Source organism: Amblyomma maculatum, chromosome 6 (genome assembly GCF_055883805.1).
Source record: "Amblyomma maculatum isolate TAMU_Amacu chromosome 6, ASM5588380v1, whole genome shotgun sequence".
Lineage (NCBI taxonomy): Eukaryota > Metazoa > Arthropoda > Arachnida > Ixodida > Ixodidae > Amblyomma > Amblyomma maculatum.
The window spans coordinates 141461004-141533092 of NC_139349.1; the positions used below are offsets into that span (position 1 = coordinate 141461004).

Genomic DNA, 72089 nt, shown 5'->3' on the forward strand with positions numbered 1-72089 from the left:
GTGGTTTATTCTAGTGCCCTTTTTCGAACCATTTTCCTCCAAAAGAGACGAACCCATCACCTTTTGAATGCGTGGCGAACGCATTGCCTCAAGGCTGCCGTTTCGGCAGTAAGGCGTACTGTATTTCCCAGTACGCTAACGTCCTAAGTATTACAAAAATCTAAGTCTTTTAAAACCCTTAAAACCCAGGGGTTTCCTTCTAAGTCATTTAGTAGAGTTCATTTAGTATTAATAAAAGCCCAAACCCTTCCTGTTGAAGAAGATAGAACAAAAAATCTTCCCTTGAGGAGGTTTGGAACACTGGGAATGAATTATGAGCCGACGGTATGGCTCAAAAGAAAACCATTTAGGCTCGACACTTTTGATTCAGACTGTCACATACATTGGCGCACAATGCATTCTACATAAACCTTCGTTCACTTGTCGCTAACTGTGCGCTTCGAGCACTAATTGCGATGCCTTTCTTTCAAACTGCGCGGTTGAGCATAAATCTGTCTGACGTGTGAAATAGAAAAAAACAAATGCCGAAGACCGGAAAAAGTGTTAGAGAAGTTGTGTGCCTCCAGGTTTTCTGCAAGTGTAGTCCGCGTTCGTTTAAATAGCATAGGAGGTTATGACGATAAATTTGACGGATTCATGACGTCACGAGCAGAAGGACGATTCAAAAGCAGCGCGTGCTGTCCCTAGCTGGAAGCGGTAGGACTGCAGGCGCCACCTCTGTAGTACTTCGTAAGTATTTCTGCCAGTCTTTTCTTTCCACTTACCAAGGCGGCGCTGTAAGTACGATGCATGTAGGGTGCCTCGATGTAACGCGCTGCCATAGATGGACGTGAAGTCCGTTGATGATGCATCGATTTATTTACTGAAAACATCTTTAATTACATTCTTGTAGACCAAGTGGGCGTGCCACCTAGTCCGGTAGTCCACCGGATATTGCTGCCGCGCTGGCCCTCCCCACCAGCCAGTGGCAATGGTCAGGATCATCGCTGAGCAGAATAGCCTCCCAGTGCTATTCTGATGGGTTTGGGATAGGGTCAACTATGGGATTGAATCGGCATGCCCACACCATGTTGTAGAGGTTAGCTACCTCTCTGCATTGCGGAGAGTATAGTGTAGGGTACCACTGGTGTAACCTAGCTGACGTTGGGTATGTGTTTGTGGTTTCCTAAGGGTGTTCTCCTTTAACATGTTAAGAGATTTATGTGGTGTTGTGTACACTTTCCTATCTGTTCTGTAGGGCGCAAGATTGTTAGCATAAACTGCTCAACCTATTCGACCGCAGCACCCTCCATGGGCATCAAGGGGGAAACGCCCGGCATAGAAGAGCTCGAGCATGCCCTTGGGCGGCTTCGTTTCCTCCTGGTGTTTCCAGGTCACCATAAAACCGGATGACCGAGGCTTTGCTGTGTGGATCTTTAATCAGCAATAACATCCCTAACCTGTGCATCAAAACGTTGTAGAAGTTCTTTTTTTTTTCTTTTTTTTTTAAATGCTGCGGCAGGCGTTTTGGTAATCCGTGAGCACAACGGCGTTGGGGTAGATGCTCAGACTCCTCTAGGAGGAGTTTCCAGCCGTTCTAACCTACGTAAACGCTCAATTCTAAGAAATCGAAGAGCAGATTGCAGACGACAGACGGTGATTCATCGACGCTCGCGCTCCCACCCGTCACCGTACAAGACTGCGAACATCGATACTATTCGGAACTCCACAAAAGGGCACCGTGAAGAGGTAACTCGCGCCGCGATGCGCACGCCACTCGCTGTGGGACGGAGGTTCTTACTTGGACGGGTGCGCCCAGCCGCGCCGCGGAGACGTTGCAGATCTGCTGTGTGCGGGTCCTATTTGCCGTTCGTTCTTTCTATTCGCGGCATTCTATGTGGTCACAAATGCCTCGCTAGGTTTCAGACTCTGGGTTGCTGGGTTGCACACAATTCAACTTGCTTGATAAAATATTTTTCACGTCTCAAAATAAGGTTTACGAAGCGAAGCGACTCTAAGTTTAGATCGCTTCCGTCCCACGAGCAGTGAGCTGACAATCATGTTGGGATTTGCCGCGTCCAGATGTTCCGCGAAGTGTTTTGCCTAAAAGAGGGCACATATACCTTCACCTGCGTTAGCAGTCTTTCTCAACTCGCCAAAAAAAAAAAGAAATCGTGCTCCTTATAGGCATTTGCACTATCTGCATGGTGCTAATCGGCATTCCCGAAAAAAAAGGAATGCACGTGCACTCAGTCTGCCGTGCGCGTCCAGTGAGCCGCGCTTGGGGATGCAGTTGATCACTGCATAATTTTTATTTAAGCTGTCCTCTGGTCTATATTTGGCTATCTACGATAGCTTGCATAAGCACCAGTAGAATGCTGAGAGTAATCAACGTGAATGGAGGGTTTTAGTTATTCATTAATTTATTAATACTGTAACCCTTTTTGAGAGGCTCATACAGGGGTGGGTAAAAAAAATTAGAATTTTACAGATCATTTACAATACATCCTAGAAGAGAAAAAAGTATAGCAAAAACAGATTAACGAGGAACATTGCGCACTGAGTAACAAGGAAAAATAAGTATTTCGCTAAATATCTACAATCCATGCACATGAAACACTCATCTCCTCATTCATCCATCCCATCCATCTTTTGTCCAGGTAAAAGGCAAATCTTTGTACCCATTTTTTCAGCCCATACCAATTTTGGGCTGCTATAGTCTCAGATCGCTCCTTGCGTTATGGCTTCAACAATTGCTGTTGTCACTAAGGAACTAGAGGAACTGAAATTGTCGTTTGAAGCAAAACTTTAAACGCTCACTGTTGGCCTGGACACTGTGAAATCTTCCTCGGCCTTAAGTAGTGGTGATGTCATCAGGGAACTTTAAAATGATGTCGTTGAGTTAAAAAAAAAGCTATTGAATTCATCATCAATGAGTTCGAAACCATAAAGGATCGAAACGCCGGTCCTGCTGCTGAGAACGAGATACTATTGGAGAGCAATGAGGTCCTTGTGCGCAGGGTTGCCCACCTGGAACAATATTCGCGCCGGAACAACCTTGAAATCATAGGTGCCCCGGTGACGCAGGGCGGGGATGGCACCAAGATCGCTGAGGCTCTCGGCAGTAAGATTGACTGACCCGTGAACTTGTCACAGAATACCGTGCACAGAATTCCAACCCAAAACAAGAATGAAAAAACAACAATAACATAATCATTCGTTTTCTTCTCGCGAAACAACAAGGCGGAATTCCTTGCCAAGGCTAGAAAACCTCACCCTACCATGGCATGTCTGGGTTCCCCTGAAGCGCGGGATGCTCCGTTTATGTCAATGAGAATCTTTCCCCCGAGACTACCTGGCCGGAAAACCTCACAGAAGAGCGTGGCTATATTACGTTCAATTTTCCAGACGCACACAATTACATGGACACCTGGACATGAAGGCCTAGAAGGAAATGAGGTAGCGAATGATCTAGCCCGAGCTCTCACAAACCGGGCGGATCCCCATCCCTACCCCACCCCTCTCCTAGGACCCTACGGCGACAGGCTGGAACACCTACGTTCAGAAAGAAGAATTTTCTCACCACCACACAAACAACTTCCTTCCTCGGACGCTATAGACTGGAGAAAAATACAAACACATTCCCTAATCTTCACATTTTAAATAAGATAAGCCCAACAAAATACACGAGTTACTGTCCTTGGTGCGGTGCAAGCCCCACACTCTATCACATCTCTTGCGAATGCCAGGACAAAACTGACCCAACGTTACTAGTGCCATGCCCGACACACGAGCAGTGGGAGGCGGCCCTGACCAGCGACAACCTGGACCAGCAAGCCTGGATTATCCAGCTAGTCCGCAAGTCAACTGCTGCCAGCGGAGCCCTGGACTAGGGGCACCGACCACCCAGCTGCTGTGAATTCTTACTGATTAGTAATTAAAAGTTTTCTCTCTCTCTCTCTCCCGAGAACAAGGACCTTTTTTCAAAGCAGCATAAGCTCAAGAAGAAAAAGAAGTAGTTCTTCTTGTGGACGTCAAACGGCGTTATTCTGGCTAAGAAGGAGCAGAACAGCAGGATTTATCGCATATGTAGACAACCTGAACATTTTCCGTAAATGAACATACCTACCGCTGCTGACTTTCTACACTTTTTCAAACCACCATGGCTTCATTTTCACCGAAAGACGCTTCTTCGATCCTATCCGAATCAAGGGGTATATCTGCCATCCACATCAGTGCCCGTAGGTTACGGAAGAATAACGATAGCCTAACGTCTTTGGTTACTTCCCTTCGTTATCAATTTTCCATCATCTCGTTTTCTAAAACTTGTCTATCTTCCCTTGATAAAGACTTGTATGCTTTTTTTTTTTTTTTTGGTCATTCATGCGAATATCCAAACCACGTTGATAATGCCTATGGCGGCTCTGCTATCTACGTTTCAAAGGACATCGCCCACAAAAGGTGCTTTGATTTTTGCTTGAATGTTCCCAAATGCGAATCGGTTTAGATCGAACTTGCTTATCAATCTACTGGTCACACAAATAATATTATATGCTGCGCTATTTACAGATCCCCTTCCAATAATGCGCCTAAATTCTGCCGAGCTTTTGAACAAGCACTGCATAATCTATCCCTCGAAAATAATGTCTTCATCATGGGTGGCTTTAACATTAATTTGCTTGACTTGACTAATCCTATCAGTATCGACTACACGACCTGCTTCTACAGCTATGGTTACACAAATTTGATTAACACCCCTACACGTTGGACTGACTGCGGCTGGCATTCATGACTTGATCACATTTTCTCCGTTTTTCCCACCGCTCCTAAAGTTGGCATGATAGAATGTGATATCACTAATAATGTTCCGGTATTTCTTTACGCACTATCATTTTATGGTATTAACCACAAGTCTACACAGGAATCAGTTTTCGATAGAGAGAAATACATTGAAACCATGCCTAACACCGATCTTTCGTACTTTTTGGGTCTCTCGAATCCAGAAGTGGCTCTTCACGAGCTGTCGACTATATCCATATCAGCAATTAATAAATGCTCGTCACCTTTATCATCCTCGCGAAAGTATGATAACCCTCTTTCCCTATGGATAACTACTGCTCTCTTAACCTCACTGCAGAAAAAAATAAAAGATGTTTAAGAAAACTAAACTCCAGCCATTTAAGCTTCGTCTTAAACCGCGAAACATCAGGTATTTTAGTATACTACCATCTCTTCTAAAAAACACTAAACGAAACTATTATGAAAACCAATTATTCAAGCAATCTAACAATTCTAAGCGAAAATGGCAGATCATTGATGAATTTTTTAACAATGGAAAGTCACCTAACGTAGTTAAATCTATTTTACAAGATGATGTTCTTTTAAATAACCCTGAAGTAATAGCGAACACATTATTGCAATTATTTTTTCAAACGATCTAATTAACCTTCCTCTTCGTCGTGCGCCCCTTCTCTTGAGCGCTTTCCCTATTCCTTCTTTCTTACCCCCACTTGCCCAGAAGAAGATATGTTGGCAATTAATAACATAAAGATGACCGGTCCCGGCGTTTACAATATTCATGCATAAAACATGCGAACATTATCCGATTAATGCTCATACCAGTTCTGAGCTACATCTCCAATCTTGTTTTTATAAACGGTAGTTATCCCCAGCAGCTCAAGATAGCGAAAATAATGCCAGTGTTCAAAAAAGGCGATCCCGCTCTGCCAAATAATTAACGGCCGATTGCCATTCTTCCTTTTTTTTTTGGCAAAATTTAAGAAGAATAATTGAAATAAGGGCGTCCGAATATATTGAAAAATACAACATATGGACAAAATCTCAACACAGTGTTGGACTCGGACTACCTAAAGATATTCCTATAGCTTCTCCTATAGATTACATCAGGCTGGCTATCGACAAAGGAAAGTTATCAGGCGCAGCTTTTATTGATGTCAACAAAGCATTTGATTCCTTCGATCACTTCATCTTGTTTCAGAAACTCGAGTCGTATCAGGACCTCCACTTTTCCTTGAAGAAGATTTCACCCCAACGTCAGGAAGAGACGTCTCAGCTCTGAAACAGAGTTCATGGCTGTTGCTTAGCATTTAGTCGGTCTCTGTGGTTGAATCTACTTTTTAATATGAATTTGTATTTTTATTTTTATAGTTACCAAGTACTCTTTAGGCCGTCGCACGGCTGCAGACAAATAACAATCGCGAATGCCATGCATATACTGTGCTTCTAAGCTGTCTTTTCTTTTTTGTTTTTTCGAGAATGGTTGGTATGACAAGCTCATGAAAAAAAAAAGAACATTAAAGTGCTACATGCCTCAGTGATTTTAGACTTGTAGTGTTAAAATTACACAGCGTGTTCAATTGGTTTTTATAGGATCCAAATTGATATGTTGTGTGGATGTACGAGAGCGATCAGGAAATAGGTGACGATGTTGTAAACCTGAAGGATGCCTTAATGCATAGGAACTAAAAGTGGCTCAACCACGCTGATTCAGTAGGCAGTACGCCTGAGCGCCGTACCGCTGTTGGTGTCTAATAATGCGTGCACGTTAATGAATCGTAGGCGGTTGGAAGTTAATTACAGCGCAGAGGTTACCTTAGTGGGTGATAAGGGCCCAATCTTTATAAAATCTAAATGCAAAACTTTTGTCTCATGATACCTCTGGAGGAGTGATCTAGAGCCCTCTACTATGTTAAACCCCTTTTCACTTTCTTCAAGACATGAGGAAACGTTTCTCCACATTGGTAGAAATATCTGCGGATGGTGGTAAGGAAATATTGCTAAGACCAGAGTATAACCTTGACATACAAGAAATTTGTTTTTTGCGTGTCTTTCTTTGGGTCTTGCTTGTCCTCTGGTCATCCTGCAATTTTTGAACATTTTTAAAATTGTCTACATACAGAACCAGAGCGCATGTCCGAGTTTTGAAATGACAAATAAAGAAAAATAGATGGAGGTCCTAGCACTAGGCACCACCACACCGCGACGCCCCTCATATGTCAAACTTTTTTTCCTTCTTGCAGGCAGCAAGCAATTGTTGCTAGTGGAATGAAATTGTTCCCTCTAATATTGCATACTAAAGTTACAAAGCCAAAAATTAACAGCATCTTAAATTAACGGCGTAAAAGACCAAGTTTCACATTAAGGAGAACGGCTGTAGGGAATTTTATCGTGTAATCCTACTAGCTGCCAAAGTACTTCTGTTGATAAAATGTTTGTGATGAAATAAAATGCTCCTGTAGATAAATTAAGGTCATTACTCGATCGTATGTGCAAAGAAAGTACCAGAAAAGATGTGCTGCACCGTGCGCGCGCCCTATATGTGAGCTGCCGTGATCTTCCGTCGCTGCTTGATTCTTCTCCGCGCAGATGGCGCCACATATCAATCACGTTCGCTTCTCTGAAAACTACGATCGCGGAGTACCAAGGCTTCTCGGCGAAACCTGACTATTTGTGAGGTATATTGAACAAAATGCACTGTGCCAGGCGTCATTAGGCCAGAAACATGCAAGAAGACATTTTTTGAATTCTTACCAGCGAGCTATGGTATATAACCCAGAAAAAGTATAAACGTGTGCTTCTCGTGCAGAGGTAGGTATGCGGCAGACTAAGAATGATAAGAATTTGTAAAGTGGGACACAAAACAGAAAGCCGTATATTTATCTTCGCTGTTTTTCTCTCTGAAATTCCAGAAAGTAATTATTATCAGCATCCCAACCATTTCCTTTTCAAATTTCCAAAGGTTACTGGCACTGCACGCCTGCAAATTACTGATGAACAGAGCAAGATCGCAACATCGTGTATCTACAATTTTCCTACAAATTTCACATAAACACATGCTACCATCTATCAACTGTGTATGTAAACTATGGCATTTTCGCCTTCACTGGTGCGCTGTTCTCTGGCAACTAGAAGAGATTAGAGAATCATTAGTACATTTATTTTTATTAGCATCGGGAAAATACACTACAAATTGCTTTTTGTAGCTCGCTAGGGTGCTCTATGCGTTTAATTGCATCAAACCTTCTGAATTCGTGCGTCCAGATATTCGTTGTGCTCACATTGTTCGGAATGGACTGCGTATTCAGGTCGAAGAAATCGTTCATTATATGTCTTTAACGGGGTAACCTATATTTATTTTTTTTGTGTCTCGAATGATTATCTCAAACAATGATGTGTTGCCCCAAAATAACTCAGGTGAACGTTTCAAATTGATCCTCGCATATTTATCAGTCAATCATAGTTTAAGGTGACATTGGATAATTCTTTTAGGAAATGGTTAGTATCGCGTATGTGGGATTGATGTTTCGGAGGTATATGATTAATGAGGGAGTCGGATAGGTTCTGTAAGTGTGCCAATACAAGAAACAATAGGTCGCCCTGGATGGTTTGCTTTGTGTATTTTGGGGAGCATGTAGAAGCGTCCCGCAGAGGCATTTTGGCCTCTGCGGGACGCTTCTACATGCTCGCCTTACTGACTAGTGGTGGTAACGCACCTTCACCTATTAATTTACTGAGAGTTTTTACTCAGATGTTTTTGTATTAAGTGGTCGGGTATGATGAGAACTTCTTATAGAATGTTGGGTTGTTGATTTGGCGGTTGCTCTCCCGAATGTAACCATGTTTGTCTAAAATAACGATACCACCACCTTTTTCCGCGGGTTTAATGATAATGTCAGTTCATCTGCCCAGCGAGTGTAAGGCCTTACGCTCTTTTTTCTTGAAGTTAGGGGGGCCAGATTTTCATGTCCGGAAGCCTTGGAGGATATCTTTCAGTACTGCCTTTATGTATTTGTCTAAATATTTATCGCTACCAGTTTAGGGTGTCCACTGTTCCCAGGGTGGGAGGTACCTAGAATTAGTTGGGTTTTGTTTGTTGAAGAAATATTCCCATAGCCCATGAAGTCGTAAAAAGTTGTCCAGATCCTTGAGTAATCGGTATTAATTGTACTTGTCCTTATTTGAGCTAAATTTTAAGCCGCGTGACAAGAGAGACGTTTCCTGGGGGTGAGTTGTGAGCTCGCGAAAGCTCGACGAAATGGCTTAAACGAAAGCCAAGGCAACCTGTGCTCTCTTACGAGTTCAAGGCCTACGAAAACTTAAACTGACACACAAAGCACCACTCTGCGTATTGTGGGGTCATACCCCTTTTGCGTGCCGGGTTCGGGCAAATATATCCACCTCCCGTTCAACTTACATTCTATTCTCGTGCGGGGTACAGCTCCCCGCTCTACTGCTTTTTGATATATATATCGAACTTTTAAGGACTTCTTGGTACTCGCTTTGTATGCGCACCCCTTTAAGTGTAGTCAGTGTAGAAATTTAGCGCTGCTCCTATGTATTGGCATATGGACGTTTCTCAGGATAAGGATGCATCGAAATAACGCCTATCTTTCTATTCTTCCGAAGCAATTTCATCGAGCAGCACTGGAGGCGCCGTACATGCGTGGCCCTGTGTCAGTAAATGGTGCCAAAAAGCAAGAACAACAACAAAATGTTATGTTTCATTGGATTTTAAAACTTTATGTCAACCACAACAACAACCGGACAACCATAACATCAGTACAAAAAGAGAGTTAATAACATGAGCTCTTGGATTTCTTCTCAAGCCACTGGTGACCAGTCCTTCACCGCTGGCCTTCTGAAGCAACCTGTAGTATAGGTGATCTTCCAGTAAATGCTTGCCTAAAGCTCGCAGCCAGTGACATCACATAATGTATGTTGTATCGAACAGATGGCGAGATATCTTCTTGGCCTGACACTTAGGGCTAACAGAATTAGCCCTAAGTGCCAGGCGTTTTCCTATTGGTTAGTAATTGTTCAGCCGGTACAATATAAAAATGTGGCTGTGGCCATTTTGTTACATGAGGCTTGCTGCTTTCACTAGTATACAAAATGGAGAGAAAAATATTTTCTTGGGCCAAACTCCAGCAAACTTCACGCAGCCCTTCAAGAAGGCCGACAGAGCGTGGACAAATAATACAGAGCACAAAATAATCGTAATCTGAGCAGACTACACGTTCTCAACAATGTGCATCACTTAGACAACATACAGATCTATATATTTCTAGTAATTCGGGGATCGTGAGGCACAAGCGACATGGAAGCATTACAGCAAAAGATAAAGGAGGAACTGAAGGTGAAATAGCTGTCAAAATCAAGAATGTTTCCTTAAAAGAGGCAGCAAATATTGCAAACAACACCCACTCGAGAAACAAAACCGAAAAATCGTTTTCCGGTTTAAGCGTTAAGACGTCACACATATTAGAACCCCAAGGATATTATATTCCTGTGCACAACTGTAGCATCTATAGACTCGCAGAACGACACGTGATAACTTTTTTTTCCCCAAGGTAACACATGAAAGGTCGATCTTACTACAGATTTGGCTTACTGCCTACACCGCTGGTACCTTTGTTGTATATAGCATAAATCTTAAAATATTTCTAGTCTGCTGAACTATTGTTTCAACCTGATGAGGAAGTCCTCCTTTCAAATACTTTGGAGCGGTGGCAAGCCACTCATTATTATAGCGGACAGCAAGCGAAATCGCCTGAGCTGTCGTGTCCATCCAATGAATATTTTCGGCTTATCAGTCATGGAGAAAAACGAAATCTGATTGACCAATGATATATATTTCTAGAATTTGATAAGCATTTCTGCTTGCGGTCTAGAGCTTACAAAGGGCCAGTTGTGAACTCTTTCTTTTGTATCCTCTGCGGCCTCGTGGTTTTGAGATAGTAGACAGGGAAAGAGGAAATAAAAATGATGGCAGGCACAAGAAATAATTCTCGATAGCCATATATAAATGGACATGAGGTGAGTCCGAACAGGCAGGGGCTAATCATATGCGTTCGAGCCGGAGTGCACGCTGAAGTAAATAATGAGAAAAAGACAGAAGCAGAGGGGAAACGCGATGCGTGCCACGACATCCATCTTGTCTTGCAAAGATTTCGGACGCTGAAGCCACGCCCTCAAGACTTTTCTGAACGTGAACGGCTCCTTTGATCCCGCAGCGGCTTTGCCAGTTTCTTCTTCCAGCTGAAGAAAAGAAAATAAGAAAGGACAGGTTTAAGAGCAGCTTGTTTATTCGAAATTTATTCCCATCTGTCTGTGCAGCAATCACGCTCACCGTTGGCCCCGCCGTGGTTGCTCACTTGTTAGGGGATCGACCACGGACCCCGAGGGACGCGGGTTCTATCCTTACCACGGCGACCGCGTTTAGTTGGAGATGAAACGCCAGGCGCCCTTGTACTGTATGGCCGCAGTGCACGTTAACGAAGCTGCAGTAGCCGAATTTATGAAAGTGTCTTCCACTGTGCCATACCTCGAAGTCTCAATCCATCTGAGAGGTATTATCCCGGGAACGAAACCAACAGTCGTGTCCGACTATTCTGGGCATTCAGCTACTAGCATCGTGTTTCGCCGCGAGTACAGCGTCACTAAGGAAACTCGAGATATAGTTTAAATTTGCAGTTTCAGAGGAATGCCGGACTTATTTTGCACAAGCATAGTCATTATCACAGGGGTCGATTCTTCCTGGCTCCAAAGCCTGAACTATAAATATTCCTTGTGCTCTAAATAACTGGTTCCAATTACCACAGGAAAACAATGCGGTCTGTCACGCATTCAGAATTCTCACGGGAAATTTAAGTACTTTGCGCAATGTTTCTCGTTGTGCCATTCGTGTGGAATAGGACCATTTATGCCGATTTAATACGCTTTCCTGAAATGTACTAGACGTTGCCAATGAGTCCACATTTATCGTTATTGTTATGCATACAATTCAATTCCAACCTAGAAAAAACAATTTGCAGCACCACACGCCACTACTTGGCAGTTTTAAAGGAATAGAGAACTCGCAGTTAGTGATGCTGCAGCTGTTTAGATGGCTGCACTAATTGAGCCGTGCTTAAACTACCACATATATCTATATATGCTGAGCAACTGAGCATAAAGGGGTTCAGATGCGCTGTGTGTAGACACCCCGCTTGCGGTGGGGGCTAGCCTGTCCGAATTTTTATCTGTTATAGGCCGTCATTGCACCCGCCAGCGCTTCGGTGGTGGATGACGACTGTTGTTGCGGCGCGCGTCTTCGTCTCCCTCTTCCTTTTCTTTCTTCTCTACTTTCTCTTCTGTCTGCACGAGGCAGCGGAGGTGGCTCAGCTACAGAGCCAACAAGGTAAGATGGAGTCCAAAGTCAGACTCCGCCCGCACCACTAATGTATAGCTACATATATATTATGTTGAGGCATGAAAAGGAACGAAAAATAAAGAGCCTCTGCCCGTGCCACTTAGTATAACGGGCTATTGTATAGCTACAGTTGCAGGCCCATGCATTTTCTTTTCCTTTTTCCTACAGCCACAACAGGCGTACTCAAAAATGGCCCAGCAGGGAGCATTCGCCAGAGATAAACTCCGTCCTCATTGGGGCTTATTGGTTCTTAACGGGGAATGCGAATCTCGAGAAAATTGGAGCACGTTCAAAACAAAAGGATTGTAAGCGCAGACAAATAGTACATTGTCTCAAACTTGTACTCCAAATGCCAGTGCGAACAGAGAAATGAATATAAAAATACGATAATTACAAATAATTTTATCACACCACTTCTACCTACAGCTTGATCTGGTGGTTTTCAGGGTTTACTTAGACCTGCGCTTGCCTTTGTTCAGCGCGTAAATACGCAATGTTCAATTAGCGCGTTCACCGCCGACTCCCTCAGAACAGTCTTCTAAACGCTGGACACGACATTTCAGAAGAACACATAGAACAACTTGCCTTTGTTTCGCCCTTTGCTGAATAAGAGGATACCTGCTGGCCGCTGCTCTTCAACGCCCGGGCGGTGTAATCAACCGTGGCCACGTAGAGGACCAAGATGAAGAGAAAAGTGAGGCACACACCGGTCCACATGTCCACCGCCTTGGTGTAAGATGTATGTGGGAGCATATCCTGGTTCAGCTTGCTGACGTGGGTAGCCGCCACCAGAAGAACGATGAGGGGCATAAGGATGCGCACAACCGTGTTCTTGTTGCTTATCCAAAGGGTGACCCAGGAGAGCAGGACCAGCATGATGCACGGGATGTACACGCCCACCATGTAGCCGCCCCTCTCACGGTCGAAAATCAAGCTCAACCGCAGGCAGGAGTATTCCCCTGAACAAAAAGAATGTTAAAAAGTAGCCGCATAATAATCTTGTGGTTTAGGAGTTTAACGTTCCAAAGCGACTCAGGCTACGAGAGATGCCTTAATGGAAGGCTCCGGAAATTTCGACCACCTGGGGTGCTTTAATGTGCACGATATTGCAAAGCACACGAGCGTCTTGCTTTTCGCCTCCATCAAAAAGTGGCCACTGAGGCCAGGATAATCCTGTAGTCGGTAAGAATTTCATTCAACTTCGAGATTTAATTGACCGAACGGGAAGAAAAAAAATACGTTTCATTTTTTATTCACGGAAGTGTAAGGTGATAGTGAAGATTGGAAGGTCGGTATGCAGAAAATTATCAGCGGCAAAGGAGGAGAGGCTTGTTGCCCTAGGCACATTCGCCACTATCACAGACTGAAAAGCTGTATTTTTATTTTGGAGCAACAATTTCCCCCTAGCCTAAAGAAGAAATATCTCAGCTCCGTATCGGCGTTATTGGTTGCTCCTTAGAACTGTCTCTGTGGTAGGAACTGTATGTAAATCTGAATATTTGTTTCTATTTTTATAGTTAGCGTTCGCAAACAGACCGCCGGCGGCTGCGTTTCGATGGAGGCTGTGAGATGTCAGCGCAAATTAAAAAGTTCTCCGGGTGGTCTAAATTACTCCTTAGCCCTCCAATACGGCTCTTCTCTTTCCACTTTCAGCCCCACCTTCCTCCGTCTGCTTACGGCGCGGGTCAGGTGTCCACAGCACGTGTGACAGATGCTTCGCCTTTCCTTGCCCGTGAACCAAATATTATTATTACTCGCAAACAGCACAAGAGCGCGGCGCAGAGTACTCTTTAGGCTGCCGCGTGGCTACAAAAAATACCAAGAACAAATATCACATGTACTGCTGTGCTTGTCTTAATTTTTCATAAAACACTTGGTATAATTAATAATAACGATAATAGTAATACTGAATCAATGAACGAACGAAGCCTTTATTTGAAGGAAGGGATGGCTCTCGGCCACCGTTGGTGCCGGCAGTTCCGCGACGAGTAATAATAAAAATGAAATTTTGGGGGTGCACATTGAACCCTTAAAGCGCCATGAGGCGAACGCCTCTATTCCGCGGTGGTCCCAGCCGACTATTGCACCTCGTTCATCATCATCATCATCATCATCATCATCATCATCATCATCATCATCAATCATCTTTATCATCATCATCATCATCATTTATTTACCCTTAAGGGCCCTTTTGTTAGGGCATTACATAAGGGGGGGAACAACAGTGACATAATACATTGGTCGATAATACAATAATATAAAACAGAAATACATGGTACAGGGTTCATCTTGTAACTATTCTAAAAACAAAACATCAACGTTAAACATCAACATAAAAGACACTGCTGCTCAAGAACAACCTGAAAAAACAACACGCACTAAGAAGCGCGGAAGAATCATTCAGTACTTGAAATGTACTGTTAATAATTGCCTGAATTTATTTGGTTCTGTTTCAGTGACAATGGCATCAGGGAGTTCATTCCATAATGAAATAGCGCTGGGTAGAAAAGATTTATTGAAAGAGTTAGTGGAGCCGTGTATGCGTTGTAAACTTAAAGAGTTAAAGAGTCGGCGTGGAGTGCGAAGCGGCGTGTGGAGGACAGAGGATCTTAGCTGTGGAAAGTTGTAATATAATTTGTGGAATAAACAAAGCTGTGAAGTTTTACGCCGAAGTGCCATGGGTTGAAGATAGAGGGATGATTTGATAACAGTTACGCTATGTCGTCTGTCATACTGCGATGTGATAAAACGGGCCGCGCGATTTTGGATGGCCTCGAGCTGATTGATTAGATAGGTCTGATAGGGATAGGTTGGTTTTCACTCCCATCTTTCTCCTTTTGCTTACGGCTGGACAGTTACCGCGCCTTTCCCTTCCTATTAATAAATCAGTTTTTAAATCAGTCCGCGGAGAATTGTGAAAGATACTGCACCATTTTGTTTCCTGCAAACCAATTTGGAACGCCGCTGCAGTTTGCTTTACTATGTGGACTTCTGTATGCTCTGTGGTGCCGCATTAGAGGAAGCGCTTAATGAAAGGCGCAGCACGGACGCCTGGATCGAACGCCCGGCAGAGTCAGTTTCGTATGTGCGTGAATCTCCTGGTGACGTTATGACGAATGTGACGTCACTAGGCGGTGACGTCATAGTCAGTCATCTCTAGGCCTGCGTGCCGGGGGGTCCAAAAGGAGTCTCATTTCGGTGGAATTACAACGTTTTGATGATGTCAGTATCATTGCTGTCACAATCACGAACTACCACTAACTATCAACATCGGTCACTATCTGCCACTAACTAGCAGTGGCGGTCTCCGCGGCAACTGCGCTGGCATAACGCTAGACAAGAATTAATATTCTAGAGAGTGCTTTGGGCCACTAGAGTGCTATAAGGGAAAGCCACTATATATATCGGTGGAATCGAATCCCTGCCTCGGCGGCAGCTTTTCGATGGAGGCGAAAAACAAGGCGCCCGCGTGCTGTGCGATGTCAGTGCACGTTAAAGAACCCCAGGTGGTCGAAATTTCCGGAGCCCTCCACTACGGCGTCTCTCATAGCCTGAGTTGCTTTGGGACGTTAAACCCAACAAACCAACCAACCATCGTTGCCCTCCTTTGCAGCACCTCTATCTGCCGCTCTTCTTTCACTCCCATCTTCCTCCCCTCCTTTACGGCGCGGTACATGTATCCGCGCAAAATTGTGACAGATTGTGCATTCTCTTTCCAATTGGTTCACAGGAAAGGAAAGGCGCAGTATCTATCATACTTGCTTCTGTGGACACCCGAGCTGCGCTGTAAGAGAAAAATGGAGCTGTAGTGGAGGGCTATGGATAATTTCGACCACCTGGGGATATTTAACGTGCGCTGACGTCGCACAGCACACGGACGCCTCTTCGTTTCGCTACCATCGAAAAGCCGCCGCCGAGGTCGGGATCGAACACGGGTACTCCGGCACAGTAGTCGGCTGTCGTACCACTGCACCATCTGCAAATCAGTTTGAAGCTCCCCTGATGCCTGCTGTAGTAACGCCACCAACACAACTGGGCCTGGTTCTGTTTGCTTTTGGTGCGGCGCTCGAGGAAGCGCGAAATGAAAGGCGCCGCACGGACGCCTGGATTGGACGCCTGGCGGGGCCAGCTTTGTATATGCATTATTGCCTGGTGACGTCACGACCAGTCGTGAAAGGTACATCGCACATCCCTTGTCGAACACAACTTGAATTCTATTGAACGCATCAAATTTCGCCGGCATTCTGTAATTCGTTTACAGAAAAGGTAAGGCTCCTCGCTGAATCCCACTTCTTACTCACGATAGACAAGTGGAAAAATAAAGACGGTTGGTTTGGTTTGTGGGGTTTAACGTCCCAAAGCGACTCAGGCTATGAGAGACGCCGTAGTAGAGGACTCCGGAAATTTCAACCACCTGGGGTTCTTTAACGTGCACTCACATCGCACAGCACACGGGAACCTTGCTTTTCACCTCGATCGAAAAGCGGCCGCCGAGGCCGGAATTCGATCTCGCGTCCTTGGGAACAGTAGTCGAGCGCCGTAACCACTGCGCCACCCCGGCGGGGCTGAGAAATAAAGAGCCCTGCAGAATCTGCATTGGAGTAATACGAAAGCACGGATGCTGCTGTCGTTTGCTTCTGGTTGCTTCTTGTTGCGTAATTCACTTCTTGTTCACCCATTTTAGTCTTGGGAACTTTCAAATTGCGCGCCAATCTCTTCTTATGCCCTTTTACGGCTCTACTTCCGGTTGCGTGACGTCCCATCCTCTACGTCACAATATTTCACTTCGTGTTTATTCATTTTAGTCTTTGGTACTTTCAAGGTGCGCGCTAATCCTTCCCTATGCCCTTTTTCAGCTTTGCTTCCTGTTGCGTGATGCAACATCCGTGATGTCTTATTAATTCATTTATTGTTTACCCATTTTAGTCTTTGGTACGTTTAAATTGCGCGCCAGTCCTTTCCTATGTCCTTTTTCGGCTCTACTTCCGGTTTCGCACCCTAATTGACAGCCCTAATTATTTTAGTATTTGATACATTCAAATGTGGCGCCAAGCCATTCGCTAATGAGACCATTCTTGCCTATACGTTGTCCTTCTCTGCCTTTTAATAATGACCTAATTAACCCATTAGCCCAATTATTTTTCCGCACACAACATTAGATCACACTATATAAATTAACAGCTATAATTAACCTCTACAACTTCTCAATTACTCACAACTGCTGCAGACACGATTTTGCAAAATGCGCTCCAATCCCTTCCTGTTTCCTTTTCCGTCTCTACTTCCGGGTGTGGAACGCCACATCATCTACGTCACATTAATTCACTACTTGTTTATTCAATTTAGTCTTTGGTACTTTCAAATATTGCACCAGATTGTGCACCAAAAATTGCACAAATATTGCCCTTTTTTGGCTCTACTTCAGGTTGCTTTATTGACTGATTTAATTAACTATTTTAGTAATTGACACATTCAAATGTGGCGCCGAGCCATTTGCTAATAAGAACATTTTCGCCTTTACTGTTTAATTTTCTGCCTCTAATTAATTAACCATTCAACTATTTGGCCTAACTATTTTTTCGCACACAATACGTCATCCTCTATTGATTGACACTCCTCATTAACCTCTACGACTTCTCAGTGACTTGCAACTGCTGCGTACACGATTTTGCGTGTTTTGCCTCTTAATTATCTTATTGGCGTAATTATTATTTCGGACACAACATTACGTCATCCTCTATGAATTGACGCCTCCCATTAACCTCTACCACTTCTCAGTTACTCGCACCTGCTGCGGACACGATTTTGCGGACGCGGTATTCGGTCAGAAATCTGTGAATATAGCGAAGTAACGCTTTCGGGTTGAAATGATGAGCATTTCACGTTCCGTGGTTTGTGGCGGGTGTTTTAATGTGACGAGGCCAGTCTAATGCTGGCTGATCATGACATTCATTTATGTATAATATACTGCCTTGTATGTATTTTTATGTTTTGATCGGAGTTTCACGTTATGTTGTATGCCAAAGCTAGGCAATAAGCAAAAAAAACCATGGCGTGGCGCAGTTGGTTAAAGCACTTCGCTGGGGATACAAGGGATGGAAGTTTTATTCCCGGTAGAGTCAAGGTTTATTTATTGGTTTATTTATTTCAATGGTGCGCTCTTGAAAGTGTGACACCCTCTGCAGACAGCATCTACCAACAGCTCCTGCTGAGAACGATGAGGCATTAATGGTTTTCGCTTTAATAATTATTGGTTGACAGGAAAGGAAATGTGCACTATCTGTCGCTTGTTCTATGGAAATCTGGACCGCGCTTAAGGAAAGAGAGGAAGGTGGGAGTGAAAGTGAAAGAGAAAAAAGGGAGCCGGTTGGAGGGATACTGAGTAATTTTCACCACCTGGTTGTTGTAGCTGTAGGAAGAAGGAAAAGAAAATGCACGGGCCTGCTACTGGCTCTGTAGCTGAGCTACCTCCGCTGCCTCGTGCGGACAGAAGTCCCCCGTTTCTGGCCCTACGGGGCTGGGACGGTGGGTCGGCGCAACACCGCGACAGGGGCTAGCCAGCCACCGATTTTTTTAGCTGTTGTAGGCCGTCATTGTACCCGCCACCGCTTCAGTGGTGGACGACGGCTGTTGCGGCGCGCGTCTTTCCTCCCTCTTCTTTTTCTTTCTTCTCTATTTTCTCTTCTGTCCGCACGAGGCAGCGGAGGTGGAGGTGGAGGCGAAACGAAGTGGCGTCCGTGTGCTGTGCGATGTCAGCGCACGTTAGAGATCCCCAGGTGGTCGAAATTACTCCGTAGCCCTCCACTACGGCTCCTCTTTCTCTCTTTCCACTTTCACTCCCACCTTCATCCCTTCCCTTACGGCGCGGTTCAGGTGTCCACAGAAGTAAGTGTGACAGATACTGCGCCTTTCCCTTCCTGTGAACAAAATCAAATGTGAACAAAATCAGGCAGCAGAAGTGACTCAGCTACAGAGCCAGTAGCAGGCGCGTGCATTTTCTTTTCCTTCTTCCTACAGCCACAACAACTGATTTAAAAACTGATTCATTTGTAGGAAGGGAAAGGCGCGGTAACTTGTTTTTCTGTGGACACCGCAACCGCGCCATAAGGGAAGGGAGGAAGATGGGAGTGAAAGTGGAAAGAGAGAAAGAGGAGTCGTAGTGGAGGGCTCAATGCCCTTTTTGCACCCACCACCGCTTCGGTGGTGGACGACGGCTGTTGTTGCGGCGCGAGTTTTTCTTTCTCTCTCTTTTTTCTTTTAATTTAATTGGTTCACAGGAAGAGAAAGGCGCAGTAACTGTCGCACTTGCTCTGTGGACACCCGAACCGCGCCGTAAGGGAAGGGAGGAAGGTGGGAATGAAAGTGGAAAGAGAGAAAGAGGAGCCGTAGTGGAGGGCTACGGAGTAATTTCGACCACCTGGGGATCTTTAACGTGCGCTGACATCGCACAGCACACGACGCCTCTTCGTTTCGCCTCCATCGAAACGCAGCCGCCGCGGTCGGGTTCGAACCCGGGAACTCCGGCACAGTAGTCGGGCGTCTTACCACTGCACCACCCCTTCCTTGTCTATTTTCTCCAGTGGTGCGCCCCGCGCGAGTGTGGCAGTAATAAGACGCCCGACTACTGTGCCGAAATACCCTGGTTTCAACCCGACCTCGGCGACTGCATTGTGATGGAGGCGAAACGAAGATTGATTGATTGATTGATTTATAGGAAGAAAAAGGCGCGGTAACTGTCTCACTCGTTTTCTGTGGACACCTCAACCGCGCCGTAAGGGAAGGGAGGAAGATGGGAGTGAAAGTGGAAAGAGAGAAAGAGGAGCCGTAGTGGAGGGCTCAATGCCGCTTTGCACCCACCACCGCTTCGGTGGTGGACGACGGTTGTTGATGCGGTGCGAGTCTTTCTTTCTCTTTTTTTTTCCTTGTCTATTTTCTCCAGTGGTGCGCCCCGCCCGAGTGGGGCAGTAATAAGACGCCCGACTACTGTCCCGAAATACCCTGGTTTCAATCCGACCTCGGCGACTGCATTGTGATGGAGGCGAAACGAAGATTGATTGATTGATTTATAGGAAGAAAAGGCGCGGTAACTGTCTCACTCGTTTTCTGTGGACACCTCAACCGCGCCATAAGGGAAGGGAGGAAGATGGGAGTGAAAGTGGAAAGAGAGAAAGAGGAGCCGCAGTGGAGGGCTCAATGCCGCTTTGCACCCACCACCGCTTCGGTAGTGGACGACGGTTGTTGATGCGGTGCGAGTCTTTCTCTTTTTTCTTCCTTGTCTATTTTCTCCAGTGGTGCGCCCCGCCCGAGTGGGGCAGTAATAAGACGCCCGACTACTGTCCCGAAATACCCTGGTTTCAACCCGACCTCGGCGACTGCATTGTGATGGAGGCGAAACGAAGATTGATTGATTGATTTGTAGGAAGAAAAAGGCGCGCTAACTGTCTCACTCGTTTTCTGTGGACACCTCAACCGCGCCGTAAGGGAAGGGAGGAAGATGGGAGTGAAAGTGGAAAGAAAGAGGAACCGTAGTATAGGGCTATGGAGTAATTTCGACCACCTGGAGCGTCCGTGTGCTATGTGATGTTAGCGCTCGTTAAGGACAACCCAGTTGAGGACAACCCATAGGGCTATGGAACGAAAAATGGTAGGGGTAACATTAAGAGATAGAAAGCGTGCAGAGTGGGTCAGAGAAATAACTCAGGTTACCGACATTCTAGTAGAAATTAAGAAGAAGAAATGGGCGTGGGCAGGATATGTAGTGCGAAGAGAGGATAACCGATGGTCGCTTAGGGTAACAAACTTGATTCTAAGGTAAGGAAAGCATAGCAGGGTGTCACGAAATCGGCGCCCATTTTCATCAAGCCGGTACGGCGCGAGGCCCGCACGGCGTCGCGTGGAAGGCATGGAGAGAAAAGCCCCCTTCCCCGCGCGGGAGAGCGCGTAGCTTTGTACGCGTTGCCGTGACCCTCTTCCCCATTGCCCGGGGAGGACGGTGGTTCATCGGCCTGGAATGTACCAGGCCTTTCGAGAAGGTTCTATGGGACCTGGCCAATGACGACGCGCGGCTCGACGGGAGGAGAAGAGGGAGCTATAACCAGCGAAGCTATGTGTGTGTGCGCGCTAGCTTTGGCGCGTGTTAACAAACAGACGCGGCGCGCCCTATTTAAAGCGACCGCGCCGCTTGTTGAGTCAGTCAGTCAGTCATTTCGTCAAGTGGTTTGCGACGTGCTCGCCTGTGTTTCGACTGGACTCCCGGGGATCACCCGCTGCTGGCAAGCCCACTACTTTCAAGGGAGCGGCGCTCGTCTCGTATGGCGGCCACATCGTGACTCTTGAGGCGTCGGACTGCAACAGTGCCCGGTGAACAATTTGGTGTTTGTTTATGTACTCTCTCGTGTTTCATCTGTTGTAAAGCCAGTGTTATTCAATCATTCTGTAGTTGCATGCTTAGCGTTTGTATTCTGTGAACCTCTCGCCTGTTATATTTCAAGTGATCTTGTGTATTCCTTTGTATCGTCTCTTGCTGTGCATAAATTGTGTTTTGTTTGTTACTTCTGACTCCGATCCTTACTCTGGTTTGAACCGGCGACCGCTGGCCACCAAACGACCACCCCCTTCTGTCACTACAAGGTAGTTGAATTCCGGCTGAGCTTGCCACGCAGGTCGAGGGCATCTCCTTCGCGACCGGAACAGCTACCCCCACTCACTCTAAGGGTGTCTGGGAGTGTGCGCACCGTTAAGGGCGCATCGTTAATAATACCCCCATAATTATTAACGGGTGACACAGGGGGCGGCAGAAAGTTAGGTGGGCGGATGAGGATAAGTTTGCAGGGGTCAAGTGGATGCAGCTAGCACAGAACCGGGTTAAGTGGAGAAATATGGGAGAGGCCTTCGCCCTGCAGTGGGTATAGTCAGGCTGATGATGATGATGATGATGATGATGATGATGATGGTGGTGAAATAAAGTTTTTCATTCATTCATTCATTCATTCGGGATCGACCTCAAGTACTCCGGCACAGTAGTGGGGCGTCTTACCACTGCACCACCGCGGAGCGCCGAGACAACAGCTAAGATACGTTTCTCACGTGCCAGGCACGGCTGTCAAAATGATTTATAGCAATAGTAAGACAGGACGCCGGACGCTGCTAGTTTGATGCAGTAAAGGCTTTCGCTTTAATAAATATTGGTTCACAGGAAGGGAAAGGCGCAGTATCTGTCACACACGTTCTGTTGGACACTGAACCGCGCCGTAAGGGATGGGAGGAAGGTGGGAGTAAAAGTAGAAATAGAGAAAGGTGAGCCATAGTGGAGGGCTGCGGAGTAATTTCGACCACTTGGGAACCTTTACCGGGCTCTGACAGCACACAGAACATGAACGCTTTTTCGTTTCGCACAAATCGAAACGCAGCCGCCGGTGGTCGGGAACGAACCCGGGTACTCCGACACAGTAGTCGGGCAGCTTAACCACTGCACCACCGTAGCGGCGCTACTGGCACGGCCGCTCTATGAAAGCGAACTAGGTGTGCTACTGGTATATTCCGCAGTGGAGGTGTTGAAGGGTGGCTGTTCCTTGCCCTAGGGGGCTGGGACTGGTAGGTCAACGCCGCTTGCGGCGGGGACTAGCCTGCCACCGAATATTTTATCTGTTGTAGGCTGTCATTGCACCCGCCACCGCTTAGGTGGTGGACAACGGCCGTTGCCGCGCGCGTCTTTCTCTCCCTATTCTATAGCCTGAGTCGCTTTGGGACGTTAAACCTCACAAACCAACTAACCAACCATCTTTTTCTTTCGTCTCTAATTTGCAAGGAGGTAATATTTGCAAGGAGGTTATATCGAACTTCTGGAGTGGAGGCGGTGCGTGAAAACTGAAGCCGGCGTCCGCCATCTTGCAAGGGGCAAGAAGGAAGTGTCGACAAGGGGCGCTTCCATATATAACATCCCATTTGCGGCTCTACAATACTTTGCACTTTTCTGGATATCTTCACGCTCTTTTGGATCGCATGGGATAAAACTTCAGCTAAAAATTCAGAAAGATTCATGGCTAAGAAATTCCGCGACGTGTACGGTTACCTTCAGTCGGCTATAGCTAGTCCGTAGTGGCAGCCTGCTGCTTTTCATGAACTGGCACTTAATGTAGTTGAGAGAAACGCACGGCGTATATCATACCCTGAGTTTTTATTTGTTTAGTTTTATTCATACAATTAACACTTTATATCAGGGTCATTACAGGAAGGGAAACGTTTGCAAACCAAGTTCAATTTTCTTCTCTAAAATACACTCTATAAGACTGAATTACAGATTTGCACAGCAATTCCCCAGGAATGCGTTGACCCCATCTCCAATTTTGCTACTTCTGTTTGGTCCAGAACTTCACGTAGCAGTTGGTTCAAGATTTCTGCTTCGTCGTGGAAAAAGGAGTAGCGATACACACCAGTGCGTGTAATAACAGGTTGCAATACCTTACTACGATATTTTCGTGGGCAATGCTTCAGAGGACTTGCAACATAGTGTTGCTTAATTTTGAAGTGAAACGGTTGACTACAAGGGTCGGAGCTGAGCTTCGTGTATGATTTATGCCGCCACCGAGTGACGTCAAAGCCAAGGGCAGCTGTGCGGCCACGTCGCCAAGCTCTACCTGCGTTGCCTAGCAACGCATAAGAGGTGTGCAATTCCTCCTCATTAAAAAAAATAGTCTAGCCGGGAACCGAAGCTCCATTCCTTCGATTCCCTGCCGAGCGCTTTACCGCTGTGCACGCCACGGGTTTCTTTTTTTTTTTTTTTTCTGACATGGTATTTATTATGCAAAAAGGGTTATGTACACAGACTATTTCGTGAAACGCTCTTCATAAATGCGCTTGTCTACCGCGAGGATGATAGCGGGATTCCGCGAGTGACAGATACTGTGATTGGCGCGCAATGTGAAAGTACCAAAGCCACTCAATTAGGGTGACGTCAAGGATGTGACGTCACCCATCTGCTGTGTGCTATTAGGACCAAGCGGGAACGAGGGTGCTCCGAAGCCGCCGGGCGGCGCTTCTTGCCTTCTGCGAGTGACAGATGTGGCACCTTTCCTTTCCTATAAACGAATTATAGAAGGCCGGTGAACTTAGACGCGCTCGACATGGAAACCAAGGAGAATTTAGCTGCTGGCGAATGGCGCAGAAGACTGGAGAAATTAACCACTTCTGATCCCGAGGTAGTCACTGCTTTTCGCTACATATATCCAGCCACAGCAGAGTTAAGCCATTTTTCATGTTTTACTTTATCATTCATTGTAAGAAAAAAAGTTTAAATTTCTACTTTGTTCTCTTTGCTAGTCATTCTAACGGACGCTGTTTTTGCATTTCTGTCACTGAATGAGTGCGGCGGTATTTAGAGCATATAAAACGCGTCGAAATCCTTTGAAATCTTTCCAGTTTTAGTTTCAAACACTTTTGATGTTTACTCCACACTGCACTTGCGTACTCTGTGATTGGCCGCACGAACGTCTCGTACGCAACAGATTCAATTTATCTAGTCGCATTCGGCAGCTTCCTCATCAGGAAAGAAAGCTACTGGTAGGCTTCTGACTAGATATTTTCAATATGTGTGCCCCAAACAAGATTACGAGTATGTGTTAGTGTCACTCCGAATTATCTGAAACACTTTAATTCGCCTAAGAGTTTTAACTGATATTATATTGAAAATGCATAATATTCTACTTCCTTGTTACAAGCATGTCAGTAGATATTTGGTCATTGATGTCTATGCCCCTGTTCAGGCACCACGAGTTTAACGACTGAAGACACCTATTTATATACATCTGATCTGCTGGGCAAGCCACATGAGAGTAAATTAAACAGCCATCTGTAAAAATTTTCATTTTGACAAGCGATTCAATAATAACAGAAATATCATTTATATATTACAAAAACAAAGCGTATACCTAAAATGGATCCCTGTGGCACCCCCGACAGAACTTACGCTTATCTGATACTGTGCTTTCTATTTTTACAACTTCACAGCGGTTACCTAGATAAGCCTCAGTCCATGGTACTATATTTTCACCGATTCCTAATCTGCGCAGCTGGTGACGTTCGTCTATAACCTTGCACAAATTGTTGACTGTTTCAATCAACTGCGTCACTGTCGAAAGGCCGGTCCGAAAACCATGCTGTAATGGGCACAACAGGTGGTTTAGTTCCAAAAAATGAATGATGTGTTTAGCTATTATGTGCACTCAAACACCTTGCAACGTACGGAAGTGAGTGAAACCGGTCTATAGTTCTTTACGAGAAGTCGATTACCGCCAATAAAAACCGGAACTACTATTGCTATACGCCAGTCATTGGGTAAAGAACCATCCCGCAATGGCTTTTCGAATAAAATTTGCAAGTAATAGGACAACCACTCAGCATACCGTTTAAGGAATTCCGTCGGTATTTCATCGGGGTTGCATTATTTCTTCGGGTCCAGGGACAGCAGCTCCTGACAAATGTCCTGCCTATTGATGCGAATGTCGTGCATCGAGTATGGCAACGTGTAAATTGTAGTATTATTACTCTCAATGTTATTCTTATCCCTCCTTAAATCCTTAAACAGATTTCGAAAATAATTTATATCATTCACCTCATCGTCTCCATCCATACGTGTTTGATTGCGCTCTTCCTGGCTGAAAAATCTCTGCAGAACTTTCGCGGTTAGCTTTTGAGGAAGTTAGCCAGTGTTGTAATGAAGAACGTTTTTTTTTCGCATCAAATGCCGCTGTTTTGAGCTTGTTTTTGCTGTTTGATATTTCCGCTGCCCTATTGTATTCTTTCGTAGCCTTTTTAGCTTAATCTTTAACTAAATGATCTCTCTAAGGATCAAAGGATTGGGCTGCTTCGATTTTTTTTGAGTGAGTAGGAAGAAATTTATCAATGCAATATCTTAGTGGGCCCTTAAAACGGTGCCACAATTCCTCGTCTCTTTCACGGTCTGATGCAATTGTGAACTAATTGAACTTTGCTTCTAATAAGATGTCTAAGATGGACGTGTCGCTTGCCCGGCTCTAATATTTGGCACGTATTAAAACATTCGATTTTTTTTGCGGACTTGTGTATTCAACAACGTCACATTCAAAAAGATCATCTTGAGTCAGATAAACCCGGCCTGACATATACAACGTTATCTCCGACTTTACTAGATAAAAAAGCCAAGTCGGCAATGAGTGGTACCTTGATATAACCCATGTAAAACCCTTTACCATTTGCTTAAGGTTATGCGTAAACATAATTTTCATCATTTTATTCGCACTGCTTGTTTCTACGTTACCTGTTGACAATGTTTGCCGACTAATATGTGACAAATTGAAGTCGCCAGCCATTAATAGTCTTGTGTGCTCACTTACATGAGAAGCAAGGAACAAAAGCAACTTATCCAAAAATTAATGAGATTTAGAAGGCGACGTGTGCACAGCACCTACTAAATGCACAATACTCCCACTCTAACTTATGGAACTAATCTATGGAATAGTCTTGTTTATAATTTTCAATGTTTACTTACACTTTGTGATTTTCAGAAAAAAGAAACAAACGTTATCTACTTAACTCGCGCCAGTTTGTATTTTATTGTGTTCGTGAATGTTGTTCGTAGTGTATGAACAGTTATCTTTATTTGATGTCACCATTGTCGTTAATTCTAACTGCTTTCATGTTTTTTGTTAAATACGTATATTAGGCTATCAAAAAGAAATGATTAGTTTGTTTGATGGCACCCTTATACAAATTTTGTTAGGTCCCTGAAGTTTTACTTTTGTATATTCATTTTTGTGTAATAAACGAAAATCTTTTAAAACCCTTGTACCACACTATTTCAGAAAGGCTGCAGTTATGCGCGACTGCAGATACTGTACTTTTTACAACAATCGTTTTGGGACATGGTGCCCTATCAGCCAAATGAAATAAATATCTTATGATTGCACCGTAATATTGAATATATTTGCTGTTCCTCTTAAGTTTGCCGTCATCTGTTACCGATTCTTGAGAACGCATCTTATTGGTTGCTTAGGGCAACTACTCTGAGGGTGCGCAGTACAAACCTCAAGAAAGATTTTGCTACACATCGCGTGTACTAATTACGGCTGTCAACATGCGCATACCAATGCCATATAATAATTAACATCTGCCTCACAATTATACCGAGTCAACTTGATGAATTTTTAATACAGCCTTAGTTAACTGCCTAGGACCAAATCTAAAAGCATGCTATTGCTAGCAATCGGAAGGTTAGTCCAGTTACAAAATGAACGTTGTGATAATAGAATCTCAGAATATCCCACACTTGTTGCAAAATTAAAAACGAAGTTTACAAAAGCTTCGGTCACAACTCTTAGCTAGCTGCAAAAATGACTTGATGATAATGAAGCATTAGCATCTCTGAAAACATGTCAAGTGACAATGACATTCCAGTCCCAATGGCAGATGATTAGCGGCAGAAACCTCAGCAGTTTGCTGGGACTGCGAGCAGATTGTAAAAAAAAAAAATGCACAGTAATATTGCAAACGTGGGTCGAATTCAGAAAATCGCCTGTACCAGGTGGAGTGAATCATGGAATAAAAATATACAGACCGGTGTTTGTTCTCGATGTGCAGTAGTCAGTTGCAAACTTGGATAGAGTGAATTGGGACAAATGGAGATTTTTCTTCACTTGAACAGGATCGCCTTCTTTCCACAGGAAAACTAGATCCTCGGTAGTGTGGCCATCTAAAAATGCACATGTTCAAACACAGTGCGAATTTTTTTGTTGTTATTAAGGTAAACTCAGCCATGTTATCCGAAACACGCAACTTAGGTTCGGTTTTTTTTTCCAAATGAGCTTTAAAAAGAACAGTGATATCCTCATGCAGTAATTAAGCTAATCTAATTCGTATGATTTCACATCCTGCCTCACAGAAGAAACGTCGCCAGAGTTTCCATAAATACTATCGAAGAGGCATCGCATTTGACAGGCACAATCATACTTATAGCACGTAAAGAATATTCACACTCAGTTTAACTAGTTTAATACAGCACCAAGCAGTAAACCTGTATGAATATCACAGTTTGGAACCGCGGCAATTTTAAGCGAGGATATGTTCCATATCCGAATACAAATGTGATACGAGCTATCTATGGTTCCCACATAATCACTGCTCGGTGGTTATATATTACATAATGTAACATGCAAAAATGTGTGCACAGCCAAGCAGCATTTTTCACTCACAATATAAAAAGAGGAAGTTCCACGGTTGGGGGAAACATATTAAACACCTCGTAAAATATTACCACCCTCTGTGTTTCACTTAAGAGGATATTACGGGCACCAAAACAACAGTAAAAGTCTCCTTGAAATGGAGAAACAGAGGCCCTATGCAAAGCGCGCCGAGATCTCTAGGGATCGTTTTAAACTCGAATCTCGAGATTTCACGCAAGCTTGTTACGGGAAGCGGAACCTGAGCTGTTATCTGAAAACATTTGACAAATATGCAGCGTAGGCCTTCAGGAATGATTATGGTGCCTGTGCTCCTTCCCTTCACGCAACTTTAAAGCGAGCGCATGGTGTATTTAGGGTTGTTTGATCGAGTGTGCTTAGCGTAAAAATTCATCTGTTGATCTCTATTGCTAGTTACGCAGTATATTTGTCAAGCGAAAGAGACTGCGATACCCAATGTTGGTTAAAAATAAAAGAAATAAATCAAGTCCTATATTTTCACTAGCGAAGGCTAGCCAACAGTAGTGGCACAGCAGAGCCTCCGGCGGTACTCCATTGTAGAAGATTTATCGTATGTTTGAAACGAATTCGACTTGTCCGCCTGCCATTCGGGGCTAATTGGCACCTCCCGTCGTACTAAATAACACTTTTTCATTTGCTTCACGCTTCGCTTTCGATCGAAGCTTGCATGTACTGGAACTTTGAAATACTTATTTGCCTAAATAAAATGTTCGCAATATTATACGTCGTCCTTTAACGTTTTTCAAAGGAGGGGAAGAATTGGCGTGAGAATGCTGTCCATGGGCTCTGTTTGCCTTCGGGTGCGGATGGACAGATCGTAACCGAAATAGGTGACTCGCCCTCGACCCGCCTGCAACAGGCGTTGCAAGCGTCTTCTAGCGAGTATGGAGACAGATAATGGATAATTCATGATATTGTGATTTTCGATGTTACAGCGGTAGCAATAGCGCGTTAGACGGTGGAAGCGCAATTGTAGACCAAGTTGCCCCTCGCTACTCGGATACCGGTTCGCGCGGCTTTATTCGCTGAGATTTGAGGGCTCTTTTCCAAGCGGTGACAAGCGCTGCTCGAGTTCACTGGCCTTGCCAAATTTCATCTGCTGATGGACGTTTCGACCCCGACTGAATGTCACTCGAGTTCAATACACAAAGTTGCGCTGCTACACAAAGTTTTTCGACAGCATGCGATTCAAAATTACATTCAAACTGAATGACCACTGCGCAGAAATTCCATATTTTCGATTTCGTTCGAAGTGCGAACATAGTTTCCGTCGAACAATTGAAGGTTGCCATTGTTCGCCTCGTGTGCAGCCGCGCTGAGTAACTTGTTTGGCTTTGTAGTGGTTGATCTTTATATCTGCTGCTCACATTTTTCTCTTACTTGTCTGCAAAATAGATCATGCAGTACTTGCTAAATAAATGCCGTCTATACTCTTAAGGCCCAACTCCAACGACATATCATGGGCGTCGGCGCTAAGCGTCGGCGCTGTTGGCGTATCCAGAAACCGGTTTGATCATGCGCACGGTACGAGACGCCAGCAAACTTGAGCGGAGCGCCGAGATCTGTCCGTGCTAGATTTCGGCGTCAGCGTTCACGCCGGCGCCGAGCTGCTAACCCGCGTAGGCCTCTCATTGGCGCACGTCTAGGCGCCGTACACCAATGAGAGGACAAGGTGGCCGCATCCTCCGGATTGCGAGTTTTCGCTGGCGCTGAGTCTTCGCGTGCTTTCTTTTTAAGAGCGCAGCTATTTGGCGTCCGTTCCTGGGTTTCGCGTCGGCGTCGGCGTCGTCGTCGGCCTCGTAACCAGCTCCACCCCCCTTTCATCCCCCCAGCGCTAGCAGCGACCGACTGATACCGCTGGATGCCGCTGAGGCCGCTAGAGAGTCAAGATAACGTGACTGCATAGAACACCGTCGCCGCCATGCAGAAAGAAGAGGAGAGGGTCCCCCCCCCCCCCCCCCCCTGTTCCTGTGTGGCGGATAGGGTGCTCTTCAGTTGCCGACGCGCCGGTTATTTCACGTAGGCCCCGGCACGTCGACGAATACGTGACCACCTTCCCACGGCTAGACCTGGTTCTTGGCGCAGCGGAAGCGAGGGTATCATATTGTTTGCGTCGGCATCGGCGGCGTTGTCCCTGAAACCAACTCCGCAGCTGGGGTTGACTCACTATCGGCGTCAGCAGCATCAGTCAGTCGCTGCTATCTCTTCCCTCCTCCCTTTATCGCGTTGTCCGTTTGCTGCGCGCGCTTCTGCCCCCATCGTTTGCCGCTGGGTGTACACGCCCCCCCCTCCCCCCTCTTCCTGCGAGCCTCCGGTTGTCAAAGCGCCGGCTCGAACTTAATTCCTTTCTTCGCTCCTCCTCCAATGCAACCCCTGTGCGGTGGCAGTCGGAGAGCCAGATCGGTGGCGGATCTGTATATGTGCACCGCCCGAGCCGAAATTGCCTCTGCCGTTCGCCACTGCGAAATTATTTGCCAGTTCTTTCTGAGCCATGAGCGAGACGACCGGTGGAAGTCCTCCGGCTGCTGCTGCTGCTGCTGCTGCTGCTGCTGCTGCTGCTGCTGCTGCTGCTGCTGCTGCTGCTGCTGCTGCTGCTGCTGCTGCTGCTGCTGCTGCTGCTGCTGCTGCTGCTGCTGCTGCTGCTGCTGCTGCTGCTGCTGCTGCTGCTGCTGCTGCTGCTGCTGCTGCTGCTGCTGCTGCTGCTGCTGCTGCTGCTGCTGCTGCTGCTGCTGCTGCTGCTGCTGCTGCTGCTGCTGCTGCTGCTGCTGCTGCTGCTGCTGCTGCTGCTGCTGCTGCTGCTGCTGCTGCTGCTGCTGCTGCTGCTGCTGCTGCTGCTGCTGCTGCTGCTGCTGCTGCTGCTGCTGCTGCTGCTGCTGCTGCTGCTGCTGCTGCTGCTGCTGCTGCTGCTGCTGCTGCTGCTGCTGCTGCTGCTGCTGCTGCTGCTGCTGCTGCTGCTGCTGCTGCTGCTGCTGCTGCTGCTGCTGCTGCTGCTGCTGCTGCTGCTGCTGCTGCTGCTGCTGCTGCTGCTGCTGCTGCTGCTGCTGCTGCTGCTGCTGCTGCTGCTGCTGCTGCTGCTGCTGCTGCTGCTGCTGCTGCTGCTGCTGCTGCTGCTGCTGCTGCTGCTGCTGCTGCTGCTGCTGCTGCTGCTGCTGCTGCTGCTGCTGCTGCTGCTGCTGCTGCTGCTGCTGCTGCTGCTGCTGCTGCTGCTGCTGCTGCTGCTGCTGCTGCTGCTGCTGCTGCTGCTGCTGCTGCTGCTGCTGCTGCTGCTGCTGCTGCTGCTGCTGCTGCTGCTGCTGCTGCTGCTGCTGCTGCTGCTGCTGCTGCTGCTGCTGCTGCTGCTGCTGCTGCTGCTGCTGCTGCTGCTGCTGCTGCTGCTGCTGCTGCTGCTGCTGCTGCTGCTGCTGCTGCTGCTGCTGCTGCTGCTGCTGCTGCTGCTGCTGCTGCTGCTGCTGCTGCTGCTGCTGCTGCTGCTGCTGCTGCTGCTGCTGCTGCTGCTGCTGCTGCTGCTGCTGCTGCTGCTGCTGCTGCTGCTGCTGCTGCTGCTGCTGCTGCTGCTGCTGCTGCTGCTGCTGCTGCTGCTGCTGCTGCTGCTGCTGCTGCTGCTGCTGCTGCTGCTGCTGCTGCTGCTGCTGCTGCTGCTGCTGCTGCTGCTGCTGCTGCTGCTGCTGCTGCTGCTGCTGCTGCTGCTGCTGCTGCTGCTGCTGCTGCTGCTGCTGCTGCTGCTGCTGCTGCTGCTGCTGCTGCTGCTGCTGCTGCTGCTGCTGCTGCTGCTGCTGCTGCTGCTGCTGCTGCTGCTGCTGCTGCTGCTGCTGCTGCTGCTGCTGCTGCTGCTGCTGCTGCTGCTGCTGCTGCTGCTGCTGCTGCTGCTGCTGCTGCTGCTGCTGCTGCTGCTGCTGCTGCTGCTGCTGCTGCTGCTGCTGCTGCTGCTGCTGCTGCTGCTGCTGCTGCTGCTGCTGCTGCTGCTGCTGCTGCTGCTGCTGCTGCTGCTGCTGCTGCTGCTGCTGCTGCTGCTGCTGAACTAGCTGCCAGAGCAGAGGGACCAAGTCGAACATATATCAGTCTATTTCTCCGACCACAAAGCTTCCTTCATGACTGTCAAGAACTGTTAGTGGTGTCTTTGTTAAAGGAATACGTGTGAAAAATAAAAAAAAATTCTGTGATAGCGCATACATGTGTTGCTCGATTTCTTTGCCTCAATCTATCGAAAAGGTGAAACAGCTTATTTGCTGCGCTCAAATTTCGCATTAGGAAGTAACGTAATCGTCGGTAATTTTTTTTTTACTTTTTTTTGTCATCGCTTTGCATCGTCGCACGTGGCTGTGATGGCAAAACCCTTCGCCGCCCATCGGTTGGTTTCAGCCGTGGAGGAACAAAACGCAAAAGACTCGTCTCAGCTACGGTCGTGGAAAACGGGACAAATTGATGTTGCGTCGATGGCGTGTCACACTGTATTGAAAAGGCGAGAAAAATGTGGAAGATGTACGTTTATTTGTGCAGAAGTAGAAAGTGTAAACTGTAACTAAGTTCCATGTCTAAATTACGTCTCTTAACACTTTAAAAAGCAGAATTCAGAGAGTGAATATTAAAACTGCAACCACGCACCAGCGCGAGTACAAGCGTCAGCAGTGAGCGCCAACGACTCCAGCGCCGAGTCCCATGGTGATGCGCACCGCGTGTGACGCCCACTGTGGCACGGCGCTGACAGCGCCGACGCCCAGGATATGTCGTTGGAGTTGGGCCTTTACTCATCTACCCAGCACGGAAACTCTTTGATAAAAAGCAATGTAATCGTCGTCATCATCGTCATCATCAGCCTGACTATACTCACTGCAGGGCGAAGGCCTTTCCCATATTTCTCCAAATAACCCGGTTCTGTGCTAGCTGCATACCTTTTGACCCCTGCGAACTTCTTTACCTCATCCGCCCACCTAACTTTCTGCCGCCCCCTGCTACGCTTTCCTTCCCTTGGAATCCAGTTTGTCACCCTCAGCGACCATCGGTTATCCTCTCTTCGCACTACATGTCCCGCCCATGCCCATTGTCAGTAACTTGAGTTATTTCTCTGATCCACTTTTCACGCTTTCTATCTCTTAATGTTACCCCTACCTTTTTACGTTCCATAACCCTCTGAGTTGTCCTCAACTTAAGTAGACCCCTCTTGGTTAGCCTCCACGTTTCATCCCCATAGGTGAGTACAGGTAAGATGCAACTGTTGTATACTTTCCTCTTGAGCGATACCGGTAAGCTACTAGTCATAATCTGCGCAACACACTTCGCAACAAACGTTAGCAAACTTGCACCTTTTAAGACCAATGTTTCTGAATCATTGTCCTTGCTTTCTATGATGTGAAGCTCACTCTTTAATATATCATCTTACGAAGAAAAACATTCGCTAACTGGCTGCAGTAACTGAAATTGCGTGCTATTTTTTATTCTCGTGCGATGCAGACAGTTTATAGCCGCGTAATGTATACTGATCGGTAGTCTGGTTACATCGGCACTTTCCGTACATTGTACGCGTGTCCTACATTGTAAGCAACATGCGATTTTGGTTCACACATATGCAAACTACTCGCAGTGCAATTTGCACTTGCTAAAGCTTAAGAATTCATAATCAATCATTACCGATACCGCACACTCCAATACGCAGACTAGTGAAGCCTACTAGTCTTTTTTTTTTTTGCGATATAGAATAAGAATTTGTCATGCGTTCTTTCGTGGCCAGCGAAGAGGTGTGCATTTGTGAGCAGTTGTCTATAAAGTTTTTTTTTTTAGCAACACGACCTCAAACTGGAATGCACTGCCGAATTGCTCCCGCATGCGATGTTTTTTTTTCCATATCAGCGACTAAATAATTGGCCAAAGCTCGTTCTAAAATAATATGACGCTCACTTTTGTACTGTTTATTTCCTGCTGATGCGCGTTGATGCGTGGTTATACGTATACCATTTAGTCTTGTGGAAGTATGCACTGCTCGTTCTTGTGGTGTATGTTTGTCGGTGGCAATTCTCTTTGAGGCCACAGTTTTTGTAAATTGTTTTGTAATGTGCCTCTCCTGCTTGCACCATGGCTGCTCCGTAGTACGTTATAAATAAAACCAAAAATAAATGAATCAATGAATCTCAAAGGCAATTAACAAATAAATGCCGGAAATATGAAGGACTTCGTTATAAAAGATATACACTGGCTGTACCCTCTTCAATGGGAAGACCGAGTCATAAACCGAAGGGCCAAGCAAAAAATAAAACAAAATAATAAAAAAAGAAGATTGTTCGCATAGCTGCAGACACTCAAGGGGTTACTTGATGTGCGACGAGGCAAAATGTCCGCAAGGAAGCACCACGCCACCAATGTTCAAGTTAGTGTTTCATTATTTAGGCGCTGTGCTTCTTTGAAGCCTCTTCAAAGCCAAGTGCAGCCGATAGTGATTCTTTGTACTAGCAGTTATATAATAGTGAATTTCGCGCCCTGAATCAGTTTTCCGAGGTCTTGAGTTCGGATCTGACCGCTGGCACGCGATTGTTTTTCTTCTACTTTTAAGTCAATTACACGATTAGCTAGTAGTTCACATTTATAAATATAAACAAATTCTCATATGATATGTTTCGCGTCAGTGGATGTTGTCTGTTTTCTTAGAACATGTGACAGGCAGTCACTGGTGTCGCCTATTTGTAATCAGGACAAGTTGGAGAAAAACACAAGCATTTTCGATACCAGCGCGGCTCCACTTCGCGGGTGTCTTTTCTGGGCTACTGTTGCCGCGGTGACTTTGAGGAAAAACAGCGCAGTTGAAATGCAACTATTGCATGTTGATGTTTCCAAATATGTATAAAACTGTCATGTAGCACAGTTCTGCACAATTTTTATAACTGGAGTCGGTCCGGTCCAAACGCCATTCCAAGTCACGAAATCCGGTCGAATCACATTTCATTCCAGCATGTCCGTGAAGCAGAGACAATACGCGACTGCTGGGCTTCGGCCGTGGCCAATACAAACTCCTGCGAGCAGCCACACGGACTGCCTTTCTTGTTGTTTAGGCTGTGTTTTAAGATTTATGATGAGACTCTAGATCCTGAGTTGGTTTCTCCACGGCACCTGAAGCTGCGAGAAGAAGGCGAGCGTGTGAAGAAGACATAGTCGCGGCTTGCCGAGCATCTCCGCTTACGTCAATCAGTTGTTCCTGGAATAGCAAGAAGGGGCACTGCTGCTGTATTGTTTTTCTTTTAGAACAGTGCCTCCACTGTGGACTAAATGAGAACCTCTTCCCTTTCTCCTCCGTCTGTTGCCTTCTGCCTCGTCTTTCTAGCTTTGGATATTGTGCGGTCTCCAGCTTTTTCAGGTTTCAACCTACCATTCTCCTTGTGGGAGGTTCGCAATGCGATTTCTTAGTGCGTTGCGGCTTTCTGTTGACACGGCCGACGCGCGATTTAGGTTTTAAGCCTTCCAGCAATAGTGCTCAAAATGATTGTCTTACTAATTGAAAAATGAAAACGGCCAGAAAGTGCTGTCGTTTCCAGTCATAAGAAATATCAGCTAAATGGGGAAACAGTGGTGCACAAATCGGCTTATTTCCTGTGACGTGAAAGCCTGCTGGGTTTATTCTTCTTTAAAGTAAGAAGAAAACGCTACGTTGGCTAACATCGCTCGCTCCTTCTGTAAGCGATGCTGATACAAGGTTTTCACTTCTCCGGTAAAGCATGGAAGCAAAGATGACACTGTTATACTTACAGCTTACTATGGTCATGGGACACACCTGCTGGTCGAATGGAAAGTTCATGAGATTCATGGGACACGACAGCCGTAAAGATATCCTGCGCAGAAAGAGCAAAGCAATTTGGACGCTTCTAGACACTTTACGGAATGAATGCAAGTTGAACTTGCACCTGAAGCGTTATGATTTTCTTGAAACCAATACAAGCAGCAGAAGTGGGTTGAAATAGACAAAACTGCGTTTTTTTTTAACGTTAGGTAAGCCTGAGAAAAAGATATTTTAAGCCAAAGATTAAAACAATTCTGCTACAAATAAGAAGTTATGCTCCTGCGGCATTTTACCAAGTAGAAGCGGCTGTATGTATGTCTCAACGTACGCCACTGTATTGTTTGCGCGGTTTGTGGAACTATATTTACCGACCTTAGCGACGATCTCTGCAATATTGAATTATACACTATAATAAAGATCCCGTCAGAAAACATCAGAAAGTGGAGGTTATGAACATTATGTGAACGCCAATACTATGTAGTGTTTGCAAGCTAAATTTTCCTCTTTCATGCATGTTTACGTCGTTCGGAACATGAATGCTTACTTATTATGGTTATAAAAGCACGGAATTCAATACAATATTGTTACGTCAATTACGCTGCACCGCGCGGTGTTGCGCATGTGAAAGAAATGGACGAAGTGGAATTGGTTACGCGTAGACTCGTTCGGGCACAAGCTTTACTGAGACTGTTCTTTAGGCTGACTGTGCGTAGCTTTCCCCATATCTTTTGTAAATATTAAACTCATTTTCCCGTAACAGCTTGGTGGAGTGTGCTGGATAGTTCTGGAACCTTTCAAACATCATCGACGAAGATGGCGTATGGCCGGGCTCCCTCCTGACCTCACAGCCATGGCAAGCCATGACCACGACAGAGAAGGTCACACTTCCCGCTCAACTGGAGCTGCTTCTAATTCAGTCCAGGAGCACCAAGCACCGTCCAGCTCGTGGCCGTATCAGCGGGAGCCCAGAACATTTTCTGGTCTGGCCGATGAAGATGTCGAGGACTGGCTGACGCACTACAAACGTGTCAACAAATACAATCGCTGGGACTCGGCCATGCAACTCGCGAACGTGGTATTCTTACTGGCCGGCACGGCGCTGCTGTAGTTTGAGATCAGGACAGCCATGAAGACAACCTTTCTACCTGGGACAAGCTTGTGAAGAGATAACTAACTGTTTTGGAGACTCCACATCAAAAAGACGCAAAGCTGAGCAAACCTTTTCCCAAAGAGCACAGTTACCTGGAGAGACTTGCACGACATACATAGAGGAAGGCCGGAAGCTCTGTCGCATTGTAACAGATGCATGCCCGAAGAAGAGAAGGTTGTTCATCTCTTAAAAGGATTCGCCGTAGATGTTTATAATTTCCTTATCACAAAAGAAACCCTAGCCAGTACTTCGGACGTTATTCATTACTGCCGTACATTTGAAGCTTTAAAAATGCGGCGTATTTTACCCAAATTTGGACGCCTCTCTAACGTTCCAACAGTTGCCATTGTTTACACTGTCCATGATGATCTCGCCTCTCTGCTCCGCAGAGTAGTGAGTGAAGAGCTGGCCAAACACCTGTAAAGCGTGCAAGCGGTGGCCTTGTGGCAGAGCATCCGCCCCGCATTCGGGAGGTACCGGGTTCGATCCCTGGAGCCGCCGGTTACCCACCTTTTTTTAAATGGGTACAAGCTTTCCCCCGGCCTGGTGCCGGGGGAAAGCTTCTGGGGTGAAATGCTTGGGAAAAGGGGTCACGGCCCAAATAGTTGCGCCGATGTGGCAGTGATTCGTTCCGCCATCGGACAACAATAAGTCCCCCTTGCGCGGCAACAGCCCATTATGTGGCCCTTTAAACCGAAGCGGTGGCCTTGTGGTAGAGCATCTGCCTCGCATTCGAGAGGTACCGGGTTCGATCCCTGGTGCCGCCGGTTACCCACCGGTTTTTCAATGGGTACAAGCTTTCCTCCGGCCTGGTGCTCGGCTCTTCTGGGGTGAAATGCTTGGAAAAAGGGTCACATAATGGACTTATTGCCGATGCACGACCTGTGTACTCGGAATGCGCAGTTCAGCCACAACAGGCTCAACATCCAGCCTCGTGTGTGTGTCAGCGAGAACTTCCGCGCTACTCCTATGGCAATGAACGCGCCTGTCCCCCTCTGACCAGCCACTTTCCTCTACGGTGAAACGTGCGTCATGCAGCTCCCATCGTCAAACTCCTCCGGATCCAGCGCCTGCGCTTTTCGTGAGTCGCCCGTTTTTTACAACTGCGGCCGCCGCAGGTACATAGCACGATTTTATCAACGCCGGCGACAGCAGGCCTCACGTTCTTGGACCCGCCCTTGGGTAGGTTTCCGTGACCACGACAACACTGAGTGGCGTCAACCTTGTCCACTACAGCCTCGTCCGGGCGTCTTCCGCAAAGACTCTCCCGCTTCTGATCGCAGCTCCCCCCCCATCCCCCGCATCGAGTACGGTCCACGTCCCTACGTCGACGCTCGCCTACGCAACCATCGGGAAACTAGCAGGAGCTGCCGACGGAGGTGAGGTCGCGAAACGGTCTTCTACGCCAATTGCTCTGCCTACTGTGATGTTTAAGAACAAAGTGCACGTTACTGTAAATGGTGTAAACACGTTAGCTTTAGTGGATACTGGCGCCACAATTTCCGTGATGAGTCTCAGGTTTAAAAATCCTCTTGGACCGACAATAATGTTCGCTTGGGACCGAAGTGCCGCTTTCACTGTGTTGAGGGAGAACATTTTCGTCCAGTGGGTCTCTGCTGCCTGTCAGTGGTCATTACTATGGAAACGTTTCGAGTTTAATTTGTAGTTTCAGCAAGAGGCACACATGCTGTTATTCTCGGAATCGATTTTCTGTGCGGTTGTAGAGGAATAGTCGATTGCGCAGCCAGTGACGTTTTTTGCGCAGCAATATTCTGTCTGCTTTTGTCGAGGAGACACCTAGCTCTAGTGACGGCGCATTTTATGTCTCCAATGATGTAGTGTTACCTTCTATGGCAGCAATGTTTGTGCCGGTTCACAACTCTGTCGAGCGAGCAGGCATCCACTCTGTGTTTGTTGAAGCTGACATGAAAAATGCCATGAAGAAAAATTTAGTAGTGCCCCGTGTTGTCATCGACGTCGTAGATGATTGTGCCCTCTTGTGGACTGTAAACCTTTCATCAGAGCCCGTTTGTTTGCCATCCGGCCTCAGGTTGGTTACATTTGACGGCTACGAGGTCCTTTCTATAGGGTCTGTGTCTCCTCATCCACACCATCGTATGGACCCTTATTACGGCGCGAATATAACCCGGATGATAAGTAAATCGCTTTTGTCATCCGACCAGCAAGAGTTATGTGAAGTTCTGGCACCTTACGCCTCTGTATTTGACTTTGCTCAAGAAGCCGACTTTTCTGTTCCGCCACATTCACGTACGTCACAAAAGATCAACACTGGTGATGTGATCCCTATCAGACAAAAGCCCTACCAAATATCACCAGTCGAGCGCTGAACAATTAACGATCAAGTCCAGGACATGTTGAAGGAAGGTGTTATAGGGGAGTCCTTCAGTCCTTGGGCAGCCCCCATCATCTTGGTGAAGAAAAAATGCAACTCGTGGAGATGTATTGGGAACTATCGTCGGTTAAACGCAGTAACAAACAATGACATTTATCCTCTTCCACGCTGCGACGATGCCTTAGACTGTCTTATATCCGAGTCCTATTTCTCGTCAGTAGATCTTCAGTCTGCCTATTGGCAGATCCCAATGCATTCGTCGGACCGAGACAAGACATCCTTAGTGATATCTGACGGACTTTATGAAGTTAACGTGATGCCCTTTGAACTGTTCAATGCACCAGCGACATTCGAACAATTTATGGACATAATTTTGCGTGGTTTAAATTGGGAGGTATGCATGTGCTACCTAGATAGCATCATCATCTATGGAAGGACATTTTGGGGCCATAATCAGTGACTTAGTCTTCGGCTGGACTGTATCCGAAACGCCGGACTAATTTTTAACTCTAAAGGGTGTCACTTCGGTGAACGGCAGACCTTGGTACTTGAATCTTCAGTGGATCAGGATGATATTCGACCCGACCCCCAAACTATTGCTCCTGTGCGAGACTTTGCAAAACCTCAAAACGTAACCCATTTGAGAAGCTTTCTGTGGCTATGTTCATATTTCTGCCGTTTTATTCAAGGATTCGCCCAAATTGCCCATCCACTCACCTCTTTCCTGGAAAAAGACGCTCCGTTTATTTTCTATTTGGAATGCGAGTCGTCGTTCCGACAGCTGAAGTTTCTGCTCACATCTGGTCCTGTTGTAAGCCATTTCAATCCGGCTGCTACCACCGAGGTTCACACCGATTCGAGTGGCGTGGGCGTAGGTGCGGTTCCCATCCAGCTCCAGAACGACGCCCAGCATGTCATCGCATACGCAAGACGCAATTTAACGAAAGCAGAACGCAACTCCACAGTGACAGAAATGGAAGGTCTCGCCGTCATCTTCGCCGTTACCAAGTTCTGCCCATATTTGTGCGGCCGTCACTCCAACGTAATTACCGACCATCACTCCCTGTGTTGGCTTGTTGGCCTGCGCGACCATTCCGGTCGATTAGCTCGGTGGACATTACGTCTACAGGAATATGACGTTCCCGTGACCTATAAGAGTGGTCGCCGCCACGCCGACGCTGACTTTTGTCCCGATTTCCTCTTACATGCACGGCAGTAGGTGAAGATGATCTGGACGACTGTCTGGCGGCTGTGAGCGAAACATTACCAGATCACTTAAAGTTCCGGCAAGAGCAATGTCAAGACCTTGAATTTACTCCGTTGTTTGATAAGGCGTGCAAATCAGCATCTAGACCTTTTGCTATTCAAGATGGTCTACTCCTCAAAAAGAACAACTTAACTGATGTTGCCCGTCTTCCGCTTGTTGTCCCGCCTTCTCTTCGCCATGCTGTCCTACATGCAATGCATGACGGCATCACTTCAGGTCATTTTGGTTTTGCGCGCGCTCTCGCGAGGGTCCGACAACGATTTTAATGGCCAAGGGTGTGCACGACAACGAAGCGCTATGTAGCAAGTTGTATCCCTTGCCAACGTCGGTTGGATGGAATATAGGAGCGTTCCCTTTGAAACGGGGTGGTAACAGTAGCTATCATGCTCCTTTTTCTCCCTATATCTGAATTAATGTTTTAAATTGGTTAACTAAACCATCATTCTATTTATTAAATTTTTGTTTCTACATTACTAACATTATGTCACTTGTCTGCTTCTAAGCCACCAATCTTCAAGTCGTTTTTTGCTAGTTTCCACCGCCGGTTTATTCACCCGGCCACTGGCATCTTTAAATCCCAGAGCTTCAGGAACAGTTACTGCGCCTGCATCAACTTCCGGATGGATACCATTACATTCGAGAATATAATATGGTCAATTGTTTCACTGGAGTTACCACATACAGCACATGCGTCATCTTCATTGTTAAATTTCTCTTTTTAGCTGCGTGTTCTATGGCACCCTGATCTAGCTTCAAAAAGTAGGGCACTGACTGTTGAGTTATCAAAGAAAGCTTCCTTCCTGATCTGCACTTCCCACTTTCGGTATAATTTCGCGCTCTGTTTCTTCTCCATCGAATGTATCCAATTTTCACCTTGTGTGTTTTTCACCTGTTGCTTAATGCTCTTTATTTCTCCGTCTTTGTGACTAGCGTGCTTACTAGTTAGTTTCCTAGTTCTTTTCCTCCATTGTGAGTCAACGCTTTTTAGTATAGGTATTTAAATACTTTAGCTGCCCATCTGTTACTGTCCAATTTCCTCAGGCGTTCCTCATATAATATTTTACTCTGAGCTTCCCGTACTTCGAAAGATGCACAGCCCATATCTCCCTGTAACGCCTCATTTGTGGTTTTGCCGTGGGCACCTAGAGGTAATCGTCCAACAGCTCTCTGATTTATTTCTAATGTCGACTGTACCTCTGATTTTAGGCATAAAACCGCATTTCCGAGAGTAAGTCCGGGCACCATAATTCCTTTCCAAATACCCCTCAAAACCTCACACCTATTGTATCCCCACAATGCCTTATGCTTCATTATCCCGGCATTCCTTCGCCCTCTGGCCTTAAGTGATTGCTCATGCTTTCCAATGTGTGCCAATCCTTCGTTTACCCATACCTCCAGATATTTATATTCTGCTGCTCTGGGTATTTCATGGCCTTGTATTTTAAGACGCTGATCAGCTGAGCCGTTGAAAATCATGAGACCCGACCTAACTGCACTAAAACTGAAGCCTAGAGCGTCCCCTTCGTCTCCGCAATACTTAACTAGAGTTTGCAATTCTTCCAGACTCTCAGCCAGCAGCACAATATCGTCTGCATACATCAAACCGGGGAGGCGCTGCTCTACCGCCTTTCCACCTAATCTATATGACAGGTTAAAACCTAGGTTACTGTCTTGTACCCTCCGTTCCAGGTTTATCATATAAAGCATGAACAGCAGCGGTGATAGAGGACAGCCTTGTCTTAATGCTTTGCATATTTTGACATCTTCCGTACTTCTTATCCTTTTTCACGTAAGTTCTACTGTGTTAGCTCGGTATATTTCCTGTAGGAACTCTATTTTCTCCATAACCGATACCTTCTTCGTCTCAAACGAAGCACCACGCCACCTGCTGGCCTTCTTCAACCTGTCAAGCCCCCTAGGTCGTCTTTCGTGAAAATTGGGATTGATCTGATTGGTCCTTTTCCCAAATCTTCTCACGGTCGTTGCTGGATTATCGTAGCAATTGACTATTTGACCCGGTATCACGATGTCGATGTACGTAACATCAAAGCACAAGAACTGGGACGCCGTGTTGCCATTTGTAACTGACGCTTATAACACAGTTAAGCATCAAATGATCTGATATTCTCCTTTTTTCTTTCTTTACGCGAGGTCAACATCAACCTTCCTGGACACCTTTCTTCCATTCTTGGTGCACAATGGCCCATCGGTGTCGCAACATCTTTGTCGCGCTGAAGACGCGCGTCGCCTTGCTCGTTTGAGAACTATCGCTTCCCAAGACCGCAAGAAGGTTCGGTATGATGCGGCTCATGCTGCGGTAAGCTATGAACCCAGAGATTCGGTTTGGCTTTGGACGCCATTACGACGTCGCGGACTCTACCAGAAGTTCTTGTGGCATACGCCGGACCCTTCGTTGTTGTAAGTCGTTGAGGTGAAGTAACTTATCGCTAAAGTAACAAAGTAACATCGACAAATCGATGCTCGCGGACGACTCAGCTGGCTCATGTGGCACGATGAAACGCTGCTATTCGCAATCTGCTTGACTCTTTCGAGGACGAGCTTCATCTGTCCCGGGGGAAACCGTTACGTCGCTGAGCCGCGCGGTGTAGCGCATGTGAAAGAGGAGGACGAAGTGGACGGTCGCTCAAGTGAAAGAAGTGGACAAAGTGGAAGTGGTTGCGCGTAGACTCGTTCGGGGACAAGCTTTACTGAGACTGGGCTTTAGGCTTACTGTGTATAGATACGATGCTTTCTCCGTATATTTTGAAAATATTAAATCCATTTCCCCGTATAAAAACTCATGCGTTTAACACTGTTTCTTTACACGCTCTGTTTACTCATACTGTAATTATTTTTCAAAATAGGCGCTACTTCTATCCACTTAAATCAACTGCAAAGAAATAACATCGAATTTTAAATTGACGCATGATACATTTCCATTGCAAATAGAATGCGCTAAAAACGGCGACACACAAGAGAAGGAAGCATAGAAAGATAGTAAAACTAGGTGCCGTATTTTATTCTTTTTTGCCTTGTCTGTCGTGTTTTTTAGTTTATTATCCCATGGCTTCAGCACGTAATCGCAAATTAGTCCAGAAAAAAATGTTGTTAAGAGAGACTGGTTATTGTATTTGTCTTCCTTGTTTGATAAAACGGCGAACAGTAACGAACATTATGCCCCACTGACAGAAAGCTTGGAGCGTGTATTAGATACAAAACGCAAAACGTCGAAAGTGAGGTATCAATCCTTTCCGCCGTCTTCGCAAGCGATCTGCACTGCTTCAGAAATTTTAGTGCGGATATCCTTGAAGATAGACAGTGTCACCATTCGATTGACAGTTCACTTTTTTGATTTAAGCATCAGGAGTTTTATTCGCATTTGTGGAATAAGTTTCAAATTTAGACGTTTTGAAATTACTGGTGTATTTGACCGCCGTACAAACATCATCATATTGGGAAAACAGCTACATAACGTATTTATTGTAAGCGCACCATTTTGTTCTCGTTATCACCATTATCCCCAAAAAGGTTAAGGTATTTCCCACATCTATGAAATTGACCATTTTCTCCCGGTTACCAGAAACATGAAAAATTAGGAGTATAGTTTTCAGGTCTGCTGTTAAAAAAAGAAACAGATGGCCGAGCGCTAATTAATAAGACGAAAAAATGAAAAGGGTTCTACGATGCGGAATCGAATGTGGAACTAAAGCGTTAGAAGCGGGTGACCGCGCGTTATTCTTCTTCTTCCTCTCCTTCTTCGTCTTCTTCATCATCGTCGTCTTTTTCTTTTTCTTCTTCTTCTGCTCGTAGCTATGCCTCTTCACGACGTAGCTGTGGTCATCCGAGGTCTTAAAAACCTACCCCAGAGTAGCTTTCGCTACACAAGTCATGACACAACAGGGTTACCGTAATTGTTACATAATTTAAAATACAAAAGGGCTTCCCAGGGGAAAATGGAATTTTAACTACAGGTTCGTCTCATCGTAACACAGCATGTTCCCGATAAATTTATTTGCTACAGGCAGCACATAGCTAGGATTTTCGGAATTGTGGTACGTTTGCGTGTACAGTACTTCCGGCCTGGGCTGCGGCTTCTTTCATTATAGTGTGTTCTGCCTTGTTACGAACGCGCAGTGTCCAGTGAACAACCCTCGGTCATGTTGCATTCATGGCTCTTAACGTTGAGTTTGGCCAGTTCAAATCCTCAGAAGATGCTGTGAATGCCAGCGAGAGTTGATTTCTCGAAATGACTTCATCCGGTGATGCATCCTTACACTAGTCTTCTTCTGGATTCGAAGCGGCTTTCAGATTTCATACATATGGATTGTGTCTTCGTGCTGTTGCACGACGAGATTGGCCTTCGCAAACGCTGTAACTCATTCGCAATCGCATGCCCGCTGTAAAGCTTGTGCGTCCACAGGCAGCTAAATCTGAATTGAACATCGGTTTGTTTGTCATGCGGGTGATAGTTTAAAGAGCCGGAAATGATTTTGTCAAATGATTAGCTTGAAGACGAGGAACAGAAAGGTGAATGCGGTGCGACTCGCGCGTGCTGACTGGCCCTCACTTCATTGGCGCCTGGCCTCGTGCTTTTCACCTCTCTTCAGAAGGAAGAAAACACTGAAGCTAAAGATGTGATATCCGCTATCATAAGTTGTCAATGTAAAATGGGTCAATATACAGTGTCTACAAGACAGTTGACGTTACAACAGCGATGATAGAAAGTGTAAGACTACGAGGTTTGCTCGATCTCGCGTTTCTAGCACAGCAAGAGCTTGCCCTGTTCCTGTACCAGGACACTCTCCTACCTTGTGCTGTAGAGTACAGTGCCGTCGGGATATATCCTGACAAGGATGTTCGGCTGCATGATGTTGTGGAAACTTCCGGTGACCTCGTTCGAGAAGAACGGGTCCGGTAGCCAGAGCCTTGATGGTTGGTCCAGGTTGACGTATCTCAACTGACCGTTGAGGTCATTGTACTTGAGTCTGTCGTCTTTCCACTGCTGGCGAAACGTCAGCTGCACGCTATAGGCCTGGGAATAAAAGCCCCCACAAAATGGCACCGTTTCTTACGGAAGGACTGAACACAGGCAACCAGGAGCAAGAAGAAAAATTGACTCAGCAAAGTTATTATGTAGGAACTTTTTATATGACGCCTTCATGAAAGCAAGTTTAAATCGTTTACATGTTTCTCCTATCTTAGAGTAAATACTATTATGCTATTTAATTGTTGTCAAGTATTTCTTAGTCGATGAAGCAGCGCTCAGTAAAAAGGCTGAAGTGTGATGAAGAACTGTAACTATTTCTTATTAACTTGTTCTCCTAAGAGCTGCAGACATGAACAGCCTTTCAAGTAATGTTGTTTCATTGAAGTGCATTGATAATGAGAAAAGCAGATAATCCCATGAAAATTCTCTCGCAAACTTCGCAACTCACGGGTGATGCGCCCTAATGGGGCTTTTAAGGAAATAAAGTAAAAAGAAATATTAATAGTGAATCCTTTTTCTCGCTTACCATTTCGTTGTCATCAATGTCGTTTATGGATCGGACAAACAGGTTGGTTCTGACTACCACCGGACCTGAAATTCGAAGGAAAGCCGACTTGTTATGTTAAATCCACTGGGCACGTCAATACACAATCATCAGCTGCGTGCTAGAATGATGTGCTGAGATATTTTCGTGCGCGCAGCCGTAAACCCCTGCGTAAGGGTCATGTAGGTCAAGTCATCTGTTCAAGACTCATGTATTCACGGCACTTGACCCAGCAACCTTCAGCTATGTTGAGCCATTACTGCAGTGAATCCTCGAAGTTACTTCAAAAGTACTAGAAAATACCTATGACGATAGGACGCACTACACCAATGATAGTTCTGGTTTTCTCAAGCGTACATAATTTCGCTGTTGGTAACCATATACAGTGTTCCTTTTGTATTGGAATTACGTACTCGCTTGCGCTGACGTTTTTACATGCATCCAAAAGAAAGCGCGCTTCAGGCTTTTGCACAGCAAAGTAAATATGCGCTCTAGGTTGTATCTTTCAAAGAAATGTCTCGAATTCACCAAGTCCTGGAGTTCACGAAGAATGTTCAGTTCCCACGTAATCGCTTTAGCGTTGCTTTTGTTAATAAGCGCAGAATGGAAATCAAGCAGCCGCCGCAGTTGGCGTTGCAACTATTTCAATGCATTATACCACCAAGGAATTTTTCATATGATTCGCAGGTGGATTGGGTTAAAGGGAAAGTGTTAGGAAATGAGGTGAAATAAGGTTTACCGTTTTTCGAAATTATACCTTACGAATTTGCGCTCTACAAACAACATAGTAGCCAGTGCTTCCTCTTCTCAAGTCGAAAACCTAACAAAAGTCATGTGCAAACGACTTGTTCAAGTTGTTGTCTATGCAAACGTAAAAGAATAAGTGCGTGCGCAGATTGCAAATCCCAACGAAAATAATTGCAGGAGGCTGTGACGCATGCTTTTAGGCACTCTTAGATAAGAAGGGGTACTAATATCATGAAGATCCTTTGAAAATAGTCTGCCTTATACTAATATTGTCGGTTTCACGCGGGAGTTTGATCAGTCCATTCACAGTTTTCTCCTAAGTCAACTACAATGGTATGGAATTAGGGGCAAACCACCTCCGCTGTATCTTCCTGTTTACAAAACCGATACTGATCGTTCTCAGTAAATGAGGTCAATTGTCAAACTAGGAAAATAATTTGACGTTTACGACAGAGAAATATTCTCGAGCGGTAATTTGAACTTATATGTTAATGATCGAGTATGCATTGGCCATCAAGCAAAATTTGTAATTTTTGCCGATTACATAAGTATTTTTCTATCGTCCTTTATGGTCACACAGATTTGATTGGAATGGAAAATGAACTTTTTCTCACGCTGTAACGTTCCGATTCTCTGTTTATCGAACTCCGGAATTGGACCTGGGGGTGGCCCCGGCTCGTCCACCCAAGAGCCATCACTTCCTAGAACCGTGCTTGGGTCTTGTGACCATAATGTGAGAAGCGCGGCTAGCAGTGAGGAAGAAGTAGTTCTTCTCCAGCCGCGGGCGAGAACGGCAGCACGCGGAATCTGCTACTTCTTAAGGGTCTAAGGCCCTCCTATTTTGTTTTGGGTCGCAAATAAATAATTAAAGACCTGTTTTAAACATTTTCAAGAAGTCTGCCGCCGTAGCTTGCAACACTCTGATAGAATTGACGAGATGAGGGCAAGGTTGTTGAACAACTGCTGACCGGAGAGCGTCTTCGACGATCCGGGATGAACGGAGCTCCGCTACGTGGCTCAAGGAGTCACGTTCGTCGCTGTGCAATGTGAAGGCGTGAAAGCCGCAGCTCAAGGGGCGACCTTAATCTGGCATCGCCGGACTTCGCAGCTTGTGACTCCGGGAGTCACAGCGGCTATCGCAGACTTTAGGTTGGGTGAGTGCTGGAGGGACTATGTATTGCTAGACGAGCTAGAACTGGTTTCTGTTCTGGGACTTCAATAATCACTACCGGGTGTGCGATTAGTTTGAAGACTTTGTAATCAGCTTTCATCAACCATGGACCTAAAGAAGTTAAGATAAACTGCTGCTGTTGGCAACTGAACTAGGTTAAGAGGTAATTACCAAAGAAAGAGAAAGCCGCAAAGTAAAAAGACGAGCTAAATTATGCTTGGGAAATGATATGCCGAATTGAAAAAGAGAAATCTGATGAGCAAGAGAAGCAGAAGGAGAAGGAAAGGAGGGAGGCTTAGTAGGAAGCTGAGATAAAAAGCTAAAGGATTGAGCTCGAGATCAAAAAGACAAGGCTCGAACGGGCAAGGATGCAACGTGGTGAAACTGTCGTCAGGCCTCAGGGATTTTGAACGGCTGATTCCTTCAGCTCTCTATCTCATCAATGTTCACAGGATGCGCGAGAGACACTCAATTATCCGCGGCATGTGGCCAGAAAAGTTGACGGCATTGCTTCCCGGAGAACCTTCGCAGGTCGTAGTACGCTTGAGTAATAATGAAGCGAGTGACTAGGATCTGGGGAGGTCGAGCCTGCTCGCGAAGTATAGGATATCAACAGAAGAGCTCCGTAGCAGATTTCGCACGTCTGGAGAAAGACAAAATGAAAGCTTCTTGGAATTTGTCTGCACATTAAGTGACAACGCAGTAGGTTAAAGGCTAAAAGGTAGATTTCAAGAAGCTAAATGAATGGTCCTGCCTTGAACAATTCTATGAGACCTTGCCTGAAAACATTCGTTTGTGGATCAGGGACAGGAAAGAGGGACTGTCCGTGGAGAAAGCAGCGCAATTACGTGGCAAGCTGCAGCTTTAGGCTGGCTAAGTCTTGGCAAGATTTGAGAAACGTTTATCAGGGGCATAAACTCAACTCTGAAAGCAACAGAAGACTCGTGTAGAACTCACATCAAAGGCCGTGGTTCATTGCGCCCTGATACTTCACGCAGAACCGACGAGTAAGGGTGTGAGAAGAGTAATAATCATTAGGCAGAACTTGTAAAAAGAGGCCATTGACATGTTATAATTGTAGAAAGCCAGGGCATCTCGCTCGAAACTGCACGAAAAGAAAAGCAGCGAAAGAAAGGCTCCTAAGGGAGAGATCACTCTAATAAAAACGACCTCCTGAAACCGAATACTTGGTCAGTGAGAACCAGCAGAAGGGAGTTTCAGTAGAAAACATCTGGTGGTCGTTCGCCGCTAGGGTACCACTTACAAAGGCTTTCGCGAACGTGCGTGTGTGCGTGCAAAGCGAGCGCGAGTGTTGTACCTTGTGTTCGCCTTCTCCCGACCCTACATCTGGGAACGTAGCCTCGGCGAAGCACTTCATAGGAGGGAGGAGTCAGTTACGTTTCGGTTCTCTCTGCATGGAACTCCGGCATCGGAACTCGTTGGTGACCCCGGCCCGGCCACACAAGAACCATCGCTTCTCCGCCTGCGCCACGTGACCACGATCTGCGGAGCGCGGCTAGCAGCGAGGAAGAAGTAGTTCTTAAGCCCCTGACGAGAACGTTTGCTTGGGGAGCTCGCTACCTCTTAAGGGCCTGGGGCTCTCTTCTTTTAGGTCGCGATTGCCTCATTGAACTAAACCGCGTACCTCGCAACAAGGTTTATGCTTGTCTTAAAACAATTATTTGAATGAAAACTGATTTAAAACCAACGCAGTAATGTTTTACGGAATGTAAAGAAATCCAAGAAAACCACGTTATAAAGTTCGACTCTGCGTTTCCAGGTTTTGAATACGATTAAAACTGTTTGTGTATAGTTCTCAATCAACTGACAAAAGGGTGATCGCAAAATTTTGTCCTCATGCAGCTCATACCCTCAGTTGCTTTGTTAAATAACAGATACATCCTTCATATTTCTGTAAAACGACAACAATGCAAAATATTGGTAGCTTCGCAAGTTAGTTGTCCTTTTTGGCATGGAGTGCAATCTATGAAGTTTTATTATTATTTTCGTCATGAGAAAATGACATTACGCCTCACTGCCAATGCGTTCTACGATCAACGTAGTACTCCTTTTGATAGATATCGCTTGAAAAAAAGTGAAATATTTACGCATTTTGACTTCTGTGCGACTTCTAGCGGAAAGGGACATAATCTTACGTTACCTGACATCACTAGTTTACGTCAAAATGTTCCAACCCAAAGGAAACGCTGCTTCAAAAAGTGGTACGTTAAAACATATAAGATAAATTTCTGCATATAAACAGTTGAGAATAATGTACCTGTGGTTACTGAATAACCTAAATATATTAGCATAAATATCAGCAACACCCATATTTACGACTTTGTTCAGTACTTCTTTCACTGTGATTGTTTAATGTTTCGCAATAGATTCTTCTCTTGTTATCTCCTTGTATTAATAGTTTTAATCATTGTTTTTCAAGGAGACCTAACTTCTGCACATATCATGTTAATTAACTTTGTTTTATATTTTAACGAGTAGGAGTAACACCATACATATATATATATATATATATATATATATATATATGAAGCAAAGAAGCCAACAGTCGGCAAGGCCAAGGAAAGCATTGGGGATTGCACTTTATCTTTTTTTTTAATTTTTACTTGATAATTTTACTTGAGTAATGTAGTGTGTTTAGGGGAAAGATAAATAAACATAAAGTAGAAGGAAAAACAACGTGCCGATGGTGGGAACCGAAATCACGACCTCCGAATATCGCGTCCGGTGCTCTTCAAACTGAGCTACATCGGCCGCTGTCTCCCCTGCTACTTTCTTGTGTATTAATGTCTGCATACGACCCTTTAGAGAGTTCACCAGCGCCACCCTCAACTATAGCGGTGGACGTGGAACGTCCTGTTTTACCGCCAGCATCACGTAGAACGTGATCAAAAGTGAGGGCAAAAACTGTGCTAGAACCCTCTTATGCTACCAATGGCTTCAAGACTGCCAGAACCGAGACCCCCGTAAGCTACAAGCAGATAAATGAAGGGGAAATGAGGGTGCTTGTTACAATACATGAAGGAAAGAAGCCAACAGTGGGCAAGGCCAAGTAAAGCATTGGGGATTGTACTTTGTCTTTTTTTTGTAATTTTTACTTGATAATCACATAAATTAGTAATGTAATGTGTTTAGGGGAAAGATAAATAAACATTAAGTAGAAGGAAAAACAACGTGCCGATGGTGGAAACCGAACCCACGATGTCCGAATAAATATATATATATATATATATATATATATATATATATATATATATATATATATATATATATATATGTATATATATATATATATATATATATATATATTGTTACGGACGACAAGGAAGAAGAAGCGGGCAGTGGCGCGGACAGGGGCGCTCGCGCTAGGCCCGCCCCGAACATTCATTAAACGTCATCTACCATCGTCATTGGTCATATTCTGTCTCCTGTCTTCATCGGCTTGCCGCTTCGTAACATTTGGTGGAGGTGCTGGGTGCAACATCCCCATCCTCGCCTTGGAGCATCGAGGCCATCTTCAAGCCGGGACCATCACCGAGGGCCCAGGGACATCGCCGAGCAGCTTCGCCCCAGCCCTTCAAGCCCAGACCGGAACAACTACCACCGCCCAGCCCCCAGCCCGGACCTGAAGACAAGGAGAACAGACCAATCAGAACCGAGATGAAGGACTCGAAAGACCCGAATGACCCGAAGGAACCGATGGACACGAACACGCAACCCCCGCCCAAGCTGCCCGACGTGACCTCGAGCCATCGGTCCCATGGACTCTGGTGACGGATGGTTGACAGCTCCAAGGGAGGCGGATCACCCACGCATCAGACATCGTACCGGCAAGCCGTTCTATTCTTCCTTCTTCCTCTTCTTCAAGCATCCAGACACGCCCATCATCACGCCATAAAATCATTAACATCGCTAAACTTCCTCGTCCACGATCGGGACGATCGCTCGGTGGCCCCGGGTCATGTTACGGACGACAAGGAAGAAGAAGCGGGCAGTGGCGCGGACAGGAGCGCTCGCGCTAGGCCCGCCGCGAACATTCATTAAACGTCATCTTCCATCGTCATTGGTCATATTCTGTCTCCTGTCTTCTTCGGCTTGCCGCTTCGTAACAATATATATATATATATTAGTACCAGGCCTTTGAGTAATGGGCCAGGGAAATTCAGTTAGGATATCACATAACTTTCCTGATTATACTATATTATTTTACCGACATCCAGATGGCGGATTGTCCTTATTCAGGTTAAAACTGAGACTCAATTTTACCCTGAAGTGCGGTGCGCTGTCCGAAACTGTCGGTAAAATAAAATAGGATAATCAGAAAAGTTGAGTTACATGCTTCTATATATATAATCAGGCTTTTTTGTGCTGCTGTGCATTAAGGTGGTCGCAGGTTCAAAAGCTGCAATTTTACAGCATTTATTTTGGCCTCCATCGTTGTTTAGAATGGAAATCAGTAAATAAAGGAAGAAAGAAAGAGAGAAACGGAAGATAGAAAGGATGGATGTAAAGGAAGAATTAACTAAAGAAAGAGAGAAGGGAAGAAAAAGAAAGGAAAAAAAAAGACAGGCACTAAAAAAGAAAATAAATATTCAAATTTGAAATTCGAGAAACTTCAGTCAGATGTTTAAAAATGCATCATGTATTGATCGGAGACTATGGAAGCTATTTATGCTTTTTGTTCCATTACTCAGAGTAGTTTTTCATCCTCCGTCGTGCCCCTCCTACTCTAGTTGACAACCTTCCAGTTGAAGACATTACTATCGCACATTAATGTCTGAAATTTTCTGAAACTTTCCTTTTTTGTTGCTAAAGAATGACTGCGTATCAGATGTTATAAGTGTGTAATGATGTGCGTTTTTTTTTTCTGAGCTCTCACTGTGTTCCTTGTAAGTAGGGTGCTCATAGGTCTTCAAGTGGGCACTTTCACATTTTCCTCGAGCCCTCATCTTCCTCTTTATTTACGAGAGAAACACCTTTACTGAAAATGACGCCTATTTTCTGTGCCACATACCTGTCGATTCGTTTGTCCCTGCTGGTCGCACTTGGGTGTCGTATTTCTCCGGCTTGAGAATGTCGTTCAACACTCGTCCAACGTATGAGTGGATGTTGCTCCTGCAAATAATGAGCGGATGGACTTATCGACATTGTCATTAGGTCATTTGCCTAAATATACAAAGGTAAGGACGAAAAGCCAAGTTACAGTAAAGTGATCTAAACATGATAGCAAAAAGTAGAAATCTAAAGGTTGCGAAATGTATTTAGAATAGCAAGGAGGAGGTCAGCGTTTGCTAATATGAAGGATTGAAGGTCATTAGTTGATCTTAAAGCTATTCAACGTATAACTGGAATCTAACTGCAGCTACACTGCTCTTTGAAAACTAAGATACATAAAGCCCCCAGCAAAAGAAAGTGCGAGTACTCAAACATTTTTAATAGAGAATTGAAGATCCACACATTAGATTATTCAGCGTTTGGTTTTGGGCCATACATCATTGGCCATAAGTGACACAAACTTTGGATGACCTCACTTCGCCAGGTTACGACGTCATACCGGTGTAGCAGTGCATGTATAGTCATGGACCATGAAACGTAATGTGAAAGTCAATAGAGATGGCCATAGGCATGACTCACTACAGTCATAAAGAGTAACATGTATCAGAATTACACAGTGACGCACTGTAAGGAGCAGGGTTCATACAATCATTATGCAGCCATGTCAAGTAATCACTGACTGTTCGTGGAGGGTTTGTTTATATATTGTAGACGTAATCGTGACTTATAGCCATGGGCATGACTTACAGTCTAATGGTTTCGCATTCTGAGACGTTAGGCATTTTTAGCCGTCTGTTTCTTATTTTGTTCAGTTTCCTCAAAAGTAAGGAAAGGTAATTTTTAATGTGAAAGCCTTTAATGGCTCATGACTTGCCAGCGTATCCATCCGTGTGTGCCTTCGCGGATTGTGAAATCATTGTGAAATCATCACCCGATGATGTTATCGGAATGACCGGATGTGACGTGATCATGGCGTCACAACCGCTCATGACATCGCGTCTGTTTATGACCGATGACATCACATATGCATGCTCACCCGACACCACCGAGACTCCAACAAGGCCTTTGCATCACCTTCTCTAACGTCAGCGAACGTCACCACAATCGGATGAGCGATAAGGTATCAGCCACTTATTCTGCGCCTACAGGCTTGGGTAAAGGGGCGAGATAAGATCATGTGACTCGACTGATATTCACGCTCGCACCTTCATTTGCCGGCATTTTATCGTCATCCGCCTGTGGTGACGTAGGCTGCTCAGGTACACAGGCCTTGCCAAGATCCCGGTAGCGACGGCTCACCCCGCCGGGCGTTCGATCCCAGCGTCCGTGTACCGCCTTTCATTTGGTGTTTCTTCGAACGCCACACCAACCAGTACATAGAAGCAGAGGCAATTGGCAGGAATCAGCGGCGTTTTAAACAACGGCTTTCGCCTCATTACACTTTACTGTTCCAAAGCGCCCCCTAGAATTTTGTATACCTAAAAGCATTACTTGAAACTCATACATTCCACATAAAATAACGTAACGTTACGGACATAACATAACATAGCATAGCATAACATAACATAGCATAACATTTGAATTCGTAATGAGACCCGTGAATAAAGATTACTGCTGGGTCTTTTCAAATCTATAGCTTAAACTCCACAAAGTAGCGGCGTAAACAGTGCCGATGCTGCCTCTTCAATGGTGCCGGAGTTCCCGGGTTCGAACCCGACCACGGCGGCTGCGTTTCGATGGAGGCGAAACGAAGAGGCGTCGTGTGCTGTGCGATGTCAGCGCACGTTAAAGATCCCCAGGTGGTCGAAATTACTCCGTAGCCCTCCACTACGGCTCCTCTTTCTCTCCTTCCACTTTCATTCCCACCTTCCTCCCTTCCTTACGGCGCGGTTCGGGTGTCCACAGAGCAAGTGTGACAGTTACTGCGCCTTTCCCTTCCTGTGAACCAATTTAACTTAACTTAACTCTTCAATGCTTAACAGTAGTGCTTGCTCGCTTTGTACTATTATTAGCAATTGTAAAAGCATATTAATCAAAACGTTCCATTCTGTGCGATCACTATTCTGCATGTATTCGATTCTCTAGGGAAACTGCAGAATTTGAATTCGATTCTGCAGAAAAGGTATAGGCTTCATATTCTATTCGATTCGGAAAAGGTGCTATTCGCACGCCTAATTCTAAAAAGCGATCTTGTGGACGTGTTGTGCGCAAGGCAAGGTTTCATTTTCTACCAGGGACCCCGAGAACTTCATCCATATTTTTCTGTTGCCTATATTGAGGGTTTGATTGCTTTTCTGGCAATATGCTAATGTTTGGTCAGCCGAATGCACTCAATGCTAAAAAAAAAGAAAGCATGATTGCGAAATCACAATAAGAAGTACAATCCGATGAAGGTGAAAAGCAAGGCGCCCGTGTGCTGGGCGTTGTCAGTGTACGTTAAAGAACTCTTGGTGGTCGAAATTTCCGGAGTCCTCCACTACGGCGTCTCTCATAGCCTGAGTCGCTTTGGGACGTTAAACCGCACAAACCAAACCAAACCAATTCAGTTGCGATGTTCGTACTCATTAGGATTTATGTATGAGGGATACGCCTTGTCCTGTAGGGTAAGATAAACAGAGACCTTTAAAATAAATGGTTCTCAGGAAGGGAAAGGCGCAGTATCTGTCACACCTGCTATGTGGACACCTGAACCGCGCGGAAGGAAGGAAGGTGGGAGTGAAAGTGGAAAGAGAGAAAGAGGAGCCGTAGTGGAGGGCTACGCAGTAATTTCGACCACATGGGGATCTTTAACGTGCGCTGACATCGCAGAGCACACGGACGCCACCTCGTTTCGCCTCCATCGAAACGCAGCCGCCGTGGTCGGGTTCGAACCCGGGAACTCCGGACAGTAGTCGGGCGTCTTACCACTGCACCACCCCGGCGGGGCACAGAGACGCAGAGCGGTTGTACGGCCAGAAGAGTGGAGTGCATGAACAAATGTGGGGGAGGGGGGAGCACGCTAATGCGTACGCGCGAAGAAGTTCGCGGCAAGCGAGCGAACGTCGTGAAGTAAACATGGCGGCCTCCAATGCTTAACTAAATTGCTAAGCTTTTCTAAAACAACGTACGTACTATTAGATTAAAACCAGCAAGGTTAAAGAAATAAGTTATAGAAATAAATCTATGCCACTATTTAGCAGGTTTAGTACAATAAAATAAAACGCGATTCATATTTTTTTCAGCGTAACTCCGCTGTTTACGTTTGGGGGGGGGGGGGGGGGGGGAGCACAGCAGTCCGCTCTAGTACCACCCCACTCAGTAAGACGTTGTAAACGCTGCTCAAAGCTTTTCGCTAGCGTTACGTTCTACCTGGAGGTGCGCTGCGATGCGTAAACACATTGTGCTAACTACGCCGACTGCCGAATGAAGATGACAACGTTGCTTGAAATTTAACGGAGTCTACTTTGGGGCCAGTGGGTCAAACATTAGTTCAAAGAAAAAAACGTAGCGTTTAACAAGGGAGACGAGGAGAGAAAAGAGGTCTGTGTAAGATGTAGCTCTGTCCTTTCTTCGTCTTTTTTGTCCTGTTAAAAAAGCTACGTTCTTTCGTTGAATGTTGCCTGATGCACTACGTAGAAAGTTCTTGGAATGCTGGAAAATAAACGGAGCACTGTGGCATACCACAGCACCGTCCGTAGAGCGCAGAAGCATTCTTGCTAAAATGTTATGGCCTGCGAAAAAAAAAAAGAAAGCCCTTTTAACAGTGCGCTTAGATGTAACGCGATTCACGGAGACGTGACCATTGCCCACAGATAGGGGATACTTACTGGGCGTTGACGGCGCCGAGAAGTGCGAGGTATATGGCAACAGCAACCGCATGTTTCTGATATGTCTTTTTCATTGGACGAGCCATAGTGAGTTTGGAGACCCTGGAGTAAACGCAAAAACGAGTCACAGTAGTTTAGCAAGCGTTGTATTGTTCTGGTAATGATGAGTTTGAGAATGAGGCAAGAAATACCAGTAAGATTGTGAGTAAATACGGATATGAGCATGCACAGATCTCGGCGTTCTTCGGGTAAAGGTTTTCTATAGAGTTGAGCTAGAAGAAGGCACATTTTGCTGTTGCTTTTTTTGAACAAGATATATTATTGCTTCCCGAGAAGGGAGGTGCGATTATGGTATTCTGAAGCATTTAAAGACCGAGGGTATTTTCAGGCCAGCAAAACGCGGCCGCTCCGTCCATCCCTGATCTATCCGGAATACGTGTTGAACAATCCAGACGGTATATATTTCTGCGTTGCAACGTGCTTTGAAAATGATTTAAGAAAAAAAAACTGCGTAAAATGAGAAATAAAAGCATTCCTTCACAAAGACAACACTCCTCAGCAGAAGGCATAATTTTCTCTCGAGAAAATAGTTGTTCGAACATATCCTAAAGCTGAATGGGAAGAACAATAACCTGCTTCAAATACATACACAAAAACGCAAATTAGTGCCAATACTGCGCCTTACGTTTCCTGTGAACCAATTATTATTTTGTCTTTAAAATATCCAGTTGCGTTTTTATTTCGTTGGAAATATTGAGCATCGTTTCGGTTCAGCGCGGTTGTAGTGAGTAGTCCCAAAGCATTAATATATTTAGTTAATTCATATCTAGTTTAAGAATGTGCATATGTAGGCCTTACGTAAAGGCGGCCACAGTGTACTCATTCACAAGCTACGGAACGCCGACATTTTCAAGCACATATCTGGGACCATCCTCAGCAATGTCTGCGAAGGTACACACAGTTCCGGCAATAACAAATATGATCGAAACAAGCGAACAGACGGGCTCTGTGTAAAATTGCTTTTTTGTCTCCTTATTTTAGCATTCGTCACGCGAACATCACGAACAGAAACAAATGCTCACCACACTGTGCAAGCGGGGGAGGACGTACTTTGCACCAACGCTGTCGGTCCCAGCGTCTAACTCTGAAGCCTGGTGCCGCTGTCGCCTTTTGCGATCCCCACCCCTGCCTATTTTTTTCTTGCGACCCTCCATGTCTGCTCCTCCTCTCTCTTACAACGGCACCCAGCTCGAAAAGACGTCTCCGCTTCTTGCCTCTCTGTGACGCGCTTTCAAACGCTTTTGCGCGGCCGTTGTGAGCAGGGGCCAGCGGAAGTGGTGATAATAGAAATATCCTGTGGGAGCGATGTCGCAGGGGAGGGGGGGGGCGTCATGTCGTAGACGACGGGATGATCCCCGTCTGTGGCTCGAAGATTGTGTAACCATGTTGTCCCCGTGTCGCAGCGAGTCGAGACGCCCGGCTGCTGTTTGCGTCGGAGGAACCCGCGTATGGCCTCGCCCGGGGAATGCAAGGGACGGCGTGTAACCCAGTTCAAGGCTTTTGCGCCCGCTTGCTACTCGCCTTTTCTCCAACCGCAATAGTCTTGCCAACCGCTCGTGAATACCTACCTTCTTTCCCACAATGCCCCTCGTCCTTCCGCTTCAAAGATGGCGGGGGCGACCGGGATCCAAAATAGAGGCGATGGATGTTTCTCTGCTATGTCTTTTACCTCTTGTTCGTCTTACCGCACACTAAGGGTTTCGACAAACGGCCCTTGACTCTGGGATCCAGCCGCTGAGCTTCGGGAAGGGAGGGAAGCGTATACGACTGTGGGACACTCCTTCGAGTTATGGCACGCTGCTCCAGAATACTCCGCGTCAATCTGCCATGTTCTTTTCGATATGTCTAAATCGAGGAATGTAAATATAGATCGGTATTTGTCGACGCAGAATTTAGGTTCGTACATCAGTGGTAATCGGGTGTTTCTGATCATTCTGAAGCTTCTATAGGGCATTTCATGTTTTTGTTTATGTTCAGCTCTGCCTTCCATTTACCGCTGTGTCGTCTCTTATACAATGCTTATTAAGAGGAAGTATAAAAATCGGCTTTAGTCATAAAAAGAAAGCTTAAAGATGTCAAAAGCCCATTTGACCAAAAGCATCAGCAGCTGCACGTAGCATCGTGCTTTAGTTTAAAAAACCTCTCGCGTGGCCACTGAGCTACTGATGAAATGAGGAACTCACGTGGCTTTATTTTTGTCGCCGTTTTGCGCATCGGCAGTGCGTTAAAAAAGCTTAATACTGCGCACACGCAACTCAATGGCCTTTGACTACTAGCGAACTAACAGGTAATAAGCGCCTAAGGCAAACGTGGCCTGTATATTTATAAGAGAGGATGAAAAGAAGAGAAGACTCAGAAAAGCTGCCTATGCAGTTACAGCTGTCTATGAGTACCCCGCGTTGTCTTACTGCTAATGACAATTAATGCATTTATATGGATGCTGCAACAGTGCCACATGCATGCGCTTTTTCAAACGCTTACAAAAAGCGCTACAATTAGAAGGGGCTAATGTAAATCAATAAACGTTATTTTTGTCTTATTTGTGACGTATGTCGCAGGTTTTTGTGTTTCTCGATCCCTCCCTCTACGTATGCAGCCCTCCGTTCTGCCTTGTGGACACCATTTTCATTGCGCAGTTTTCATTAAATCTACCCCTTTTGGACATTCCTGTTCCGGTCAGATTGCTCAAACAACGAATAAGAAAAAATATCTGGTGAATGTTTGAACATTTTTGTTTGTCCTGAGGCGAGAGATTTCTTCGGGTTGTCCCAGGGTGTCTTTTTTTCGCTCACTGTTCCCATCTCCAAACTACTGCCAGACTACTACTACTTCAAAATCATATAATCATATCTATTTGGAACTTTCTTGCTGTTTTCTTAATCGTATTCCCGCTTTTCTTGCCACAGATGCTGGTTAGGACCGCCATGTGCGATGCTATTCGGGGCAGCCATGCCCGAAGATGGGTAAACATTGTCCGCCGTCCGCTGGTGCAGGGACAGTTTCACGTGTCGCTGTTTGCGCGAAGCACGCAATAATAAATGATTCGACAAGAAGGGCGAACTATAGAAAAATATATTCTATCGCAAAGATGAAGTGGGCCTTCACATTCCTCATCACGAGCCCTCAGCACATTTTGTTCGCATTATAGGCAACCTGCAGTGGCCAGGCGGCGCTAGTGGAGCGCAGCGTTCAGCGCCGCCAACGGCGGCGCCGAGTAATCTGAGTAGGCCGGCGCGGTCGGGTTGCGTTCGGAGCATCTCGGCTCTCATTTTCTGCGGTTTTAAGGCAATCGAATGTCTTCAGAGCTACTTCCGAAAACTATAATACTGACGAAAGGACACCGCCTGTTCGAGAATGCTCGTGTTTAAAACGTAAACTGTGTCGACGTCACCGCGAAGTGCGCGCCGCTCGCGACGGAACACCCGCGCGCACAGCTTTGAATTTCGCGTGTGTAGACTGAATTTTTTTAACGAACTTTATTCCCTCAGGGCACCAGTCGGATATGTGATGATGAATTAAGAAATAATTAAATGAATGAAAAATGTAGTAAACGTAGCTTTTCATTTACCTATTGCGTTCACACCTCAACATTGAAAGTGCAGAGAGAACCTGAGAAGAGATTGATCGCCGTTTCTTCTTTTTTTTTTTTGTTCTTGCTGTTTGATTACAGCAGCATAATAATTTCCTCGCGGTTTTGCTTTACAGTTTAATACCATGACGAACACTTTTGTTCGTGGTGTACCTTTCGACAGTGCCGCGGAAGTTACAGGAGGCATGGTGCAGTACGTACCCGCTACGGATGTCGTGGCGATTGCAAGCACTGTGCGGTTGTAGCGTGCGTCATCACCGAAAACTGTGCGTGCCGGGGGCGGGGATTAGGGGGCCTCCTACACCGTTGAGAAAATAAAGCTCTTAACAACAACTGGCATGCATTTGTACCTCCGTACCTCAATCTTGGGGAAAGCCGGCGGGTAATGCTGGCACTCAACGGCAAAGCTTTCGTAAAGGAGGTCGTTAAGAGTTAGAAGTTTTTACTGTTGCTACTAATGATGAAATAGTCTATCGTCTGGGACAAGAGACTCTTGAGTAGCTTGAGCAATCGGTGAAAGAAATATTTGGCGCGGAACGATAGAACGAAGTTCCTTCCTCAGCATACACAGTATCACGGGGCTCTACACTCCGCCACTTCAACTTTTTCAGCACCTTAAGAAATAATTTACAGATAAATATGCTTATTGAAATCTGTAATTGGAAGTTTTTAAGATATTTTGGCTTTGTGGTTCCGAATAGACACCGCATTAGAAATCCGGTTCACAGATCCACGAACATTTTTTTTTTTTTTCGCCTCCGTTGAAATGCGGCTGGAATACAATGCTGCGGCTGCGCGCCTTTGCTTTTTTGGACGTATGCCACTCGATCTTGCACATCATATACCAGTACACGCCACATTTTACAGCGCGGAGCACGTACTGAGTAGTGTGCCCCAACCAGCGTGCGACTCCCCGAGTCAGAAGTTTATACCGTTTCCTCCGCTCACGGGCAATCGTCGTATTTTAGCTTCTTGGCGTCTGTACGCCAATGGCCCCATAACAAAACGAATTTCAGCTACATTACTCTCTCGCAGCCAATATCGCCTTCTCTCATCATTCTCCCCAGGTTCTCCCAGCAAGCGGTACGCTTAGGTTTCCTTCGTGATTGTGGCAATCTTTCTCGCCGCCCTTGCGCTTATTTTTATTCTTGTTCATACCCGTAGTAGTCGAAGCATCGCGCGAGACCACTGAAGTCACTAAATGAGTAAATCATACTCACTGGGATAACAAAACGCGAACGCAGAAGGAACACAGCGGCCGCAACATATACGGCGTCTACTTCTGCGCCGCCTCAGTATTAGCTCCCGTCGGTCGCCAGGTGGCGCCACATGTCTCAGCAAACTCCATTGCAGGTTGCCTATAGTGAAAGGTGCTTTTCTGTATTTAAAAGCCCAATGATTAAAATGGGCTTCAATAGCCATTGTGTAAAAATGTGGCCGCGTAAATCAGCAAGGCAAAATGAACATTTTAACACTATTGTCAACCTCGGATGTAGGTTAGCGACGTTAAGACAAGTAGATCAAACATGCTGGCTGTATGGCATATGGCTCTGAGGATTCGGAAGGACTAGAGCCAGGATCCTAGTCAATGAAATGTGACAGAATACGCATTGCAACAGGAGTGCTGCCTTGAATGGCCTTCTATCCTTGCATTTCTGTGCGTCCAATGCACTCGTTTTGTTTTTTGTTTTTTTTTTTTTGCGGAAATTTAAAGTCTATGGTAGACGGTTTGAACATGTTCAAGCTCCTATTTATGCCATGTTTCCATCGGAGTAATCGAGCACTAGCAGAACGTTTTTCTTGAAGAGTGACTGCAGCTAGTAATTTCGTCTTCTTGAATACCCCAACATTTTATTTATTTCTCAAGCTGTCGGCTGATGAGCATCGATCCATGTATAAGAGCTTATTGCTCCACGGGGACCCTTGAGGTGTAAATAAATAAATAAATAAATAAATAAATAAATAAATAAATAAATAAATAAATAAATAAATAAATAAATAAATTGTGGAATTAAAATTAAAAATAGTATACCGCGTCAGGTGTAATAACATGCAACAGAAAGCACTAATACAAAATTATTGGCACTGGCTTTCCCGACCACGGCGGCGGCGTTTCGATGGAAGCCACAGGAAGTGGCGTCCGTGTGCTGCGCGATGTCAGCGCACGTTAAAGATCCCCAGGTGGTCGAAATTACTCCGTATATCTCCACTACGGCTCCCCTTTTCTCTCTTTCCACTTTCACTCCCACCTTCATCCCTTCCCTTACCGCGCGGTTCAGGTGTGCACATAGCAAGTGTGACACTGCGCCTTTCCCTTCCTGTGAACCAATTATTATTATTTATTATTGACACTGGCTTTGGAGCATAATATTTTCGATGATTTTTTTAAAATGAGCGGTGCCGGTGCGCAGTCTGGCTTCAGGAACAGGCCATTCCAGCTGACTGCCGTTTGAGTAAAGGAGGAATGCAGATGCGTAATAGTGTGTGCGCGAGGCGGATAAAGTGCTTTGGCGTGGTCGGTCAGAAAGGAAACGTATTGAGCTACTTTAAATTATGCGAGGGAGAAGGGATAACATTTGCGAAAGGGGCTCTCTGTATATTTTGGCCGTGTCTGGAGAGCACTCAGATTAGCTTTAAATTGTATGGCACTGATACTGGTACAATTTAATAAGTGTAACTACTGTAGATGAATGTACCTTTGCGGCTTAAAATTGCTTCAATTTTTTAGCCAAATTAGAAATATGAAGGTTCCAAACTGGGCGTGCGTATAACAGATTCGGGTGAACAATATATACATATATATATATATATATATATATATATATATATATATATATATATATATATATATACACGCGAGAAACAATCGAAGCGAAGAAAGAGGTAATGGTAAACAAAGGTGTAAAAAGACCGCGATTAGCTTCGTTAGTGATTGCTCTAACATGAGCGGACGAAGGAAGATCCTGTGATATGTTAATTTCTTGGTAATTAAATCAGGATGTAAAAATAGCGACTACAGCAGACTATATGATTTGGCGTTTGTTAAAGTGTCGCCGATGAAAGGAAGCCAAAGATGTTTTTTTTGTTCACATCTAAATACATTAACCAGGGTTTACACCAATATTGAACACGTAATGGTCAGTTGGATGGCAAGAAGAATGGCGTTATTGTTAAGAACCAAGAAATTGCACTGCCTTCAACTATTCCAAAGGATAGATAAACTGTCTAAAGTGAAGTCATTTATGTATAACAGAAAGAGTAGGAGACCCAAGATGGTACGCTGGGGAACACCTGAACACAAACACATTGGGGTCGGTTTGTAAACAAAGCACAAATCCATCGTACACGCAAGCATCAAGACTAAAAATGGAAACATTTAAAGATGACTCTGTGGGCAATATTGTCAGACATATTTTGAAAGTCTCAATATATCGCAGCAACTGGAATGCTATTCTCAAAATTACAGCTAGATGATATAGAAATAATGCCAATTGTTTTTTTCCAAGAGCGATCCTTCCATATCAGATCTTTGTTGGAATGTAAGGAATGCAAGTATATTGCAGAGTTTCCTACATGTGGTGGAGCGACATGGTTTATTAGTTCAGGTGAAATGCACGTAAGAAGGGTATGGGGACATTTACTTGGTGACATGAAAGGCCTCTCTCTGGGACTTGAATTAACTTGTCCACCTTCCTATCTCTAGAAAACAAACAGGATCAAAGGGAATGCACGAAAATATGCGATAAAGTGATACTTGAGGTAGTCTGATGTTAATTAGCACTTTTAATTCTGTCATCCACACATACGGTAAGTTTCAGAGATTCATTTAATTTTATTTTTACAAGGTGTTCCTAAAAAAAGGAAACAACGAAAGTGCGGCAAGAGGGAAAATTATGTGGACGAATAAAATGATAGCTTTGTTTTTTTTTTCTTTTCTGGCGACAAAGAAAGTTTTTCTTCGAATCGAGAGTTGCTCAGAGGATGGATATATGTACGCTCGGTCAACAAAAAGAGAAGCACATGCATATGTTTCTTCATGCGTTGACGTCGTGCTTGTATGGTACTTGTTCTGTTATTTTACTCTTCTAGTTTGCTTCTCGCTTTTTCCTCCTTTTGCCCCACGCAAATAAGCTTGGTACTAACCATGTTCGTAGTCAGATATCTTGGCATGTTTGCTATTCAACGTTTTTAAATACTTTGGCTCCATCCAGCCGTGTGTGCGTCGCCTCTTCTCTTCCGACCTATGACAAGTTTTATTCAGAGCTAATATTACTCAGATTTTAACTAATCTGCTTTATTTAGAGGTGGCTCTCAAACATCAATATCTATATTCTTGCGCAGACTACGCAGGGGAATGGGCAGGTCCTGGTGGCAGTTCCTGGCCCTACGGGGTTGGGACGGTGGGCCAACGCTGCTCGCGGCGGGGGCTAGCCAGCCACCAAATTTTATTTGTTGTAGGCCGTCATTGCACCCGCCACCGCTTCGGTGATGGTGGACGACGGCCGTTGTTGCGGCGCGCGTCTTTCTCTCCCTCTTCTTTTTTTTCTTCTCTATTTTCTCTTCTGTCTGCACGAGGCAGCGGAGGTGGCTCAGCTACAGAGCTAGTAGCAGGCCCGTGCATCTTCTTTTCCTTCTTCCTACAGCCACAACCATAAAAGACTGCGCAATCGTGTAAGCGATGTTGAGCGACAACACCAGCCACCGCGGGCTAACCAGCCGGCTGATCACCGAACGTCCCCGCCGCCGCAGTTTCTCAAGTTTCTCTAGGTCATTGAGTCGGAGTCTACAAGCTCCACAGCTGTTTGCTTAACCGTTATTACAAGGTCTCAGTTCGTTTTCTTTACCTTCGTAGCCCAGAAAACACACGGCAAACAATGACAGTCGTGACAAGCGTGCGCACGCGTCGCAAACGAAGCAGAAGGCTTACACGAGTTCTCACTTTAGCATTCGTTATTATTTGGTGCTAATGTCGCGCTACGCCTGCACGTCTGAACTGGCCCTGCATGAGTGTAGCACTTGAGCATGATAGTTACTGCTACCACCCCGTTTCAACGGCGACGCTCCCATTGTCCATCCATCCATCCATCCATCCACCCATCCATCCATCCATCCATCCAACCATCCATCCATCCATCCATCCATCCATCCATCCATCCATCCATCCATCCATCCATCCATCCATCCATCCATCCATCCATCCGTCCGTCCGTCCGTCCGTCCATCCATCCATCCATCCAACCATCCATCCATCCGTCCGTCCGTCCATCCATCCATCCATCCATCCATCCATCCATCCATCCATCCATCCATCCATCCGTCCGTCCGCCCATCCATCCATCCATCCATCCATCCATCCATCCATCCATCCATCCATCCATCCATCCATCCATCCATCCATCCTTCCATCCATCCATCCATCCATCCATCCATCCATCCATCCATCCATCCATCCATCCATCCATCCATCCATCCATCCATCCGTCCGTCCGTCCGCCCATCCATCCATCCATCCGTCCGTCCGCCCATCCATCCATCCATCCATCCATCCATCCATCCATCCATCCATCCATCCACTTGCAAGGCACTTGCTGTGCACTGCATGAACTAGTGTAGATCGTGCAGGTTGAATCGAACGGACCGACGCACGAAACGCAAACAAAATCGCAGCAACGGAAGCAAACAAACCGAGAGTCAGTGGCCTCACTTCGTGGCGCACCATGAGAGGAGTGTCGTGCCGGACATTTTTGTTTTATTGGGCGCCCGCTGAGGCGTATATGAGTTTATGAGTAGAGCGACGGGAGAGGAGCAGCATCATTTTTAATAAGAATATTTGTGCGCGTACAAGAAGAAAGTGAGAAGTTTGGGCTTAAACTGAACATTAAAAAGACAAAGATCATGGCGTCTTGCCCTATCAAGTCCTGGAGCATCAAGGGACAAGAAGTGGAATCTGTGACAGATTTTCTCTTCTTGGGCTCCAAGATTACCTCGAAAGGAGACTGCAGCCATAAAATTAGGAGATGCCTGCTTCTTGGAAAGAGAGCCATGGTTAGCCTTGACCGCCTAGTAAAGAGCAGAGACATTAGTCTGCCAACCAAGATCCGTATAACTCGTGATATGGTCTTTCCAGTTGTGATGTATGGATGCGAGAGTTAGACTTAAGGCTGACCGCCGAAGAATTGACGCGTTCGAATTGTGTGCTGGCGGAGACTGTTGAGAGTTCTTTGGACTGCCTGAAGATTCAATCAATCGATATTGTCACCAACACACGTAGCAAGCAGCACAACAACCGAGATGGCCCTTTTTAATCCAGTGAAAACTCGAGAGAGACGAGAATGACGCTTAGCCATGTGCCAAGACATTCGGCCACTTGGTGGCGCCAGAAGATGGTCAGCGGTGTGGCATTACCCCTCTTCCAAGGGGCATCGACCCGATGCCGCAAGCGTAGGGGAATAGTGGAAAAGCGGGGCAAGTTATACGGGAAGGTCTCTGGCTCTGGTTTGGACCCTGAAATGGTTTAACGATTGTAATATGGCTTCATTCTGGCAACGTGAACTATTTCAGATTTGGGCTGCCGTGAGGAGCGTACAGTGCCTTGTGGTAGCACCTCGTAGTTCACGGCGCTGAGGCGACGGAGCACCTCGTAAGGTCCAAAGTATCGCCGCAGAAGCTTTTCAGAGCGCCCTCGCAACCGTATTGGCCTCCATATCCAGACTTGGTCGCCTGGCGTGTAAGTCACCTCTCGGTGTCGCAGGTTGTAGCGCTGTGCGTCGTGTACTTGTTGGTGCCGAATTCGCTGTCGGGCAAGCTGGCGTGCAGCTTCTGCGTCACGAATAAATTGTTCAGCCCCCACGACAGTGGAGGGAGCAGAATCTGGAAGAAGCATGGCATCCAGCATAGTCAAGGGTTCGCGTCCATGAACCAAATGGAATGGAGTGAAACGTGTTGTTTCCTGGAGTGCAGTGTTGTATGCGAAAGTGATGTACGGCAGAATTCGGTCCCAGTTCCCATGATCATCGTCTACGTACATAGAAATCATATCGGCAATTGTCTTGTTAAGCCCCTTAGTCAGTCCATTAGTTTGAGGATGATAGGCTGTTGTCTTGCGGTGGGTGGTGCCACTGAGTCGAAGTACCTCACTCGTGAGTGCCGACGTAAACGAGGTTCCTCTGTCAGTTAAGACGACTGTTGGCGCACCATGACGGAGTACAATGTTGTGAATGAAGAAATGCGCAACTTCATCTGCGGTACCACGGGGAATGGCCTTGGTCTCACAGTAGCGACTAAGGTAGTCAGTGGCAACTGCTATATACCTGTTACCCATGGAGGACTTCGGAAATGGGCCCAGTAAGTCCATGCCGACCTGCTGAAATGGGAATTTCGGGGGATCGATAGGCTGTAAGAGCCCAGCTGGTTTAATGGGTGGGGTTTTCCGCCGCTGGCACTCAAGGCAGGTACGGACGTAGCGGTGCACAACGCCAGCTAGCCTTGGCCAGTAATACTTTCGGCGTATCCGTGCCAATGTGCGAGAAAACCCGAGATGGACGGAAGAAAGGCCATCGTGGCACGCACGAAGAACTTCGTCATGTAGCGTTGTGGGTACTACAAGTAGATAAGCAGTTTCTGTTGGACCGTAGTTCTTCTTGTGGAGCACACCATCGCGCAGGCAAAATGACGACAGTCCGCGCCTGAAGAGCTGAGGAGGAGATGACACGGTTCCTTCAAGGTATTCAATGAGGGGCAAAAGTTCAGAGTCAGTCCACTGCTTTCGGGATAAGGTGGACGTCGCGATAACACCGAGAAAAACGGAATCGTCGTCGGAGCCGTCCGGGTGGCAGGGAGTAGGGGCGCGGGACAGAGAGTCAGCATCACTGTGTTTCTTGCCGGACTTGTGCACGATAGTAAGGTCAAATTCTTGCACCCGAAGACTTCATCGAGCAAGCCGACCTGATGGATCTTTCAGGTTTGCCAGCCAACTCAGAGAGTGATGGTCGCTCACGACACGAAACGGACGACCGTACAGGTACGGACGAAATTTCATGACTGCAAACACAACAGCGAGGCACTCCTTTTCGGTAGTTGAATAATTAACCTCGGAACGGGACAAAGTGCGACTGGCGTAAACAATGACACGTTCTGCACCGTCCTGCCACTGAACAAGGACCGCACCGAGGCTAACGTTACTGGCATCCGTGTGCAGTTCCGTGTCGGCCTCTTCGTCGAAGTGGCCAAGTATTGGCGTACATTGGAGACGGGGACTGAATTCCGTGAAAGCGTTTTGCTGGTCGGGGCCCCAAAAGAACGGCTCGGCGTCTTTTGTCAGGCGGGTGAGAGGCTCAGCGATCTTGGAGAAATTGTTAACAAAGCGACGATAGTACGCACAGAGGCCGAGAAATCGACGCAAGCTTCGTTTATCCGCTGGTTTGGGGAATGAAGAGACAGCGGCCGTCTTCCCTGGGTCTGTGCTAACACCTCGAGCGCTGACAATGTGGCCGAGAAATTTCAGGTCGTTAAAAGCAAAGTGGCATTTTTCGGGTTTTAGAGAGACCGGCAGATCGGATGGCCTCGAAGACAGCGCGCAAACGTTTCAGGTGCTCGTCGAACGTGTCCGAGAAAATCACAACGTCGTCGAGATATACGAGGCATGACTGCCACTTCAGACCAGAGAGTACAGTGTCCATCATTCGCTGAAATGTGGCAGGGGCCGAACACAGACCAAACGGGAGCACTTTAAATTCATACAAACCGTCCGGCATAATAAAAACGGTCTTCTCACGGTCTCGCTCGTCAACCTCTATTTGCCAATATCCACTGCGGAGGTCAAGGGACGAAAAGTAAGTGGCATGGCGAAGGCGATCGAGGGAACCCTCTATGCGTGGCTGGGGGTACACATCCTTTTTCGTGACGTTGTTGAGGCGTCTGTAATCCACGCAAAACCTCAAGGTTCCATCCTTCTTTGCGACGAGGACAACAAGCGAAGACCAGGGGCTCGTCGACGATTGGATAACGTAGTCCTGGAGCATTTCTGTTACTTGGCGGCGGATGGCATCCCGTTCTTTTGAAGACACCCGGTAAGGACGCTGACATAGTGGACGTTGGTCATCGGCAACTATAATTCGGTGCTTCGTTAGTGGCGTCTGTCGGACCTTGGAAGTGGATGCAAAACAGTCGCGGAACGAATTGACAAGATTCTCTATGCAGCGTTTCTCACTGGGCAAGAGGTGCGGGTTCACATCAGTCTGAATGGCTGTAGGCGTCGCATTGTCGAGGTCTGAAGTGTTGGATAAAGCGTACTGGCCTGTACATTCTCTAAGTTCTTCAAAATAAGCGACCGTCGAATCGCCGTCAAATGTTGGGGTTCACATGTGAAGTTTGTCACTAGCACTTTGGCTTGGCCACGGACAAGTTCGACAAGGCCCCGAGCTACACATACTTGTCGAGTTAGAAGCCGTGACATGTTAGCTTCAGCAATTCCACGCGTGCCGGTGCTGTGACCACATTCGACTGTGACGAACTTGCTCGCACGCGGAGGGATTGTTATGTGGTCGTCACGAACGCGGAACATCGTTTTTCGGAAGTCCGTGTTGCTATCAACGGCTCGCTTGGTTGAAAACGATACCATGAGCTGCTCCCGAAGGTCTATAACGGCACCATACTCTTGAAGAAAATCCATGCCGAGAATCAGATCTTTGCAGCACTCTTGTAATAAGGCAAATGTGCCAGTAAAAGTAAAACCGCAGATCTCTATGCGGCAAGTGCACATGTCAATCGGCGTCATTACATGAGCACCGGCGGTACGCATCATTGGCCCAGACCAAGGCGTCAAAACCTTGCGGAGTGTCGTGGCTAGCTGGCTGCTCATGACGGAGAAATCGGCGCCGGTATCCACAAGTGCGGTCACATCACAACTGTCGGCGGTTACAAAAATATCCCCGGAAACAATGCGTTCGCAGCACGTCGGGAAGTTCATCGGATCGGGTCGTCGCCGCTCGGGCCGTTGCGTCAAATCGTCGGGTGGAGGCTGTTTAATCTGAAACGTAGCGGCGGCCCCACCCCCGGAGGTCGCCGTGTTTAGTTTTCCCAGTGGCGCATTTGGGTTTGCTCGGTACGGTGGCTCCGCAAGGGACAAAACGACAGAAGAGACGAAGAAAGCTGGCTGTTCCGACTAGCATCTACCGCCCCCAGGAGCCGAGCAGCCTAGCGATTAGCGGCGCATGCTTTTTCAATGGGCGTCATGTTGGACGCGGCACTAGCTTGAGAAAGCATATACTACTACTACTACTGTTACTACTACTACTACTACTACTACTGTTATTATTATTATTATCATTATTATCATTATTGTTATTATTATTATAGTAGTAGTAGCAGTAGTAGTAGTATAGAGGAAGACTCGTTTCACTAAGTTGGCACTGAATTGTCTGTAGGTAACGACCAAATTAACTGGATAAATATCTTCCCAGTTTTAATTATTAATGATAATAATAATAATTGGTTCACAGGAAGGGAAAGGCGCAGTATCTGTCACACGTGTTTGTGGACACCTTCATCCCTTGGTGTCCACAGACACAAGTGTGGCAGATACTGCGCCTTTCCATTCCTGTGAACGAATCATTATTATTATTATGAATTAAAGCTGTGAAAATATTTAGCCAGTTAATTCGGCCGTTAACTAGACAATTCAGTGCCAACTTCGTGAAACGAGTCTTTCTCTATACTACTACTACTACTACTACTACTACTACTAACGATAATAATAATAATAATAATAATAATAATAATAATAATAATAATAATAATAATAATAATAATAATAATTAGCAGAAAAATATTACTGTTGTAGTGTGGTAATCTTCATCGATATAACCACTGACATGCGTCGCGTGCTGCCGCTCTCAAGGACGAAGAAGTTGTTCGCTGCCTTGCTCTTTCGCCACGCCTGACGCTTCGCTGCGAGTCTCCCCTGAGCGGCTGGAATCACCTGGGTTCACCGAATAAACACACCCCTACAATTGGTGCAGGTGCTGCTGGGTACGTTCCCATCCACCCTGGAACTTAGAAGCCGCACGTTGACCACTGCTTCCACCATGCCAGACGAGACCACCTCGACATCGGCGCCCCTACCAACCACGGTACTGTGTTCTGGCGTTCTACGGCAGCGTGA

General features: G+C 46.0%; 1 protein-coding gene across 2 annotated transcripts; it reads right to left on the reverse strand.

The window, feature by feature from the left end:
• Window positions 1-9499: 9499 nt before the first annotated feature.
• On the reverse strand, window positions 9500-58534 carry LOC146186908 (glutamate-gated chloride channel-like). 2 transcript variants are annotated; one of them, XM_084607494.1, is made up of 9 exons: window positions 58390-58534; window positions 57280-57381; window positions 53433-53533; window positions 46465-46529; window positions 45760-45983; window positions 36151-36233; window positions 27780-27914; window positions 12776-13149; window positions 9500-11037 (listed from the first exon to the last, which is right to left on the reverse strand). In XM_084607494.1, the coding sequence occupies exons 1-9, from the start codon at window positions 58491-58493 to the stop codon at window positions 10837-10839; spliced, it is 1389 nt and encodes a 462-aa protein (XP_084463620.1). In that variant the 5' UTR covers window positions 58494-58534; the 3' UTR covers window positions 9500-10836. The 2 variants fall into 2 exon arrangements, with proteins under 2 accessions (XP_084463620.1, XP_084463621.1); XM_084607495.1 differs by having other exon boundaries at window positions 58362-58518.
• Between the last annotated feature and the right edge of the window lie 13555 nt (window positions 58535-72089).

What these genes read in the sequence shown, in the direction of transcription:
- LOC146186908 (XM_084607494.1), bottom strand. Translation starts at nt 58,493, where the DNA reads ATGGAGGGTCGCAAGAAAAAAATAGGCAGGGGTGGGGATCGCAAAAGG. An exon ending in TCCCATGACCATAGTAAGCT is followed by an intron (nt 27,915 to 36,150) that starts GTAAGTATAACA and finishes GTGCATTTTTAG; the next exon opens with ATGGCCACACTACCGAGGAT. An exon ending in CAGCAAAGGGCGAAACAAAG is followed by an intron (nt 11,038 to 12,775) that starts GCAAGTTGTTCT and finishes TCTTTTCTTCAG; the next exon opens with CTGGAAGAAGAAACTGGCAA.